We start from the raw sequence: 70299 nt of genomic DNA, 5'->3' as shown, positions 1-70299 counted from the left end.
AATGCATCCTTATTAATAGGCATTTGGAAATTTGTCTGCTCCTTTGCTTCCTTTCCCCTAAGACTAAAGCAACTGTCTAGGCTTAGAGGGACACACACCTCCATCCATATTCAGGAAATCTGTACTCACCTTGATGTTTATTTCAGTGTTTTGCTCTATTCAGACCATGGCTTTGAGTCATCCTTGCAAAGTTCATGATAGTTGTGCAATGAGCCCTTCAGAAACTGCATAGATCCCAGTTTTGGCAGTCAGCTCTTGTCGCATATTTCATTTGTTACTTTAGATCTTAAGTCCCCATCCAAAACAGTCCAAGAGCAAAGAGGAGGATCAGCCTCCAAATATGGTGAGAGCTAAGCTGGTTTCTGGAGTAGTTTAGCACACCAGCATGCATAAGAATGAAGAGAACTGGAACAACTTTGAAACAATGCTGTAAATAGACTGTGCTGAAATGTTCAGAGCTTAAAACTACACAGAAAATGCTGAAACAGATCAAAGAGTAGCTAGGACACCATTAGTAAACAGAATTCATGATAAACTCCAGCCTAAAATGCTGCTTCAACTCCCTGAAGCCATGTCTGATAACACAAAGGTTCAACACAAGTCTTTAACTTAGCATTTGGTTTATAAAGAGCCACTGAAGTTTGTATCATGAATCACAAAGGATGATGGTTGTTTTCCAGAGCAATTATAAGGGGTAGCTATAATAAAAACAACAGAAACAAGCAAACTTTTCAGTATCCACCAACTGAATCTTAATTCAGCTCACACAATTCTCTTTCTTCTAATTAGGACTATTTTATTTCTCCCCACTGCTGTTGGATGTCCCTTTCACATTTAGTCACTCAGCTTAAAATTCACACTGCTGCAGAGTGTTCTGTGTGTGGATTACAAGGAGGCCAATTACAACAGGGTCTCAAACAGCAGTAAGCAAGTGAACTGTTAGGTGGATTGGAGCCAACAATAATCTGTCACTTAACAATAAAGTTATTTATACAGGTTTTTAAATGTGAAAATTTAAGAAAATAGAAATGTTCTATAGAAGGGCAACAAAGCTGCTGAGGGATCTGGGATGGTTTAGGCTGGGGATGTTGTGGGGGGACCTCATTGCTCTCTACAACTACCTGAAATGAGGTTGTAGTGGTCTCTTCTCTCTAGTTATCAGGTGATAGGTCAAGAGGAAATGGCCTGAAATTGTGCCAGGGGAGGTTTAGATTGGAGATTAGGAAATGTTTCTTTACAGAAAGAGTGGTCAGGCATTGGAACAGGCTGCCCAGGAAGGTGGTGGAGTCACTGCCCCTGGAGGTGTTCAGGAAATGTGTGGACATAGCACTTTGGGACATGGTTTAGTGGGCATGGTGCTGTTAGGCAGGTGGTTAGACATCTGTTAGGTAGATGGTTAGAAGGGTAGATGACCTTAGAGGTCCTTTCCAATCAAAACAATTCTATGAGAATGTATCTGATCCTGGAATCACACAAGCCTGGTACTCACACTCAATGTACTTCCCTATACCCCAGAAAGTGAAGACCAAACTCACAGAGCACTGACATTTTTTTAACTTGGTCCCTGAGAGCAGAAGCTAGCACCTGTTGCAAACAGAATCCTATGCTCTTGTCCTTCAGGTTATAATGAAATAAAGTGAATTTGATGCTAGCCTGATGGACGAAAGAGTGTCTGAGGCTACAGACCCAAATCCAGCTGCACTGCAGCTCAACACAAAGGTCTGCACAATTTTTTATCTATCTTTTTGTCTCTCTTCTCCCAGAGCTCATTTTTAGCTTCTACAAAACACAGAAGAGCCTATCAGATACTTTGGCTCTGTACACTTTGGAATCTCTCAAGATTACCTTGCAATTTAAAATACATAACTGTGAGAGCTTTTGAATCATAATTCTAAAATACCTGCACAGGCATCTAGAAAGGAAGAGAATCTATAAATTGCATGGGCACCTTACAATGTGTCTCATTATTATTGTTTGAGGTTCAAAAAGACCAAATGCAGGGTCCTACATCTGTGGCAGGGCAATCCCAAGCATAAATCCAGGCTGGACAGGGACTGGCTTGAGAGCAGCCCTGAGGAGAGGGACTTGGGGGTGCTGGTGGATGAGAAGCTCAACAGGAGCTGTCAGTGAGCACTTGCAGCCCAGAAAGCCAAGCAGAGCCTGGGCTGCATCAGGAGAAGTGTGGCCAGCAGGTCAAGGGAGGTGATTCTGCCCCTCTGCTCAGCTGTGGTGAGACCCCACCTGGAGGACTGCATCCAGTTCTGGAGCCTCTATTACAAGAAGGATCTGGAGGTGCTGGAAGGTGTCCAGAGAAGGGCCACCAGGATGAGCAGAGGGCTGGAGCACCTCTCCTATGAGGACAGATTGAAAGGGTTTGGGCTGTTCAGTCTGGAGAAGAGAAGGCTCCGAGGAGACCTTCTTGTGGCCTTCCAGTATCTGAAGGGGGCTCCAAGAAAGCTGGGGAGGGACTTTTTAGGATATCAGGTAGTGATAGGACTGGGGGGAATGGAGCAAAAATAGAAAAGGGTAGATTAAAATTGGATGTTAGGAAGAAATTCTTCCCCATGAGGGTGGTGAGATACTGGCACAGGTTGCCCAGGGAAGTGGTGGAAGCCTCATCCCTGGAGGTTTTTGAGGCCAGGCTGCATGTGGCTGTGAGCAACCTGCTGTAGTGTGAAGTGTCCCTGCCCATGGCAGGGGGGTTGGAACTGGCTGATCCTTGAGGTCCCTTCCAACCCTAACAATTCTATGATTATACATTACAAATCTCTGATGATTTAAAGTTCCACATAAACCTCCTTAAAAACAGCATACAGGAAAACGCTTACCTGAATGCAATTGCTATGCACAAGGCAAGACTTCCTTCAAAGAAACCTGTGACATTTTGCATTTTGTCTTTCAGCGTTCCTTAAAAATAAGTCCTGAGTAATCTATGATTAGCAAAGTATAAGCATATTTAAGCTATAAGTTAATGAAATAATCTGCTTTAATGGGGAAAACATTTTGTTAGGCAACAGAAGATACTCATAGCTGGAGAGTCAGCAGCTGCTTTTAAAAGATGCTGTTAAAGCTGCCATTATTTTAACAAAGCTCATCCTCCAAGAGGCAGATTTTCTTACTCCTTCATGGAAGTCCTTGGCAAATTACATAATATTCATTAACCTTAAACTGAGACCCTTGATGTCTCCAGTAAAGCCATTCCAGTCCATCAATTTTCAATTAATTCATAATGTAAGCAGCAAGTTATAGGAAGAGACATTCAGCACCTAAGAAGGCCCTGAATGAATCATTTAGAGAAGGAGGTGATAGGACACATTTTGGTGGTTGATTTGTTGGGCTCCACATGCCTCTGAGCAAGACACCTACTTCTATTAAGAACAGAGGCAATCTGGCCACCCACATTGTTACATACCCCAAATCTCCTCAGACACTTCCTAACTTTCCTGGGGACATGGTTCATTTAATCCCTAAAGTTAATACTTGTGTCAGAGAGACTGAAAAAGTGGAGGTAATAGCTGGGTAAAGCACTGTGCTTCTCCCTGACCCCTGCTTTGCACCTAATACTGTGGGAACTAATCCTCCTGTTAAAATCCCACTGTTCTTGTCTGGGGGGAAGGGTTCACCCTGACATTGATGCTGTTTACCCTTCCTATTATAAACAGAACCTGTCACATGCTGGGCAAATAGATCCTTTGGAATCTGGATCCTAGTCCTACTAACTTCTTTGTTGTTCTTTTTGGATTGCAGTAGTGGATTCTCCCCACTGCTGCTTCTACTCATTCCCTCTACGTCACACAGCAGACTCTCTGTTAAGGCTGAAACAAAAGGTCATCCCATGTAATTTAGCCCCTTTTTAATACTTGGCTTTATTTAAATGTTGGATGTCCCTAAAACCTTTTTTAAGCTGCTTACTTTTCAAGTACAAGCACATCAGTATTTAGCCATGCAGGGGGCTTTTCTGTCCTAAATCATCACCCAGTTATCATACCTAAACCATCATCCATACATCACAGACTGATCTACATTGCTAAATGCTCTGCTAAAGCATTATAAATACACTGCAATAAACTTCCTGCCACAGTCACTGGCTTCCAGCACTGGGTGTACTGAAATTTATATGAACATATCACAGACAATGCCACAGGGTTTTCAAACTGGGCTGTACTTCGTGTGGCAGCCTTCTATCTTCATTGCTCAATAAGCAGTGCAGATAAAACAGCTTTCTTTAGCAGCAGTCTTAGTCCTCTCTCTCATAAAATGGCACTGTTCACAAACAATCCAACAAAATAATCCAACATTTAATTTATTAAGGCAGAAGAGGAGATGGGATTTGGTTTTCATCATGGTTATTTATAACTTTGCTAGCGTGCCCAGTGTTACACAAAAGGGCAACGTATCCCACAGCCAGAGCTGGCACAACACTCCCATGAAACCAAATTAGACAGCTTAAAAGATGGAAATTAAATCCTGATTTTTTTTTTTTTTTAGACTTTGTATAGTTCCATCAAGAATTAACTTTAATAAATGTAACCGGAGAGGGAATTGTCCTTAATGATCCTTCTAGTTTGGATCTAAATACTTCAATAGCTCTAACTGTTAAATTATATTTAAAATATCCTTGGAAACCTTTATTAGGAGGTTGAGATGTTAACTAATGAAAACTCAAAAACCAGCTCCATGCTGAGGAAACTGCAAGCTATTTAATCAGGCTGGGCTCTGACCCTGTCAATAGAATCAGAGTTGGTATCAACTAACAAACATTATGCCTCTGAGGCAGGGAAATTGCTCTGGCCCCATTTTCAAATGGGCACAGGAACTGAGATTGGTTACCAGAGGTGAATTGCAGATGGAAACTGGTATATAATACACAGCATGGTGCTTGCAGAAACCTGCCTTCTTCCTCTGTCCTCAGTCCTCATCTCCTCACTGGGACAGCTGTAGTCAGTATGACAGGGGGGGAAACAGCTGACTGAAGCTGCATAACAAAGCATGTGTGAGTTCCTGTACATCTCAAAAATCCACCAGGATTTTCAGTAGCCACCACATTCCATGGATACTTCAAACAGGAAAACCCTTTCTAAACCTCATGAAGGACCTAGATGTGAAGCCAGACAACTGCAAGGACAGCAATCACATCTCACTGAAACTCAAGCCTTCAAGTAACTGGGTGAGCTACTTACAATGTTCTTCTCATTAGTCTTCATACCTCCTTAGCATCCAGAAAACCTGCTGTTGTTGGGGGACAGACTTGGCTGTCTTGCTGCCTCAAGGAAAAGAAAACAGGCAGAAGCATTGTTTTGGAAGGAAAATTTGTTGAAAAACACTTGTAGGAACACTGGAAAAAATGGGGCAGGGAGGTGGGGGAGAATGCTTCAGTTTTCTGTCCTTCTGGCTGGATTTTATTCTGTCAAGCCTGAAGAGAAATATGCATCATGTGCTCCATATCAAAACTTGCACAGCATTTGTCTTCAAACTAAAGCCAGTTCTGGCCTCCAGTGCCAAAGTTCTCCTAGTAATAAATTACACAACCACAGAATCAGAGGAATGGTTCATTTAAAGGGATTGCAGCTGTCATATTTAAAAGAAAAACAAACACAAACCCCATATATATTAGCACAGCTAAGAACATGTCATTATTTTTACTATTTAGAAGTTTTGAACACTGCTGAAGAGATGTCCCTGCAAACAGCTGGGATATTAATTCAGAGCTGTCCTTAAGGAAATACACTTCTCTGTGGTCTGAGAGCCTTACCAGCATGGTTCTTCCAGACAAATACTACAGCAGAGCTCGGGAGTCCCATGCTTTGCATGACACAGATGAGTATCACAATGCAAGGAATACTGCAGTGGTGTATCGTGGTGCTTTATTAGTGTTAGACATGCAATATTTATTCAATGAACAGAAATTAAAATATTAAGGTAACATTTGAATCAAATTAAAGGAGTTGGAAGTTGCAATAATGAAACAAAAAAATTTTTTTTTTTTCATGCAGTCTAAGTTGATAGTTTTCACATGTGCATATAGTCAGGACTCTGTATCATTATTAAACATGGACAAACTACCATTGATTGCACGAGACAGAAATCAACCCTTAAGTTGTAGGTAATGTTCATCTCTTTTACAGACTTCCTATGTAACCTGGATCTTCAGCTTTTTTATAGTACACTGTAGACATCTGGAAGCTTCTAAGATGAATAGGAATGGCTCTACCATTTGTAACAGAGAGTGGCTTCTTCAATGTACAAACTATGAAAGGTAAAGCAAATCCCCACCTCCTTCATAAACAGATTAAAGTGCTACCTATTGCATATTAAACACTTCCAGTGACTGTGTATCTGCATTTAGAAGCTATAAATCCCTGAAAATAGGGTTTTGTGCTGAAAGTGCTGACAGACCCTTAAATCTAGCATCATCAACACAGCGGTGCTATAATCCTTCACCACCTACTTCAAAGAGAGGAAGTTAGTCAACATGCTTTAAACTTCACAATTTTAAAAGCCAACACACCTCTATCATATCTACAATGTAATGGACACAAGAGAGGAAAAAAGCATGAGCTTACTTTACACACTTGATGTATGACAATAATTTTTCTTTAAAGCTGGAAGTGTAAATAAACCTCCAGTGCAGCAGTAAACATATTAAGACAGCAGTTCTGCTTGTTTTAAGATGTATCCAAGAAAGGGCATCCTGTACAGAAAGAAATGCAAACTAGTACCTAATGAGCATGATTTTCAGTAGGTCCCCAAATCATGAAACCTTTCTAAGTGCAAGGCAACATTTTCACAGCTGGAAAATTACAAATAGTTCTTGACACAGAGCCAACAGCAATAAATGTAGTTAGGAATAATCTAGGGAGAATGCTACATTCATTAGTAGGTGGAAAACCAAGCTAAACTTAAAATACAGCAGCAAGAGGTAACATACATAAATATTAAATGTCCTTCTTGAATGGCAGAAAGACTAAACTTGCTACTTACAACACTGAAGCATGACCTTGCTATTTGTTCTTTAAAGTAGATGGCTATGGGCAGTTTCAAAGGATAATTTTGAAGTATGGTGTGTCCTAATTTCTGAGATTAAAAAAAAATAAATTCAAAATCAAACAACATCCAAAATTTTCATGCCTGCATTTTAAAGGGCAAGAAAGATTGACCATAAGTGGCATGTTATTCTGTTTTTAAAAGGATCTGCAAGGAAGTTTACAATTTTGTCCTATGGGAGAAAGAGAACTTCCTTTTGTTTTCAAGGACTCTCTATATGAGAAGTTTCCATTCAAAACCTATACGGTTCAAAAAAAAAACAATGTATGGAGAGAAGATGCTTGGAAAAAAAAGTCTCCAAATACAAAAAAAGGGTCACATTTTCTTTCTAAGCAGGAAATGGCATGCATGCAGTCTTCCAGAACTGCTCCAAAAGCAGCCTATGTCTTTAGCCATGAGAACTCTATAGATAAAGTATCTTCACAGTTGTAAAAGTCCCATTCCGCCTCTTTTAGGAACTTTACCTTTTCCTAAACTGCATTTGTCGTTTCATGACGCACTGTTAGAAACAAAAGGTGCTTTTATTCACTTACAGATCAGATAAAGACTAAATAGCACATTCAAAGCTTCACTAAATTTCTTCACTAATGCACAAAAATTGATCTTTTCGCTACCTTTAATCTGCTTATCGTCCTTGGTATGCAAATATGTCAAATGATCTGCTTTTAGTCAATTATGCAGTTTGATACTCTACATTTACATTCTAAAAGAAGTGATTGCAGAGGTGCTAAATATAGCAGAGTTGCATTTTAATAATTATTAGTTGGCTTACAAGTGAAAAGCCACTAGAGCACATTCTCTGGTTAGTTTGCTTGTTAAACCCCACTGGTGTGTATGATTTGAGTGCTGTAGGTACTAGAGATGGCCTCATACCAGTTAGTTTGAAAATGACTGTGGAATTCAAACCAATTGCACAACACTTCCCCCTCAACAATATGAGAAAACCACTTGCTTTGGCCATAAAAACATTTGAAAACACTTGAAAAGTTTAACACCTTGCATGGAAATACTGAGTAACTGAAATACATCTTGGTGGAATTAGGAAATTAAAATGTAATTGAGTGCAAAACCTAACTTCCAACAGTAAATGTACCCTAACTCAGTACATAACCTTTGGCACTTCGATATATTACAATAAATTTACAGTCAGTCAGATCTTCAGTGGGTCAAAAAGAACATTCAGGTGGTTTATGAGGTACCAAACTCACCAATAGAGAGACTACCTGATGAAGTGGGCCTGCTGCTGCATTAAATCTTTATGCAGAGCACAATTAGCTGGGGCTTGAATCACTCAGGCTCCATTCAGGCACAACGATCTACACTAAGGAATACCTCAACAGTGGGTTGGGAACACACCAATTGCATATATTCTAGGGACATAGTGCTAGGAGGATGGGAGGTAGTGGCTAAAAAAAATAAAAAGAAGAAAAACCCCAAAAGAAGTAAATGAAATCTGAGCACAATTGTACAAAGAAGTATTTTTTTCCTAACAGAATAATCCTGACCAGTCATACAATACTGACATTGTCAAAAGCATTCAGAAAGAACCTTTTCAACCTTTCCAGATCATAGTTATTCAAGATGTGCCTAATTTTTGGAGTTTTAGAAAGAAAAACATTTTTACATCTTTCACAAGAAGAAGAAATTGGAATTTAATTTCAATCTTTTTTTTTTCCCCCCTCCTCAGCAACAGTCATTACATAGTGCTGTAAGAAAACAAAAATGGATCAGGAGTAGAAAAAGACAAGGAAGAAAAGACAGGAAGTTTTCTTCAATCCAAATCTAAAATATTCCCTGTCTTTTTTTTTTTTTTTTTAATGTCATCTTACTGTTTCACAGCAGCAGACAATCCAACTGAGACTCTTAGGAAGGGAATGAAAATTCAGATCTATTTAGATCGATATTATGAGGATTCTTTTATGGTATTTTCCCATTATACATCCACCAATTTATTGGTAGCAGATACCTTTTTAAAATGCCTTTTTACAAACAATTGTCAAATGATCATAAGGACATTTACTACATTCTTCTTTCATTTGCCCCCATGAAAACTGGCCTGTAGAAATACTTATGAGGGATAGATATTTTATTTTCTTAAATGAAAAGCCTAAGTACTCTATATGTGTTTAAGCAGCATAGCCTATTTCTAAAGGCAAACACTTCATTGTCATAAGATTAAAAAAAACCCTCTAAGACAGCTATATATCATGTAAAACTCAACTTTCAATTGAGTCAGTTCTGTGGTTTTTTTGAATTATCCTGTCTATTTCAGTCGTTCTGTTCGTTTCTCCTACCCTTCCCCTGCAGCAGGCTTTGAACACAAAGTATTCACATCTTTATTCCATACTTCAGTCCTACCTCCACCTCTATTAACACTGTTTCCAGTACTTTAACATATAAAAAGGCATGCAATAGCTTCATACAAAAAAACCCCAAAAAGATCCTCAGAACAACCTTATGTCATGAGCTCACTACCAAAGCTCAATCATTATACATAAAATTCAGCATCGAAGTGTAAAATAAACTGTTTCCAGCACGTGCCATTACTGAAATGGGCACAGTATTTGTACATTGTTATACAAAAAGCACATTGTATAGAATACAGCATTTACTCTGCAAAGATTGTGCATCACTGTTTTCCTCTAATGTGTATAGAACAGACTACATTCCGTTGCAACAAATCACAGGTAGGTTTAGGAAAGCGGACTACACTGCCTTGAAAACAGTACTCCTGATGGCATGCTGTCATATCTGAATGGATGTATTTGCATCATTCCAATAAAACCACTCAAGAAAACATTCAGAACAGCATAGGCTTCCCAGTTGGAACTGTCACATGGTGAACAAAAAGCTATTATATAAACTGCATGGAGATATTTAAGCAGCGTGTGGACCTGGTGCTTAGGGACATGGTTTAGTATTGACCCTTCAGTGCTGGGTCAAAGGTTGGACTGGATGAGCTTGGAGGTCTCTTCCAACCAGATGTTTTCTGTGATTCTATTATTAACTCCACTGTAAGTATTCTGTACCTAAAGGTGTTTTCAAAAAGAAAAAACCAAAAAGTTACTTAGGGAATCTAACAGAGTATTACCTTTGGCAGTCCCTGCTAGTGTTTGGAGTAAAAAAAAAGAAAAAAAAAAGAAAAAGCTCCCATGTCATAGTCCTGTCCTCCCCTGATTCTTAGAATTTCTTAGGTGAAAAGGAATGAAGAGAAGTCAAAATGTTAAAGGTGTGATTTCCTTCCACTAAGTATCACCAAAAGCATCACTGCCTTAGCTTTTGGAAAACTTGCCAGCTTTCCGAGAAGGTTCATATGGCACTCTGAGGATACTGGGGGTCTCCTCCATTACTCGTACAAGGAGGTTGTCAATGTAGTCCTCAAGCTCACGAATATGGGTGTCCTTCTTCTTCAGCTGCTCTTTGTGTTTCACCAGCTCCTGCAAAACCTCCTCGTAGGTAAGGTTACGGTATCCTGCGGTGGCGTCGAAAGGATTTCCATCCTACGGATAAAAACACCAGAGTTCATGAAATAGTTCAGGGTTCTCAACAAATTGATGGCTTATTGCCTTTTCACATGTTTTTCATGTGCACCTCTTGCCAGAAGCAACTTAAAGCACATACCTCCACTTTCTCTAGGGCTTTTCCCTAGTGGAGCAGACATCTGGAGAGAGGTTGCCCAGTTGAAGTAAGTTTCCCTGCACTGTCATTTCAGACAACAATACTGTTCTCAGGCAGGTGTATACACAGTTAATAACCACACAAGTGGTAACCACAGAAACAGTTAGCAGCTCAATTTTGGAAAATCAACTATGTTGTAACCTTAATTATACAGGAACCACAAAAACAGTCCTGAGAATTCAAGTCCTACTGTAGCTTTCCTGAGTTCTCACCTTTTAACTGTATCATGGCGAAACATTTACTTAGCTCTAAATGGTATCAGCCCTCATCTATTGTATTTTTAGTCATAAGTAGTTCACCAGACACTGGCCTCTGAATCATACCTTTCATAAAACTTTCAATTTTACATTTCAGGTGAGGATAAAAGGCTGCACCTTATTTGCACCAGAGAACTTAACACAGACATGTGCACTACTGAACTATCTGCCTTACTTACTTTAAAGCAGTGGGGGCCTAGAATTAAGCATCAGGGAAAAGAGAATTGTGTCTGTAATGACTTCTGACAACTCAGTAAGTGCAGGTATTAGTAGAGGTGGACAAATCAGATCCCTTAACATAGGGCAACATGCAATCCAAACCACTGGAAACTTGAATGTCTCCTTCTGTGTCAAGAAGAATTAACCAGGACCTTAAGTAACCAGGCTATGAAAAGTGTGGAAATGTATAACTGAAAAAAAGCATGTGAGAGTTGGTTTAGAAAAGTATTAGCACTGTTAGACACGCTGAGATGTTTTACCTGAGTCAGAAATGGAGAAATTAAGAAAGTATGCACTCTCTAATTAAGTAAAATAATCTAATCTCTCCAATCCTGTACCTCTAACAGAGCAGGAGAACACAAGATAGCTTTTGTCATTAAAAATGATGATGCTTGCATAGCTAGGAAGCCCACTGCTTCATAAAGTCATATTCATTCCTCTTCCATGCTCCATACAGCTCTGGATTTGCACATTGGCATATGTGGAATCATTAAAATATGCAGGTGGCCCAAGTTTCCAAATAAACCTCATTAAAAGTGCTGGTGCACTGCAATCAGGCTGAAGCTAGACAGATCAATCAGTCTCTCTCCATCAATTACAGCCTAATGAAAACCTGTGCTTTTAAGGGTTTCTCACTACACTGGAGAGATTTAATGCCATGCTTGTGTATGGGCATTTGATATTCTAAACTTCTCAAGCTGCAGGATTGTAAGTGATCAATAACTGCCACTTTATTAAAATGGCTAAATTGATGAAATTTATAAATCAGTGGATTTCCCTACATTAGGCAATTTTAAGGCCCATCTTGACAGGGTCCTGGGCCATCTCATTTAAACCATATTCTTACCCTGAAAGGTTGGACTGGATGATCCTTGAGGTCCCTTCCAACCTAGTATTCTATGAAATTCTATGATTCCCAACAAGTATAGAAGAGAAAAAAATAACTCCATTTCTGGTCATTACATTTTTAGCATATATTCTTCTACAAGCAGGAAGAAAAATTTTCTCTGGATGGTGCTTAATTTTTGTACATATTGGAAAAGACATCATTAACAATTCATGTCTACAGTAGAGGGCTTGCCTAATTTTCTGATTTGGCAAAACCCGAGGGATTAAGATGCAATGATGTCTTTTATTTTACAAAGTTTACTGGAAAACTGTGTGTAATCCATATGCTCCAAAGATGTTTTCTCATACACAGGCTCCATGGAGATCACTGAGTGGAATAACCTATCACATTAATCACACAAGCAGATTCTAGCTAAAGGATGTTACTACTCAGAAATAAAGACTGTTGAAGTTAAGAAGATTTTACATCCTCAGTTTCAGCAATTAAGTGATACAGCTGGATCCTTACAAAACCAGATACTACAATTATAATGCAAAACCTGAATCTTATAGTGAGCTACTAAGAAAAGAAGATTCTAAATAACAAGCCATGCAAGGAATGACTGTCTCAGCCACAAAATACTATCGGGGTACACACTGACAGCCAGAGGAAATGGAATTAGATCACATGAAGGCCTGGCAATCTCTGGTCTTCTCTTTATTGTCCTAATGAGGAATTCTGCTCTGGGAATATCATCTAAGATACTTTCACATCTTTTGTCCTACTTCCTTCATCTTCCTTTCAGCTCTTAATTAGGCCTTAAAGAGCTCACACTGCCCTTTCAACTGGTTACTGCTCCCATTTAAACACTGCTTTCAGAGACAGGTGTTGGCACCAGAGCAGAAGACATACAAACATAATTACTAAATGTGATGCACAAGGAGGAAATATAATAACTTGGTGAAGGCTATAATTGCAGAACTAATAATAAATTACTTCAAACACCTTAGAAAGCAATCTTGACTATTTTTTTTTTAATAAATTCAAATGGTTTCATTCAAAACTATGGTAGAGAGACAGTTTCTGCTCCTCCTGATTTGTGTTTTGTATTAAATGAGCACCACCTCATAATCCTACAACTGACATTTAGGATAGCTGGTATTCCAAAAGAAAAAAAAAATATCATCAAGGATTTTCTTTTATCACCTTTAAATCCTTTAAAGAAAACAATTCACATCTTGTTTATTAAAAGAATTAAACCAACGCTTTTACCAGCAATAAATTAAGATGATTTGCAGTAGTACATCTGCAAGCACAGAGAAGCTGTAATTATGGTTACTTTACAGACAATAGCTGCTAAGTTAAATCAATTTTTTGATGTCGCTTTTTGTCAGAGATTAAGTAACCGCCTGGTAGAATTCAGTTTACTATCTGATCAAAGGCAGCCTTCATATACTCTGACATCTCCCACCCAGTTACTTACATTATAAAAACTTGGGCATTTACAATAGCATCAAATGTTATTAGAAACCATTTACATAAAGCAGGGGAAAATAAACAGTAGCAAGTTGTATTTCGCTTGTGAAACTTGTTTTCTGTATGTTATAAAAGATTGGAAACAAATCCACTTCTAAAGATTTCATCTGTTCACAGAACAAATTCAAGTAAGACCACATTTTCCTTCAAACAAAGACACTGCAGAGGAAAGCTATGGTTTTTTTGGTCTTTACGTAGTGCACAATTTATTCTAGGTACTTTTAGAGTCAAAAGAGTATTCTGAATAATAGCACTTCTATTTTTAGTGTTTTCAGAGAGGCTGTTCATTTATTATTTGTATTATTAATCCTATCACGAATCAGACAATTATTTCCATTTTGATTTGCCATGTAAAGACTGTCCTCAAGTCTCCAACTGCAGTGACAGGAAACTCCTGTTAGGTCAATTAATACATCACTACCTTGTGCAGAGTTCCTCACCTGACTATTACTTTTCTAGAGTCATTTGAAATACCCTAAAGTAACAGTTTTCTTTTGACTTTATGTGTAGAGACCTAATTTTTCCCTTCTTCTCTATATCACCTCAGAAGTACGCTGCATCTAGAGGGTAAAAAAAAATATTTGCAAATTTATATTTAGCCTGTCATTTTCTAAGTGGATTTTCTGGACACCTCAAAATAAATAATACCCCCCACCTCACCCACCCCCAGCATTTGTTCATAGAAACATAGAGTTGTCAGGGTTGGAAGGGACCTCAAGGATCATCTAGTTCCAAGCCCCTGCCATGGGCAGGGACACCTCACACTGGATCAGGTTGCTCAGAGCCACATCCAGCCTGGCTGCAAAAACCTCCAGGGATGAGGCTTCTACCACCTCCCTGGGCAACCTGTTCCAGTGTCTCACCACTCTCATGGTGAAAAACTTCTTCCTGACATCCAGTCTGAATCACCCATTTCTAGTTTTGCTCCATGACTGTAGAAGGTTAAACAAGAGTAACAGCTTATATTGTGTCAAGCATGAATTAGTTGGTAATTACTGAGGGCTTTCCACAACACTTCATAACTCACCATTGTTTTCCTAAGGTCCTCGAAGCCAGAAGGGTTTATATTAAAACTGTGGGGAAGAAAAACAAAACACAAAACTCCAAATATTAGCAGTGCATACTTTGCTGATCAAAAGATCTGCTAAAAGACACAACTGAATTAGGAATATAGCCACAAACTATTTAATATCATTCATTTTCTTGATTTGTTGAATTGAGGAAAAGTAGGAAAATACTCAAAGTTAACGGAAATTTTCATATATTCTTTGTTCACTTTTTTTTTGGTATTTTTTTTGTATTCTTTTTGTCTTAAAATTTGAGGAAGCAACAAAGAAATGCAAGAAAGGGTGTTATGGATAGGGCTTCCCCAGTTTTTATATCTAGACTTACCTCAAGTTTATAAGCAAAAAAAGAAAGAGATACTTTAAATAAAATATGCTGGAAACAGGTCCCTGGGATGAGATTGCTAAACAACATACCCCTGCAGGCTACCATGTGTTCCTAGCTTTCATGGCAGCTGGGGGAGAAGAAATGTCCTTTAGAAAATCCAGTGAGATCACCAGCTTAAGTCAGAGTTGAAAAGCCATCTTCTGTCAGCAACATTTGTTTCCTACTTAAAACTGAACAAATAACCTGGAATTTTGTAATCCACACACCCCAAAAGCAAAGCTATTTTGTTGTGTTCCTGCCCTGAGGTTTTTTTTTTCTTCCTCAACTGCAGAAGTGCTGGGATATTGATAATTGTGATATTGTGCAGCTGATATTAACAAAAGCAGGCACTGTTTACGTGCACTAAGATAAGGTGAATTGGCCTCTCAGGCTGATAAAATGATTAGCAAGTATTTTCAAAAATCAGTGCTGCTACGTCCTTAGGTACTTCCTACAGCAAGTTTGGAGACAAAACTCTCTGAAATCGTGTTCAGAATTTGGATGTGGCTCACAAATACTATTTGCTTGGCAGGACCACAGCAGGCATCATTCTACCATTTAGTTTGATTGCACATACTGGCTGTCAAGGGTGATGTTTGCTGACTGAGAATAATGCAAAATGTTACAAAACCCCACCCTGTATTCACACTTTTCTTAGTTTTAAAAGTAGCTTAAGGCAAGGAACATGCATTTTGTAACTGTAAATTGGAATTTATAACCCATAGGCTTCATGGTGTAAAAGCACAAGGAGTATAATTAACAGATGATAAAAAAAAAAAAAAATGTAAAATTCACTTTTTTTTTCTTGAGAACATTTTTTTGTCTACTTTCTTTTCCATTAACATTTTTTTAATCCTGTGCTTCATTTTCCATTTCCAAAGCAGGCAGTCTTTTGGTCATACAGAAGTGCTGTCAACCATCTGTTGGACTGAGGATCATAGGGTGTCAAGGGTTGGAAGGGACCCAAAGAGATATTAGGTAAAGATTGGATTACACAAAGAGTCACAACTAGAAATCAAGAGGTGTCTGATGAAGCAAGCTCTGGCTAATTCCCATTATACCTGTTTGTAACAGGGATCCCTAGCAGTCTGTCTAGCTTGCTGGAGATCAGTTTTGAATGAGGGGCCTCTTTCATGGGGTATTGTCTGAAAAGCTAAAGGCAGGAACCCTCCCTCCCTGCCCGCCTTTTAGTTTCACACTGACATGTCAAACACATGATGAACTTGCTTCATTCATGCCTGTCTTTTGTGATGTGAGTACAAAAAAAAGGAGGAAAAAAAAAAAGAGTTAACTGAACTGGATCGAATTAGCTGGGTGAAAACCAAGAATGTCTCTATTTAACGAAGTGTGGCGTTAATTTGGGATATCTTTCTTTTGGGGCTGTTTCCTCATGTTAGACAAGATATAGAATAATGCAACCTGACTGCTCAACTGAGTGACTTTCTGAAAGGTTAAAAAAAAAGCAAGATCTTTCATTGCCTTGGATTGACTTTCTAGTTTTATGGGAAATAAAGTTCTAGGATTCTTTTTTTTTTTTTCTTCCCCAGCAGCAGCTTAAAAGAAAAAGTGGCAGCCCTGACTATGAAAGGTTACACTTGAAAAAGCAGAAAGATAAATCACTGGCAATGCAGACTAATCATTTTTCTTTTTTCTTTTTCAACTAAAAAAATCTGCAATCATCTCCTTAACGTGGTGCACATTGCAACTGCAATTACAAAAAAGCACATCTGTGCATGGTACATGAAGCAACTGGAATATACTTGCAAAAAAACCCCAAACAAACAAACCAAATATTCCCCAATAAAAACATAAACCCCCATGAATACTCTCACTCATATTTTAAAGAGATGTGTGGAAAACATTCTGCTTCTCAAGGAAGAAACAGGTGCTGAGATTGCATATAACATTTTTGGTCTAAGTAAGGTGGGAGCTCCACAGCCCTGCTGAGCCCCACAGGGTTTCCTGCCAGCGCTTCCAGCCCGAGGTGATCGTGAGCAGATGCAGGCTCTCACCACTGTACCTATAATTCGCTGTCTGAGGACCACGTAACATCTCAGAAGAAAATACTGTAGAATCCTGAATGCATACAGTTGGGGGAGATGCATATTTGCTATATTGGAAGCATTTATTTTTTAATTTAAATTTCCCCACAATAACATCCCCTCACGTTCCCAGCTCTCTTGAGCTGACAGAAAACAAGCCTCGAGCACTACAGCCCACATGCTGTACAACCATCACAAGCCTCCTTCCAGCAGCCATTTCCTTGACTTCTTACAAGCATTCTGAAATCACTGACCTAAGCAATTATGAAAAAATAATGTCTTTTTTTTTTTTTTTTTTACTGTGTTACAATCACAGTTCCTAGTGACAGTGCTAGTTACAGTCCTGTCTTTGTTTTTTTTTCCCCCAGGATTTAATAAATTGGCAGGAAACTTCTGCTATGGATGCACACAAAAAAAAAAAAAAACAACTATGTTCACAGCTTGGGAAATAAGAGGTTATTTTTGTTTTGTTTTTTTAATGTGGGCAGTGATTGTAAAAATAAAAATCAGCATTGTGAGACTCCGTGATCACTGTTTCTCAAACTAAATTTGCACAGTTTCCAAGGAAAAAGATGAGTTTTTCCCACCAAATGGACTTTCTGCCAACTGACTCTGGGAACTACAGTCAAACTGGGTTTCTCTGACTCTGTCATTAAGTCTGTGTGCAAGTCCCAGGTGTTGTCACATCTGAGTCTAACGCCTCCTCACCAGACATACTTCCCAACCTACACAACCTGCCTTGACTGCTCCTCTTTCTGTTCACTGAAAAGAGCTCCCTGACCTTCTTGCTCCTGTGACCTTCATCATCTCAAGTAATCAAGTAATTTTTACCTCTTCCACACATCTAGACAGGGCAAGAAGCCCTGCTCTCCACCACGGTGAAGTCTCATGTACCTCAAGGTCATGCCCCAGGTCCAATTATGATTTTCAACAGTTCATCTCTTACAACTAACGCTGCAATTATCTTCAAGAAAGTTTGGAACTAGTAAAAAGGAGGTGAGGCACACCAGCATAGGTTCAAAATCAGCTGCAACAGGATCATGCAGGTGACACTGACCAAACAAGCCAACCAACTTCTACAGTGTCCCTACCCTGCTACAGGTAAAACAGATTTCTTTGCTCCAGCACAGCAATCAGTCAGGTCTTCCCTTTCACTCATCTGCAAATGGAATTGACTTGCTTAACCACATTCAATCATAACCTTGTCTTTACATGTAAGTTTTTACTGAAGATTAAAGGTTGTTTGAATTTCTGGAGTTTCATTACCTTAGATTTCAGTTTGAGCTTGGCTGAGGTGAGAACCTTTTCCTATCAGCATGTTGCCAGGGGAGAAAAATGATTAGTTTATATTATTTTTATTTCTCATAATAGAGACAGACACACTGTAATGCTGATTCTGTAGAGTGCTTTGGAGTATTTTATTTCATAATCACAGTAAGCATATTATTTTATACTTTATTTTCGCTATTGAAATACAGAACTACACAAAATCTACTTTTTTTCTTCCTAACACTTACTTTTTATGAGGTAGTTAAATACTTAACATTGCATGTTGCTTATTTGCAGTTTGTATAGAAGCTTCAGCGCAGCAGAAATGAGTTTAGGATGTATCACAAGCTCAGGTTTATGACTGGAGCTTGTAATTGTGTCTTTTGATGTTTAATTGTAGTTAAAAATTCAAACACTGGGTCTAGTGGCTGCTTAAATATTTAGCTTCCAAATGCCTAGAGATTAAAAAAAACGTTTAAAAAAAGAAAAAAAAAAGTGTCTCCTGCAACTGATTTAAACATTTTAGTGCCTGAACCATTTACTCTGACAACATAATGAATGGGAATCAAACTCCTAAATTATACTGTATGGAAAGCATATTTCCTGAAGGCCCACAGGCGCTTTACTTATCTTTTGCTATTAGTTGCATTAGTTACATGATTGTTGCACTGTATACTATTAGAAATTAAACCCAGGATATTTACACTAATCAGAACTCCTCAAAATATTTCAAGTTTCCATGCTAAATATCCATTTTACCAATAAGCTCAGTGTGAGGCTTTCAGGTTTTTTTCCTTTAATTATTACTATTCCTACTTCTCAGTCTTTGGACTGATTCTTATTACAGTGCTTACGTAGTTTTCTTTGGATCCTCACAACACATATCAAAACCTAGAAATATTAGGATGCAATTTCAGTTTTTACCAATGGACTAGAAAAAAACAAAACAAATGAACAAAATCAGATACAGTTAATGAAATTCAGAAACTTAGCTTTCCATGGAGTATTATTAGCCTGCTGTGCCTGGCAATGCAGCCATCACTTTACACTCTGGGAAGGAATGACTGTCATGTCAGGCAGCTAAGCAAGGATGGAGCAAGCATATTGCCATTTATTTCCCCATCAGATTCTGGGGAACATCACTTAAGACACTTCACTACATAAATTGTCTTGCTGTCAAGCTGTGCTCCAAGGCCTTCTGGAGTTTGTGCAACCTCAGGAGGACACAAAGAGTATCAGGTTTTGCTGCTATCACTCCATTTCCTTAATATTACTATAAAATCTCTTGCCAAGAGTTAATGAACTGGACCAACCCCCCTGAACTCTGAATGCAAGACACACATTTCTTGCACATCATTCTCAAGCACTACAGGTTGGGGTCTGCCCTGCTGGAAAGCAGCTGCACAGAGAAAGACCTTGGAGTCCTAGCAGACAGCAAGTTCTGGATGGGACAACAACATGCCATTGTGACCAAGGCAGCCAATGGTATCCTGGGGTGCATCAAGAAAAGTGTGGCCAGCAGGGCTAGGGAAGTTCTTCTACCTCTCTATTCTGCCCTGCTGAGACCACACCTGCAATACTGCGCCCAGTTTTGAGCTCCCCAGTTCAAGAGAGACAGAGACCTCCTGGAGAGAATCCAATGTAGAGCTACAAGGCTGATTAGGGGACTTGAACATCTCCCCTATGGAGACTGAGAGCCCAGGGGCTGTTTAGTCTGGAGAAGGGAAGACTGAGATCTGATCAATGTCCATAAATATCTGAGGGGTGGGTGTCAAGTGGAGGGGGTCAGGCTCTTTTTCGTGGTTCACAGTGGTAAGACAAGAAACAACAGATTCAAGCTTGAACATAGAAGATTTCACCTCAACATGAGGAGAAACTTCTTTCCAGTGAGGGTGACAGAGCCCTGGAACAGGCTGCCCAGGAGGTTCTGGAGTCTCCTTCTCTGGAGGCTTTCAAACCCCACCTGGATGCATTCCTGTGCAGACTACCCTAAGTGATGCTGCTCTGGCAGGGGGGTTGGACTCAATCTCTGGAAGTCCTTTCCAACCTCTAATGTACTGTGATACCACCTGCATTTTGAGAACTGACATGGATTTGGATCTGCAATAGGCTGGTGACTAACTCTGAGGTGCCTGATGCTGCTGGAGATAAATGAGGAGTAGCAGAGGCATATAGAACTGCATTTATGAGCTCTACCAGAAGACTAACTTTCTCCTTCCAAAAATAAAAGCCTCTTAAAATAATGGCACTGGTACTTGCATGCCACCAGGCATATTACTCCTATTCATCTATTATTCTGGCTTATAAAACATTCCAAAATAAAAAAGCAGCTTACACAGTGTACTCAACTGAATTTTAAGTTCCTGGAAACAAATAACAACAGTTTTACATAAAATGTTAGTATTTTAAATAATTTCCTAGGCAGCTGTGCTACAGTTAAAAAAAAAAACGAATGAAGTTTTATTCTCCAGAGACCACAAAGAGCTATTATATTCAAAGTTGTGCCAGTACCTGCTCTAGAAGACCCTATTATCAGGGGCCTTTAAGTTAACAACCAAACCAAACCAAACCAAACCAAAACAAAACCCAAAAGAAAACAAAAAATCAAACAACCCTAAAGTAAAATTTTATAGTGAAACTTCCAGCACCATTTCAGAACGCTTAAAAAAAACCCAGCACTAATTTTTAGTACTTATAATGAAAGAAAAATAACAAACCCAAAACACCACCACAAAACCCACAACAATAAAAAAATTTCATCAATTTTACACAGCTCCTGCATTTCTTATACTGAAACTGGATATAACTATTTAATTATTTTTTAAAAAAAGAAAATAGAACAGGCAGTGCCTTCCCCCTTGGGATAGATAATAAGCCTCATGCATCCACTCAAAAAAAAAAAAAAAGATTTCACATGCCCTAATGTGCACCAACAGACAATGAAAGCTTAAAAAATAATCTTGTCATGCAGCCAGCAGGATGAACCTCCAAAACAATGTTGCTAAAACAGACAACTAATTAGGAGTAAGTGATTGCTTGTGAAGAGTCTGCGAAACTCAAGATAAATACTAAGCATTTCTACAATATCTCTCCAGGAACTGATTGCTCCAAACCACCCTGGAAATATCCCAAACACTGTGACCATTACTTTGTAGTAGCTTTGCAAAAGATTTCATTATTCTGTCATCACATGCAGTGATCTTCCTGAATCAGATGATAACAGTCCTGGCAGGACAAGCTAAAGATCTTTGCATGGCTTCTGCTTGTTTTATTCTTCCCCATTACCAATTCCATACTCCTAAATAAATCTGGTTTGTTGAAATAATGTTCTACTGACAGCTTTACCACACAAAATTAAGAAACAAATTAATTAATTCATTGTGATAGACTATTGATATTCGACCTAGACTATAATCACAGTTGACTAGAGATAAGTATAGGCAGATTTAAGTAGAGAACTGGAAAAAGTTCTTTCATTTCAGGAAAAGCAATGCAGAAGTACCCTGCTCTTAAAATGAGACATGCTGTTCTTAAAATAAGACATGCTAATACTGACAGGGGAAATAAAACTCTCACAATAGCATCGCTCACCTGTTAGTCATTTTTTGACTAACAGAACCTAAATAGACATTGAAATGCTGCAACAGATTTTATCACCCTAGCAAGCAGAGTAATAGAGTTATTAGAGATCAACATTTAGAGATCAACCCCCACGGCAGGGGGGCTGGAACCAGACGATCCTTGAGGTCCCTTCCAACCCTAACCATTCTATGATTCTATGATTTCGGAACCAGGCATACAAAAATTAACAACAGTGAGCTGTACTGTACACTGGAAAAGGATGACCTTCTTGGTGAAGAGATATTCATCCATTAGAACCCTTTGCTCTGAGCAGGCAGCTTCTGGGATTCACTCCGATGGAGCTGCGGCCAGTAACCACATGACTCTGGTACAGCATATGTTAACAGGTACGAGTGAAAACATTTAAGCCACTTAACTTTGATGATGTTGAAATCATTGCACTAATAACTTCTCTTCATTGTGGTTTCAGCTAACAGGTTTTACTTCACCACTGCTGTTGACCACAGCCAGGCAGCTGCTCTACTGACGTAGCTCAACTGACAAGCAGTAAGCCAGCAAGTCAGAGGAACACCATAATTTCATAAAAGCTGCTCCAGCTCATTGACCATCACCCATACAAAAGTTTAATATTTGCTGAAATGTAACAGACATCAGCTGTTCTTTAGGCTCAACATCTCCATGTGATCTGAACACATCACAGTTATCAAGAGCCTCATGTTTTCATGGCAACTCGCTTGGTTGGTTTTGTTCCAAACCTAATAACGAACGCATCAAAATGGTGAGACATTGCTTCTTTCAAACACTGCATCCATTGGGAAAGATAAATCTGCAGGCAGTAATTTGTCTGGAGCAGGCAGCACTGGAATGGCAGACAGCTCTGATGGCTACGTGTGATGACAGCATGGGGGAGAGAGACTGAAGAAAATAACCAGATTCGGAGATGACAGATAAAGGAGAAAGATGCAAAAGAGATGAGTTTAAGGGCTGGCTTGGGTTGGGGTTTTTTTGAGTTACAGGTCATAAAAAAAGGCTGAAGTAGTAAAATAACACAGAGCAAAAAATTAAACAATACTTTCATAAGTAATGTTGTAAATATGAGCATTATTCATAAACATTACAATGAATCCTACTAAGCCACATTTCTTTCTCCTCCACTATTCCACATTTCTAGGATGTGGCACTTCAGAACATGGTTAGGACTTGGCAGGGTTAGGTTAAGGGTTGGATTCAATGAGGCCTCCTCCAACCTTAACAATTCTGTGATTCTATGATTCCATATTTATTGCTAGAGGCAATGTGTAACCAGCATGTAGGTACAAGCTTTATCTTCTCTAACAATACTTAGGTCATGAAAGTGCTACATTAAAAGGTTTTTTAACGCATGCCTCTATGTATACAGACATGCAGACACACACTTAGATGTTTGTGTCTATGTCGTTATACATAAAATGTTTCTTAAAAATCTCCCAAACACCTATCAATTCAGTTTCCAGATCTGGAATTTGATCAGACTAGTAACAACCTGTCAGCTTTAAATATTGGGCTATTTGTTTCCCTGTGTCCAGTGCCTAAGATCTTGTTAATTACCTAAACTCTCTTTCTGTAGGTCTTGTTAATTACCTGTCTCCTGTCTCGGAGGACCTTGTTAATAACTTGTACAATCTCTCTAAAAAGGTCCTAATAACACATTAAAATTAAAGATGCTTTTCTTTTAGCACTTGTCAAGTGGTGTAAATTGAGAAATTTTCACATCAGTTTATTAGCCTACTGTAGTGTATTTTCCCAAACACAAACAATTTCAGAGAAATGATGCACAAGGTTTGGTCACAGCACAAACCAATCTTTGTTTTCCAGGAGCACCCTTCATTTCTTTAACTGTGTTCAATACACAGTTAAGATTTGTGTAATAATATACAAATCCACGTGGCTCCCAACTGCAAATTAACCTTTAGAGAGCCACAACAGCAGTTAAGTGTTAGGAATGAAAGCAATTTGATGTAATATTAGGTAAAAGTTTCAAAGCAGTGGATTAGGAAACGTGAAGACAAAACTTCTACTGGTAAATGCTGCCTAAAATACCAGATGTACTGTATGCTTACATTTGTTTCACTGGCTTCATGATGTAAATCCTCTGAAACGAAGAGATTTTGTAATATTTACAAAAACAGCTTCTTGTTTCACTATGAGACTGTAGCATTTTTAAATTGTCAAGAAATCAGCTCATAAATATCTGTATTACCTCTACACCAGACAATAACACTTCCTCAACACTTATGTAAAACTGTAATACCATATCTATAACAGCCTTAATACGAATTTATCCACTCAGGATTTGCAAAAGGTAACAAAACATCATTCCCATTTTACAGATCAGGAGCAGGCAGACTAAGTGATTCAGCCAAAACCACAGATCAAGTTTTTGCCAGAGCTGAGATTAATACAAATTAGAGGTCAACAGTTTGTGATTTCCTGACATCCAGTATTATACACAAACCAAGAAGGTCTTGCTTTGCTTGTCCAAAACACTTCTTAAACCTCCTTGAAATAAAAATAACCAATAGTAATAAAAAATAGCAATTTTCCAATAATCCTGGGATTTTTCTTGCTTTTAAGGAAAATAAACATCATCCTGTAAACTGCTGAGCCACTATTATTTTTTCCTGTATCAGCAGCTGAAAGGTGTGTGCATGTCCACTATTTTAATTAGTAAGTAACAGTAATTAGTGACAGAGTATGTACACAGCCAGTTAGAACGTAGCATCTGGTTGGGTGAAGGGCTACACAGCAACTCTGATCTGCAACTCACCTAGGCAGCAGCAGTTAGTGATATCCTGCACATCACTACTACCAACAATCAATTAGGATGGACTAAAGCCTGACTCAAAGCTCACCAAAGCCACTGAAAGACTCCCATGAACTTTAGGGACACGTGCTCAGTGGTGCTAAGAACCTGACCTTCACACTCTGCACATGAAGGAGTAGGGGAGTGGTCATTTTTTTGGAAGGTGGGGGAAGAGGATTGCTGTGGAGATTTTTTCACTTCCACTTTGCACAATTTCCAGCCTGGTGCCACGGCCTGAACACCCTTTTGTGGCTACAGCGTGCTTTTGCAATACATCTTCCAGTTGAGTTTCATCAGACAGGAATGCAACCCTCAGACCCCAGGACTGTTCCATCCTTTTGAAGAGGGCTTAGCTGAGTGGGTTAACTGGTAGATCCACCTGCAAAGCAGACTCCTGATCTGCACTGGAACATGCATTTTGCACACACCTTAACAGAAACTAGAGAAGAGCAGATTTAGATTGGATGTTAGGAACAAGTTCTTTACCATGAGGGTAGGGGAACACTGGAACAGGTTGCCCAGGAGGTAGTTGAGACCCCATCCCTGGAGATATTCAAGGTGAGGCTCAGCAGGGCTCTGTGCAACCTGATCTAGTTGAGGATGTCCCTGCTGACTGCAGAGGAGGTTGGACTAGATGACCTCTGGAGGTCCCTTCCAACCCAGACCATTCTATGATTCTATGATAGTGCCTGGTTTACTTGTGGAAATGGTATCCACCCAAAAGAATTTAATAGCATGTTGAGTAAATAAAAAGCAACTCAAAATCTAAATTCTCTGTGTATGCTTTCTGCATACTGAATTTGTTATTCAACCTCATTTACTTTGTGCCCACAGATTTACACAATTCTTTCTTCACAGTATTACCAGTATGAAAAATACAAAATGGATTCTATTCTACAAATCCTCCAGAGATAAAAGGTAAACTTAAACTGTATACTTATTAAATATGCACATTTTGTATTAGTTTCTACTTCAAAAGAAAATCATTGTCCATGAGATACACTTGAAAGAAAGTGAACTTATTCTGTGAGAATCTCTTAGAATATCATACTGAAACATAAAAATTGAGAGCTTCTAAAATTATTGCATGCTAGAAACATAGAATTACTTCAGTTGGAAAAGACCTTTAAGATCATCATATCTGTTACCTATCTGCCAAGTCTGGTGCTAAACCATGTCCCTCAGCACCACATCTCTTCCTCTTTTAAACACCTGCAGGGATGGGGATTCAAGCCCCTCCATGGGAGGGGCTATTCCAGTGTTTGAGAACCCTTTCAGTGAAGAACTTTGTTCTAATATCCAGTCTAAGGCTCCCCTCCTGCAGCTTGAGGCCATTTTTGCTTCTCCTATCACTTGTTACTAGGTATTATTCTGTAACAGCTGTCTTATAGAGAAGGTCAAAATGTTTACTCTTTTCAGCATTTTGAAAACAACAGGATGTGTATTTGTCTTATCAAAAGTTTATGTTTACATAAAAGTCAAGAACTAGTAAAAAAGACTCATACAATGAAGGGGAACAAATGACTAGAGTCCTTCTGAATGGGCACTGTGATGAGCTTTTTAATTACAAAATAAAGGGGGAAAAAAGTCTATCATGATTACTGCTAAAGATTTATATTTATCAAGATCTGCTGCATTCAAGAACTTCAAAAAGATTTCACTACTCATAGCTGGCATCTGCCTGAATACATTTTTTCATTTAAAAAAAATTAAATGCTATGTAATTTTAATTGTTATTTAAATTACTTCTCTTTAAAGGAGCTTATTTAAATGGAAGTTTAACTTCTGACAAAGCAAGCTATATCCTAACCTTACTCTAATCTAAAGAAATCCTTTACTGAATAAATAATATTCTAAGACACTGCCTGTAAACATGTTATTTAAGACACTGGGATATGACTTGACTCACAGAAGAATCTAAGAAGACAACTCATTGAAGCCTGTGAGAGCTTCTAGCAACTGAATCTTCTCCTGAGCAGTTCCATTTCAGTTCATTTACCTAATTCACATGATTAGTTTTGTTGGGAAAATCATTCTAAAGCTTAAATCAGGAGTGCATACATTCTAACCTAGGAATACATCCTAGCTGGCATAAAATAAGATAAACCTGTTCTAAAATCTTAAAGAGCAACACAACAAAGTACTTTTTTTTCCCCCAAGAAAATATTTCCATGTCATTAACTAAGAAATTAACAGGCAGGGGTAAAGCAAATTTGTTAGAACCATGTTTTCCACTTTAAATAATGATTTATTTCACAACCTTAAAACTCCACTTTAATGTCAGATTAAATTTCTACCAAATTTAAGTCATTAAATAGAAATGAATCATTACACTGGGGGGGGAAAGGCTGTTATTGGACTGTTAATTTCTGGCATTTATATAGAGCAAAAAAAGGGGGAATGTAAATGAATGCAATTTAGAAAATTATAGTTATCTGTTTGGAACAGTATGTGTGTGTGTGTGTATATTTTCCTCACTGGAAAACAAAAACCAGACATGTGGGATAGTCCCCCCCCTTTTTTTTTTTCCTTTCTTCTTTTTAAGGAAAATGAGTTCAGTGATGATGGACCAAAACAAAGATAAAAATGTATTATTTAAATCAGTTTCTTATCAGTCCCTGTAACTTAATTCACTCTGCTTAGCACTAACTGCTGCCTCATGCAACAGCTTCAATGCACAGGAACTCAGCAAAGCTGCAGTGAGCTCAGTGAATTCAATGGTTAGTGAATTCATGGTAAGTGTCCAGCTGGGTGCTGCCATTTAGAAACAAAACAGTCTTCAACTCTAGTGATTTAACATATGAAATCTAAATCCATTTTTCCCCCCCAAATGGTGACATCCACAGGATTTGTTTCCATTAGCCACATCTTTTTCAACTTTTTATTTCATCTGGCCTGTAAACTTGAATCCCTCCCTTCTAAAAACTTGACTTAGGGCAGGGTAATAATTAGCAAAAATTTCAATGAAAGCAGAAGGCTCTCAGGAAGAGCCCACTCTGATGCACAAAAAAAAGGTCTTCCTGAAGCCCAAATATCCAAGAACACCCACAGCACATATTAGTAATACAAATGTCACTTCCAAATGAAGTAGGAAAAGATCAACCTACACATAAAGCTCTTAACTTTTACTTAGAAACAGATAAGCAACGATACAAACGTCCAGAAAGCACAAAGGTTGTGTTCCCCAGTGCTTCACGTTGTCATTTATATAACATGTTCAAGATAGAAGTTGGAAATACAGCAAAAGCCTACCTTGAAGATGGTAACATGCTTGTAGGCTTGAAGTTTGTCAGAAATGGATTAGTTGACTCATAATCAAAACTCTCCTGATGAGTTTCACCGAGCGCACCAGGTGATTTCAAGTCAGTAGAACTGTCTGATCCCCCATTGCTAAGTTTATCTGACCTCTTGCTATCTTTCTTTCCAGTCACTCTTTCAAAAAGACTAACTTTCTCTTTTTTCTCTTTTTTAGTTTCTTTTCTGACATCAACAGGTTTTGAAAAGAGGCTTATGTTTGGATCCCAAGTTGCTGGGCTCTCCTCGAACGGATTCTTCTGTCTTGGCAGTGTAGCAAATTTCTGGGGTAACGAAGCACTCACGTTGGTAAATGGGTCAGTTTGGGCTTCAAGTGCAGCTGCATCAACTGTGCTGTCAAGCTGGTTTCCTTTAGAAGTATCAACACTTAATGTCCTTCTATGTGGAGATTTTAGACTCCCTGCAAACAATCTGTCATTAGTATATTATCAACCAGACACTGCACCATAGTTCATGACATGCAGAGAACCCATTGTAGCTTAGGTCTGAGAGCTTTGCAGGTGAGTCCCCGTACAAAACGCTGCTGAGCAACTAAGCTATTGAGACAAAAATTAACTGCTATGGCCTTGACTTTGTGGCCCAGAATTGTTTACGGATAGATACTACAGCAAATTTTTGTTTCCTGTGTGGAAATTAAGTTATTAAAGATGACAGCTGCATCTAGTGTGCCATTCCAAACAGGCAATAGTCTACTGCTGCAAGATGAACAATGCAAAGCAGTTTCAGTTCTTTGTATAAATCAAGTTTAGAACTTTGTTGACAGTTTTCAACTTTTTAAAACTTTTAGTTTTCACAAGATGTTTAGCCTAGAGTTCCCTTCAGAATGAAGTGTTTCAATAGAACATACTCTAAAATGAGGACACAAGAATCAACATGCTAAATTACCATACACGACCACTGTAAGTTAATTCTTATGCTCAGAAACAGCAATCATGAGCTACCAGCAACTAATGGAAGTGGGGAAAAAAAATAAAGCAGGCCAGCAGTAAATTCTTAACTTCTTGGCCCTTGGCTTTATAAAGTAAAGAGAGAGTTTTTGAATGCTGTAATAGCAGTGAACTGCAATTATAATGGTCAGGGGTTTTACTTACCATCTTCATCAACCGAACCAAAAGATTCTAGCTGACGCCTGAAAAGATGAGAGTAGCCAACTGTGCTGGACTTCATTTTATCTGAGGAGACATGAGATCCTGTTAAGTCTGACATTGAGTGAGCTGACGAGAGCCTCTGAGGTCCCAAAAGGAAAGGTTTTTTTGGTTTTGATTTCATTTGTACTTCACCACTACAGATCTCTACATTTGCATCAGGTGTGTGAGTACTTGGGATGATTGCAGAGGATGTATCCAAAAACGTCCCATCAGGCTTCCGACCCTTCATTTTGTCTTTTAGTTTAGCAAAAGGAGATTTGGTTTTGTCCTTCATTGACAAGTCAAACATGCTTGCTGTCATATTATTCCTCATGAACTGAATATTGACCTTTATTTCTCCTCTGTCTTTAGTTCTCTTCCCTTGTTTGGACTCTAGTTGAAACCACCTTGAAGGAGAGAAAGAGCAAGTTAAGTTGTGTTTCCTGGAGGTTAGTCATTAAACTCTGGTTAGCTGGTTAAGAAAATCTGGCTGGTATAATTAAAAACATGAAAACCAAATTCCATACCAACATTTAAAATACTCCTGTACTGAATGGGTTTTTTTGTCTATATTTGATGAGAAAAATATAATAATTATGCAGTGTTCACCTGTTTGGGGAACCAAAACTCAACTCTGTGGAAGCTTATTAAACTTCATCAAAGCTAACAAGCTCTCATTTGTCTACAAGGCAGAATCTGTATCTAATGTTAATTGTAAACGCAAATATATTTCATTTTGCTATTTGAAAGGGCACTTGATATTTTTCAAGTGGCCTTTATTTATCAGTGATGTATATTACCCAGATACTATGGGGCAAATACTTCATGTAGTAACCTTTTCTTCTCTGATTTTGGTCAGGTTTATACACTAGCATTTTACCCCTCTGTCCTTTCCTTCAAACCACTGTTTTAAGATTTATGTCAACTGCATTAGTGTTGATGAAGAAATATCTGAGTCCACTGAACAGTTACGTATCATTTCAATTCTGCAACTTCAACCCCTGCTGATGTTGCTGGTAACTTCACAAGCACCAGTAGTAGAACAGTGAGCATGTAGGTGTATCTAACAGCCATCCCTGTTGCAGGCCACTAGTAGGATTAACTTCAGAAATATTTCCACAGGCTTTGGAACCATAGCATAAACATTCACTCCATGAAAAGAGATCAATAGTGTGAGCACCTCTTGGAAAAAGCCAAATGTGCTTCTTTGCCAGGTCCAACAAAGGCTTTGTCATTATTCAGGTATCATATTGATTTCCTAATGTGATCCACAGTCCCATGGGAGCATCTGCAGAATTATGGCTCCAGCTTCCCTCCACAGCTTCACTATAATGAGTGATCAACAGTCCTTTCTCCACACAATCACCAATAGCCTTTTGCTATTTCAAAATGACTCAAGGACACATTTCAGATCCTCCATCTCCAAAGAAGTGCTCAAACCCCACTGTCAGAAATGCATGCACACATACCAACATTACAGTGCAATATCATGATGAAGTAACTTTTGAACTGGAGAGTAAGCAATTAAATTGCCTCTCAGCAGAGATGCAAAATTGATTATGCAGTTATACATAAATTATTCAATAATGCCAAATATAGCAAACAAGGTCAGGAAAGGAAAAAAATAACCCTCAATTTCCTTTCAGATGTCATACAAAATTCTTAAAGGTGACAGCTGATGTAAAATTTTTAGGCAGAGATACTATGTTTTGAGTTGAGAAAATACTTCTCAAAGTGACCTGACAAAGAAATAATAAAACGCTAAAGAGAATTATGTGTGGCTTCTTTTGTTGTTGTTGTTGCTTTGTGATGTCCAAAAGGTTTTATGTCCCATATCAGATCAGAGTAATTAAGAAATATCAAATATTCTCTGTCCTGGCACTGAACAACATGAATCCAGATCAGCAGATCCAGAATTAAATCTTTAGGAAGAATGGTTTTCTTCTGTTGCGAGGTAACTTCGTTTATGTATTTTAAATGAAAAGCAAAACCTATGTTATGTGTCTGAAGAAGATGGATCATTTTTCTTTCTAGGTAATAACATTTCACTTCTTGGTAACTGATTCCAGAAACACTTTAAGTCATCTATAGAGTCAGTACAGAAAACACGCAGCAGAACAGCAGAACCAAGTGTAAATATTTTTGTGATATATAACATCACAGAAACTGGAAGACAAGATAGCCTACTTTCTTTACAATGCTCTTTAGAAGAAATTATGCTCGTATGTTCTCTTAAAAAAAAAAAAAAAACAAGCAACACAGAACCACAATGAGCAAGCCCTTGCTCAGAGAGATCTTGCCTGTGCAAAAAAAAAAAAATCCCAAACCAAAGCAGAAAAGAAATCCCAAACCAAAAAAACACCTTGAAAGTGAGAAAGTCCTTTCCATGATTCCTTAGACACTAAATGGAAATATAAATATAAATAAGGCTTATGAGTATTTTAAGAGGCTTCATGGGCAGAGAGGATCTCACTTTTTGACATTCAAATGTAATGGCTCAGCCTGTACTGTAAGAAAACATTCTCCTTCTCTCTCTCCTTCCTCTCCTACATTAATACTGTCTGACAAGACTGCTAAATTTTCATATGCTTCTACTTAGGAATTACCAAAACTTTAAAGTGATGTGTGAGACTGCCTATCTTGTTTGCTGTGTGGAAGAAGCCTTTTCTTTTAAAACTTAACTAAATTATTGACATTCTCAGACAACTACTCTGTGTCACTCACTACCAGTACTCACCTGCTAATGGCATCCCTCTGCATTCTATTCTGGCATTCACCAGGTCTGAAGGAGAATTCTAGCAGACAAGTAACACACTGCCTTAGCAGCCTGTACATTTGTTTGCAAAGGAGACCTTGAAGGACCTGACACTAAGAGTAAGTTCAGCTGGAACACCCTAGAAAGGCAACAGAATGGCAAAAGGGAATGGACCTCACTCCTGCTGGGACCAGGTTCAACACTACTACTGATTCCAACAGAATTTAATCATAAACATTTCACTCCAGAAAAAAATTCCTCTAGACTTTGGTGGAATTTCTATTTGAATAACGATTGCTGGATCAAATCTTTCTATAAAAGAGATATTTAATTTTCATAGGCATTTCAAGGAGTTTTCTTTGTTACCTTGAAGAGTTTTTCTTTAGTTATAATGAAGGTCCCATATGCTTCAGCTCATAAGACAACAATATGAGAAGCAGACTCAAATAATGATTTTCTTCAAATTCAAAGGCAAATAATCATGGTTTGGTTTTTTATTTTATTTTATTTTTTTTAACAGATGAGAGCAAATGCAGGCAGTGCATTTGTGTGGAGCTGCACATGAATGAGCAACTGAGTCTGTCAATGTTTCTTATTAGTATCTGCTTCTACAACACATGGGCGTGAGCAACAAATAGAAAAAACAGCACTGTGTGTAATAGGAAAAAGGACTGGAAAAACAAAGTCCACTGTTTTCAGATAACAACATTTGAGTCTTAAAATACTAAATTCCACTCTACCACTGCCAATTTAAAAAATTGTAATGCATTCTAAAAGCCAATAAAACTTGCTATTTTGGTTTTGTTTACAGTACTTTTTTTTTTTTTGCCACAATAAATGCTCCATTTGTCAGGCTGCCATGAATTTATTCTATAGAAAGCCTATACAAAGCAGGAAAATAGCCAATAACATACACAAACAAAACAGGGTGGCTTTTATGAGAGCAGATGCCCTTTTATTTTATACCCAAATATTACAACCAGTCTTGCAGACAGTCTTTATTTAAACAGACCTTGCACAAAGCCTGGCAAATTTTCCCAACTTCAAAAGAAGCCCTATTGCCTTCTGAATTGCATTCATGCTTCTTGCTTTCACCTTCAAATGTCCTGTAGGACAACCACCTCCATACAGCCTCTAGTTTTGACTTTTCCCCTATGGTTTCCATCAGAACAACCCTTGCCTTTTTTTTACCCCCCTCATCTGTTTTTGAGTGTGCTAATGGGCTTCACCTGTCTTGCACAGGTTTGTGATCATTGTTATTTTGTAAGTATTCTATAAATTGCTACTCTGTTCCCTGACAACTTTTTTTGAACACATAAAGAGAAGATCAACATTCAAAGCTGAACAGGAAAAATCCTGCTGACCAGTCAGCCCTGAAAACCCAAACTTCAGAGACACAGCTGTTTTCTAACCATGACAAAATTACCCATTATTTCTAAGACAGACAATAACCATCTTCTGCATACTATTAAAGTGAATTGTGTAGCATTAGCAGTACTGAATCCTTTACCTTAGTAAACAGGCAGGAAGAGTGAGAGAAAAAACTGACATATGTTATGATACATGAGCAAGTAAAAAAATTGTCTATTCCATATCAATAGCTAATAATCTACCAACATTTTCAACACAATTTCTTCAACTGTTCTTTTCCTTCCTTTTACTGATTTCATTTTCCCCCCATTAACTTGGTCTTTCAACCAACTTTTGCTTATGTATATCATTCTCCTTGCACCCTCCATCCTGCACTCAGCAAGTATTTGGAAAACAGTATCCTGTTTCTCTTCTGGTAACAGCTGATGTTGTTGTGCCTTATCCTCAAAATCTGCCATGAAATTTGACAGTTCTGGGTCTTAGTTCTTTGAAAAAGCATCACTCAACCTATTCTGCTCATCATGTGACAGTGAGCAGGACAGGTTGACAGCGTGGGTAAGAAAAATAATACCTCTATGGGTAAGAAAAACAGTAACAGCATGGGTATGAAGAAACACTACTTCATTTTAATTACATTTTAATTATGCACTTAAAACTTTAAAAGCCTCCAAAACCATTGGGATACTTGTCTACCAATTACAACAGGAATTAGATGTCTTCTAGCCAGCACATTCAACCAGACAGATGCTCTTCTGATTCCATCTTACCAGTGCTGAAGATTGAAAGTACTAAAGGAATTTCCCCACTTATTTTTCTGCTTCTCAAATGTACCACTTGGCCTTCGTTCTACCAGCAAATATTTATTGAGCTTTGCTGAAATCTTTAGATTGCATGCAATTTTTTTTCCCCCAAAATCTTCCTTTTAATTCACAAATTACTGAAGGAATTATGGGGAAAAAAAAAAAAAAAGACATCACAGCAATCACATGGCTTCTAATCTTGATTTTACAGGTAAAAAAAATCAGGATTCTGATCTGCTAAGTAACTTTAAGCTACTACACAGCAATGAGGTCAACTTTCTATACCAGCAGATATTTCTAACATTACCCTTACAAAACACCATCAAAATCCCAACAAGAGAATGTGTCCATTACCTGTCACAGGAAGGAAATACTTCTTCATCTTAGATTTCCATTTTCAAGCTAGATACACTGAAGAAACTCGCTTCACAAAATTCCATTAACATAAATGTCCACAGCTAACGAATAAAACCCAACATCTAAAGCCCAGAACTGTCAAGCATTTTCATTAGTAGCAAATGCACTTTGAAAAAAATGCAGAAGTATGTTTTGTGATAAATCATTCAGATACCACACCAAAAGTCAGCAAGTAGGAAGAATAAGGCAAGCAGCTGAGCACAGACTCAGCCCGTGTATGAAGGGAAACGAAGAAGAAAATGGATTATTTATTAAAATAAGTGATGACATTCACAAAGATGAATGCTATTACTTTCTGGAAGCCAACTAAAATGAGATATACAAAGTAAAGTTTAATAATAAAGTTTAAAAGTAAGTATTACAGAGTGACATTGTAACACCACGAAACATATGGGAACTGACACATACCATAACACCCTTACTAAGAGGTTAGCTAATATCAACTGGAATCGAAGTAATTAAAGTGGTCTTACCCTACTTAGCATTTTGCCTAAAGACCATGTGTGAATACTTTTATTTCAGAACTAAAATAACTAAAGGTATGGGAATGAAGGCCAGTTACTTCAGTGCACAGAAAATAGAGAAGCACTTCAGTCCAGATGGCACTCAGACTCTGACTCAGAATTGTGACTTATTCAGAGGATATGCTTGCATTTGTTGCTGAAATGTAAATGCTGGGAACACCGCGAGATAATTTGACAATATTGCTCTAACCCCATTGAGATACAACTGGGCCCAACTTTTTGCTTTCCCCCCATAACCATCTTTCTCTTCTGTTCTTCACTACTAACTTCCTTTCATTTTTATTTTTAGCAGTTAATGAGTGGTACCACAAAAACAACAGCACAAATCCATATGGATCCTACAGGCTGCTCAGAATCTCTGTGCCTTTAGCAAATCTCTCAGGTGCTAATCTTCCCACTTCTCATTGGAGTGGAAAGTTTTTTTTCTCTTACCTTAGCCACTTTAGTAATTTGTTACAGCGTGTCACTTCCATGGGGTTTGAATTTTATCACCTAAAGTGCATTTTTGTCTGGTTTAAACTAAAGACTCAAAACTAGGAACTTCATAATATTTTCTGTTTTGTAGAATATTTTTTAAAGACACTAATAATTTAGAAGCACTGAGCCCATGACCCAATATCTACTTACTAGTCATCTACTTGCTCATAATTCAAGTTGTATTTGAAGCCATCTACTCCAGCGCCTGCTTCTTGCATATGCTTCTACAGATGACAGAGAGAGGACATGCCACAGGCAGTCAAAAGGGGAACCTGTCCATATCCAAGAGGGAGGCTGCCAAAACCCAAAAAACCACCACCAAATACAAACAAACAAACCAACCTCACAATTACTTGGAAGAACCCACATGATTTTCATGTCTCAGCAGCACTAAACAAGTGCTTACAACACAGGGTTATTGATAGTGGTCAATCCTTTTTGTTTGTTTGTTGCTGAGAAGCTGGTTTTGACTATTTTATATTGATCAATGGAAGCAGAAGTATGTTAGATAAGGCCAAGATTCCTTCACTGTGTTATGCTCAAAGAAGGATTTTTTTACAACACTGCTCCAGTCTGAGGGGGTATGGGTATATTGTTGAGGAAACCAGGGAGAAGAGGAATTGTCACAAATAAAAGATGTCTTCTTCAACCAAATTTCTGTAAGAGTGAGCAACTCCATCACCTGCCCTCCTCAAATTTGTAACATTCCAGACATGTGTTGCACCTTAAATCACTACAAAAGTAGCTCTCTAGGAAAGTTTATAAAGGAGTGGCCAATAAATAGAGTGGAATTAGGATGAAGCAAATTATGATTAAATAAGTAACATCATGGTGAAAGCTAACAGAAATCAGTTCTATTGCAGCGTTCATTTAGCAAACGGGAAAAAACAACTAAGCAGGCATTAAGAAATACTACTGATACTAAGTAAAAAAACTGCAGTAAATTAAGACATACTAGTAAAAGAGTATTGTTTTAATCCAAGCTAATGGCTAATGCTATGCATTCTTGGATCATCAGCAATATTAAGGCAAGTGTAAGTGAACTGAAATTCTTACAAAAATGTAAATATTCTTTAAACCAACACAGTCATGAATCATTTACATTCAAAACTGCAAGAGCAAGAGTTATGTATTTATTCTGCAAGAGCAGATCACAAAAAAATTGTCATGTATTTCTCAGAAGGCATTTAAAACCGCACAAGACTACTGCGTGAAGTAAAAACCGTGTCAGAAATCCAAGATCTGAAAACTTATGCTAAATACAGTCCCAATAAAGCAGCATCACCCGAGCCTTCCGAACTGTTAAAAAAACCTCAGGAAAAATCTCTCAGCATCTGGAGCCTCGATTATCAACTCTGCAGAAAAGAGCAGAAGTAGAAAGTCTGTCCATTTCCAAGTGCAGCAGTGATGCCAGAGACAGGAATTTAGTTAGCACAGCATGATGGGCATTTCGCACCAAGACAGAAAGAAAATGAACGAGGATCCTACAGTGGCTGAAGTCTCTGGAAGGGACCACCTGAGCTACAGCTGGACCTAACGGTTCCAGGAATACTCACTCTGAAGAATTAAAAAAGTCACCAGTTTCAGAAAGAAAGAGAAAGGGCACTGAATGCCGGAGCACAAGGAATTTTCACTACCAAATTATAGTAAATATATACTGCTTTGTTTCATTAAGTCTTGTGCCAGAGTAAGTTTATTAGAACGCCAAGACGCACAAATCCTATCAGGAGGCCTCTGCCTAGAAACTTTACTGCAGAGAGTATTTTTTTAAGATGTGACAAGTAACAAAAAAAGCTACAGAGAAAACCAGAATTATTTTTCTCTAACATAATGTTTCTGAAGCTGCAGATCATCGAAAAAACGTCTTTCTTCCAAATTAGAAAAACTGTTTTAAAAATACACAAAAAGCTGAACATCACACACCCAAAGGTCTTCTGAGGAATTCAGAATCAGCTGGTAGCCTTCACTTCTCATACCTCTTTACTAAAAAAGCACTAGGGAATTGCTGACAGGGTTCAGCATTGTGCAGAATATTAAATATCTTTTTTGCAATACCCTGGTGACTCTTGAGTCTGTCTCTTACAGCACCATATGTACAGCTGTGTTGGAAAGAGGAAGCTATTAAATATATTAAAAAGTAGAAATATTACCAATAGACACTTCATCAAATAACTGGATCTCATTCATCCCCAAACAAAGCAAGAAATGTTAAGGTTACATCAACATAAGAAAATAACTCTGGATTTAATAACACCACAAGCCTGTTGAACATATTTGAAAGTAAAAACACTGCTTAATAAAACAGATTAGTGTTTCTGAAACAATGAATATAGCTTTCAAGCATCACAATGCTTTGGTAATAAAGACCTTGGACTTGGTCTTGAAAGGCACTGGGCTTCTCAGTTCCCACACCACAGTTACGGCTAGAAGGTCTTCAGGTCCACATATATTACCCTTAGTTTACTGCCAACACAGGACTAAGAATATCTGGTATCAAAAAAGGTTTTAATAAAAGGCAAAAAGAAAAAAGAAAGAGTGTTTTGTTTGAGATCACATTTGCAAATATATTCTTGAAAGTCAAGACAGACATACAAATATTGCGTTCACATCTCCAAGTAACGCTTAAAGGAGACGGCAGCAACACACCCGCACTCCACCAAGGCAGACAAGTAGAAAACCACGATAATTTCTCAAAAACATTTAAGTGCTCATTTAAGGACTCTGAATTTTTTTTTTTTCCAAAAGTGAGTTTCAACAAGGACATTTTCTAGGCTTCAAAGCACCTTAAGGCAGCAACAGGAAATCTGGACTTTCAATGGCTCCTATCTCTCACGAATTCAAATCGGGATTAAGCGAGAACACGCTGCCAAAAATCCCACCAGCCACCTTTACGCTTCTAGGATACTTTTACAAGTACGTCTGGCTGTTCAGCTCGACTTTTAATATGATTTTAAACCTTAAATGCTCAAGTAACTTTTGCAAATAGGAGTTAAGCTTCGTAAAACTTTCCCCATAGGCCCCTATCTTCTGCCGTACAGCTCGAGGGAACGTGCAGCTTTCTCAGGAAGCCTTGGTAATTTCAGCGGCGGTCGTAGTGAGAGTTCCTCTCTCACACTTGAGAGAAAAATGAAAAAAATGAAAAAATAAAGAACCCCCACGAAGCCCTGCTAAGCACAACTTCATATAGAAACACTGAACAGATATGAATGGTTAACTATCACAAGGACTCTGCCAATTGCCTCACAAAGTTCTGTGATAGTTTTGTAAGACTCCAGCAGGACTTTTGCTAAATGTGGTATGGTTCCTCAAAGAGAAGGTTTTGTTACAGTAACACAGGAATTATTTACACATTTCCCTCCAGTTTCCCTACACATTTTCCTACTTATATTTACAAAATGTTTCTACAGGTTTTGTTTTCACTTCATTCATTCACCTTTTTTTTCCCCCTGTAGAGTAGCTAGGTGTATAAACTAAGGCAGCTGCCTATTGACTTGCAACTGGTGATTAAAGAATAGTTAAGGTTCATGTCTAAAGAGCACTGGAATTCCTAGAATCAAGTGTAAATAGAAATGAATATCCTAAGGCTACAGGTATTACTATATATTGCATCAAGACAATGGGTTTGTCTTTAGAAGATAAGCAATTAAAAAGTCTAACACTTTCAGACCATGAACCCACAAGAGATTCTGCATGGACCTGTTCTTTCCCATTGAACAGTCATTGAACAGACTGTTCTGCTAAAAATTTACTTTACAAAAAAGCCCACAAACACCAAGGCAAAGAAAACTCTGTCTTTGGTGTTCCTTCAGCCTCAGCCATGGCACATGAGCAGGACTAGGTTTTGAGAGGTTTCTGCAGCAACTGCTGGTGTAGCTGTACTGATTTCTGCCTCCAACTGCCCGCTCTGATTCTGCTGAAGGTTCACATCCGGCCAGCACAGAGTGTGACAGATGCATGGTGCCAGCCTCTTAAGTCACCTTGATGCAAAGCCTAGCACCTTACCACAGGCCCACCATCACTAACAGAAGAAGTACCAGACTTTCATTTTAACAGCTGAGATTTGGGCATGGGAGCTTTTCTACTCTACTGCTGAGATGCTGAAGAAGGAGCAGCACCTGGGGCAGGGACTTCTGAACCACCACAGAAAGGTTTGTCAGCGCTCATACGTCACTGCCTAATGAACAGATAGCCTGGAGATCTCCATGCTGGTCTCAGACTACTTCTGCAGGATAAACACAGCTAAACCAAACACAAATCATGTATTCAGGGGCACTCCTGCTGTACACTTACAGCTACAGTTCATTCTCATACCCTTTGGAGAGTAAACTACATTAGTACCAGACATTTCCATGTAGCCATGCCCTAACTGGAAAAACCAGAAATTTTAACTGTTTAGTTGAAAAACTCAGACTTTGATACATTTAGAGTTCAGCCTCATGAACTTCTGTGATTGCTTTTTTTTAAGGAAAAAAAAATTATTATTTTTGGCCTTTCGTTGTCAGAATTTACTGAAAACTGAAATTTTATTTGATGGAGGCTTACATAGGTAATGATGGAGGCTACCTCAGCAGCTGAAATTTCTCTCCAGCCTTCTCTGTTGAGGCCTGCTGTAGAGAGCAGCCTGCAGATTGCGGCCTAAGCCTAATCAGGATCAGGATCACCGCGCTGCTGGGGTAAGCCTTGGTTAAGTTACAGTTCATTGACTGCTAAACCATAAAGACACTTAGTTGCAGAAGTGGAAGGAAAACATTTTTAAAGAGAATGGTACCAGGCTTCAAAGGAATCTTAATCTCATACATGGTTCAAACTGGAGGAGGACTTGAACGGGGATATGGCTCCATGCAGGATGAAGATAAACCAAGACTGCAGGGAGTTAATGTTGCACACAAGAATTTGTCAACAAATGCTAATGTTATTGACAGTCCTTCCCCGTTCAGGGTGACCACTGTGATTACAGTAAACTCTCTTCAAGAGGTCAGGCCTCAATGACATAACTGTATACATTAGGAGCTTTGAGCACATCACTGAAGAAACAAATGTCCCAATTTAATTTGAAAGTACATTGAGAGTAAGCCTTCTACTTCCCACCCTCCCCATGTGGAGGTGTAAAATACAAAGGATAATGAAATAACCCCAACCATCACTTACTCTGTTTTCCGTCTTTGCTTGTCTTCAAATATATCATTCAGACTTATCGCCACCTGTCCCAAAAACTTGTCCAGCCCCACCAGCGACCTGTGCATGACAATCAGGTAGAGGATGTATTTTTCTGGATTCTCCTGCATGAGTAATCCAGGGAGCTCAAAGGAGGCCTCTTCTTTCCAGACAGGATCCAGGGTCTTCTCAGCCACTGAGGTGGAGTATTTCTCCTTGCCCAGCTGTATGATGGTGTAGGCATCGTTGCTGCCATTTTTGCCCTTTGGCTTCAGACCTTTGGCTTGAAGGACCGTAACTTGCACATGAGTTGGGAACCACTTCTGGGCTTGCTCTGCCAACATCATCTCTGAAGATCACAGCAGCAATAACCAAGTCTCTAGGTCATCGAGCTGTTTCGTAAGGGCACTTACGGTGGAGACACCTGTCAGGGGCTCAGCGCGGTCCTTCCTCCGACGCTTCTCGCCGCGGGTGGCACTCACAGCTCCTCGGGTTCCCCCCACCCCACACGCCCTAACTGCGACTCCATGGCTAGGGGCTGCAGGGTTTCCCCGCAGCACCGACACTATGTCCCTCCTGCCCCCGGCCTCCCCCTGCCCGCCGCCCCCGCTCCTCTCCCGCCGCTACCGCCGGCCCGGCTCCCCGCCGCCCCCAGGGCATCCCCCGGGCAGGGCCCTCTGCCGCCCGGCCCGGCCGGCGCGCCGCAACCCCTTCAGTGCGGCCCGGCCCCGCAGGCCGCCGGCGGCCTCCCCCTGCCCCTCGCAGCTCGGTGCCTGAGGGCGGCGGGCGGCGCGGGAGGGGGTTTCGCCACCGCCCCACGCGGGTGTCGGGCCGGGCTGCCGCGGCCGGCACAGCCGTCACGGCACTGCCCTCCCTCCTTGCCGTCTGCCTCAGCCTCTCGCCGCGCTCTCCCCCCGCCGCCGCCCGGCCTGACGGGCCGGCTCCGCCGCTTCCGCCTTCCCCATGCTGCCAGCGGCGGCGGCCTCCGCGGCGGTCAGAGGGCAGAGGGCAGGGTTCGCTCCCACCCCGCCGCCGAGCAACCTCTCCTTCCCTTCCCGTCCCCGCCGCGCCGCGGCCGATCCCCCGGCACAGGCGCTGTCAGGGGCAGCGGCCACCGTCGTGGAGAGGCTTCCCCACGCCCGGCGATATTACTTGAGGGCAGGGCGTGGAGAGGCCGGGCTGCCCCGGGTATAGGTGGACTCTCGGGACCCCCTTCCGGCTGAGGTTCCCGTTCCGTTAATTAATTCATCAATATTTATATTTGTGGAGAGGATAGAGAGCTGCAGTGGAGCTGTGGGGAGGAGGGAACTTCTGTATACATCTATTGTTATTTAATAGTGTATTTTAGGGGCTCAGGGGTGGCCACACAGCCAGCCACACACTTGTGCTGTTCTGGAGCAAGCTCTCAGAGAAGGTTTTGGGACGTCCTTTAATCTCCACCACATCCACCCACCCTGGCAATTCTGATGGATTTAAGTGAGAAAGCGAAAATAACTGTCAGCTGTTTTGAGGACACATAATTTTGTTGATGTACACCTGGAGGCTATGTGTATATGTGTGTGTGCATGCACACCTGTAAGGGCAGTCACAGGTATTAACCTTGATTCTAAAAAAATAAAAGAAGCCCACCCTTGCGAACCATAACAAGCAGGGAAATCAGCAGCCAAGTCAGATCATACTTCATCCACCACCCCTCACTCGTAAGTCCTCAGCCTACGGCTCACAGGTTAGTGAGCAACAAAAAGCTTGGGAGACCTCCTCATACTTCTGAGACCTACAGGAAATTAAAAAGTTAAAGCTGAAGGCCATTAGGGAGAGTAAAGTATGAAGCTGCCCACAACACTTAACACAGAGTGAGTTATTGTCCAGGGTCAGAAAAGGTTGGGGATCACCAGTCTACACATAGTCATTAGTCAGAGCCTCTTCTCATGTTTTGTCTGTACACAATTTAAATAAGTATTTAAATAACCCTTGACTAGAAATTACAGTTAGTCTTACATGCTGTGATAACTAACACACCTCTTTCCACTGCCACATTGTATCTGATTTTTGTTGATGCTGGAAAATAGGTGGTCCGTCTGGAAATGCTTCAGAACATAGAATCACAGAATTGTCAGGATTGGAAGGGACCTCAAGGATCATCCAGTTCCAACTGCCTTGCCATGGGCAGGGACACTTCACACTAGATCAGGTTGCTCACAGCCACATCCATCCTGGCCTTAAAAACTTTCAGGGATGAGGCTTCTACCACTATTCTTGGGATCATAGTTATACAGAAGTACTTAGGTGGATTATCTAGGATAGTAATTTCTTAAAGTTATAAATGCTGTGGTTATCTGCCTTGGTTTATATAACAGTGAGACACTAATGGCCAAATGAAGGCTGCACATCAACCCTTTGGGATAAATTGCCACGCCCCTCATCTGGAAATCACTTCCCCTCCTCCCCAGTTGCCAGCATCCCACATCCTCAGGTGTCTTTCCCAAATGTTTCACAGTAAGTTGTCCACAAAGCTCGCGGAGTGCTTAAGGAAAGAGGAGCAGTATTACAAGCTGGAGAAGCCAAGAAGGATTATGGTGACATAAGTGTTCTGCAGGAGTCTTAGGCCATAGGGAGAAGCCTCGGGATTCTTGTTGGAAACCAGGGAGACATCACATTATTTCTCAAATGAATTTTACCACGTATAAATTCTGTTTTGACAGAATATTCCTGATTGCACTCATCAAATCAAAACAAGAAATTAATTTTAGGTCGGCAGAATGTATTTATTTAGTCAGCAATTTAAGTCAAACATCATGTCTTTCATGCTGTGTCTTAGGAGAAGTTTTATGTGTTCTTATACCAGGCAAGATTTGTGCTTTTTCCTTGGCTTTTATTGGTATTCTATAATTTCTTACTACCCTCTTTTTCTGAAGGGGGGGTGATGGGAAGGCATCTTCACACAGCTGAACAGGGAAAGGTGGGAGGACTTTTGTACCTCGCAGTACAATCCCCAATCTGCTTTTTTTGTTTTCCAAACTAAGCAGATTATTAGTTCTCTACTCCTTAGGCACCGGCTGGCATGTGAGAGAAGGAGAGTGGAGTCTTTCTCATGTCAGCTGGCAGAGTGGGCACTGCGGAGATGCCCTCTCAGCTCCCCCACCCCTGTGCTTGAAGTGAACTCCGCTCAAAAGTGCACCAAATATGTTTTCTTTCCTTGTATACCCCTCTAGGGTCAAGTTCCAATCCAGCCTTTTGATTTTTGTCCTCTTTGGGATAGGGACATTGTCATCTTCTTGAATGTGAAGTGTGATACGAATGACAAAACATCTCAGAGAAATAATGATATCTCCAGCAACACAGTGTCCCCTGGCACCGTGCTAGAGCATTAACCCAGAAATGACTCCGACTCTCGCTTGCTGAACCGCCGCCACCGCTCTGTGTAGGTTTTGTTCATCGCTGTCCGTGATCCAGCGAATGTTACATTAGAAAATGCATTTTGTTTTCTGTGCACCATTTTGGTGACAAGGCCGTACCATCCTTTCAATCCTGCTTTACCTCCCCGTGTTGAGATCAAGCACTGTGGATGCCAGACAAACAGTGTGGGAATGTCAGTGGTCGTTAATATTAAATGCTTTGTCTTAGCAGTACAGTGGGAATGCTAATGAGGATGACTAATCTGTGAGAAACCATTTTTTTCTGCCTGAATTTGAAGTGGGCACTAACCAAACAACAGATCATGTGGGGAAGGATACTGTGAAGCTGACAGAAGTGATGGACAAATTCTGGTTTCACTGTCTCTTTGCTGATTAGAATAAGTAGACTAAAATAGATACAAGAGAAGGGAAGTCTTGGGACTGTGCAAGAGATAATTAAAACTCAAATGTCTCTTGGGTAAAGGGAGGAATTCTTCTTAGATTGGGTTTTGGCGAGATCTGTAATTCATGCTTTCTCTGTGAGAAGGACTCACAGCTTTTTATGGATTAAGGTCACCACATTCCTTCTTCTAGCTAGCTGGCGTCATCAAAATGGGTCTTAATCCCAGAAGTTTATTTGCAGTACTTTGTTTAGCAAGAAATAGCCAAGTGGGCTAACAACATGATAAAAGAGGGATGTTATCTATAAGGAGAGGGGACGTTGGAGCAGCCACAAGGAACACAGAGCAGATACTACAAATCAAAAATGTAAAACCAGTTTTCTGTAGGCCAGCTTTTCTGACATTCTGGCTTTGATGGTGTTTTCTTCAGCAGCAAAAATTCTGGGCTTGCTTTTCTTAGCTGTCTTTCTCCAACCTTACATGGGTGAAGGGAGGACAGTGGAAGAGGGGCAAGGCAGATAATAACACAGAAGCTACCAAGTGTCCTCAGAGAGGACTGTTTACCACAGTATAACACTCAGGAGAGCTACTTTTGATAGCAAGCCCCCAGCAACGTTTTGAAATCCTCTGAAAGAAACAAAAGTGAAGCCTGGAAAATTCACAATCAAACACGCTCAGAGTGAGTGAACTTGGACAGCAAGCACCATACCGTGGTGGGAGCGAGTTTTAAACATGATTTTTTTATCAGAGAACAGTATCTGTGGGGTGTTTAATGCATGGATCTGTAATCCTCATGTGTGCCATCTATCTCTATTACACGTACTTCCAAGCATCTCTGGCCCAGGAGATCTCCATTGTTTTTTAAAAGAAGGAATTCCAAGAATTACAATGGATTTTTTTTTTTTTCAGTAATTTGGAATACCCTCTCAATTCTCCCTTCTGAGCCAACAGTACTTCTGATTAAACATCAGGCTTGATGTTCTGGCTGCCCTTGCAAAAGAAAATACAAGAAAAGCCTTTTTGCCTGTGCTGCCGAGACAGTTCCGTCCTCTGCTTTTCACTTCCACTTGCATACTCGCTAAAGAGGATCAGAGCAGTTCTGCTTATAGTGGTGAACTGTAGCAGATAATTTGGTGATTTAATTTCTCCCTGCTTTCTGTTTAGGAAGTAGGAAGCAGTTTGTTATATTTGTGTGTGTGAAAATGCTATCTCTTCTTTGAAATTATCTGCTGAACAATTCTTTGTTGGCAGATCTGGGGGTGATGTGTGTTTTGAAGGTTCTGTAGTTGTGATGCACAGGCTGGTTTTGTCTAGACATGTAACAATCTTTTGCTTTCTGCCTAGCTGTGACTCTTGACTTTCAGTAGCTGTTGCAACTGTCCAGATTGCAGTTTCTGGAGAGCCTATGCAAATTTTGAGACTGAACGTTGTTGTCTGTTAACTTTATCTTAGCTGCTGTTATTTTTTCAATTAGTGACTTCTTCAGGAATCCACTAGAATTAATTGATTACAGAAATCAAATAACTGGGCTCAAACCCACTGCTGTGAATTGGAAGGCTTTTCTCAAGCTACTGTTTTTGTCAGCTCTCTTGGTTTGAGAAGAATTCATTAAGCTGGAAGTATTTTGATGTAAATGTTAAAAGCTAGATGGATATTCATCACTTTTCTGTCCTGGAACCAAATTTTGCATCCCAAGGTATTGAAGGTTTTCTGCAGCTATGGGAGTTAGGCACTGTCCTGCTCCATGTGCTCTCATTTTCCTTTGATGTTCACTCTTGTGGAATGTCTCCTCAAGAGGAGGGGGCATTTGGCCTCAACAGGTCTTCAGGCTCAACACTAGGCCTGACTCTTCCCTGATTATCCATTGTCCTGATAGAAATCTTGCACTTTTCCTCCAGAAATCTGGAGTCACAGATCCAGTAGAACTGTGTGCAATATCAGATTTCAAATACCTGCCAGGTACCACTGAGAGTATTGGAAGAATCATCTTTTTTGGTTCATTTTTAGCTGAACTTGTTTCACAGCTTTTCAACACTGTCATCCATTGTGAAGTTCAAAGAGGCTTAAATGCTGTAAAACAATCATCAAATGCTATAATTAAACTTGCCAGTCATCCAGACTTGACCCAAACTGCCTGTGTCTCAAGATGTCAGTCAGCTGTCAGGGTTAGGTTTCAAGTCAGCCTTTAAAAACATGAAGACACCTAGCTCTCAGTTTTTGCACAAATCATAAGCAGGCAAACCATTTTGCTTTTCTGTCCAAGCATCCCCAAGCATCTAACCTGAACCTGCCAGATGATACCTCAGGTACACTGAAAGGCCACCACCCTGCCCTAGATCTAGAAGGACTTAGACTGTCTTCAGGAGAACCTGCATGGCCAATAGGACCAGTCCCATGCAACTCTTCCAAAACTAAGCTAAGGGCTAGATTGAGATTTAGCATTGTTTCTCCTTGAAAGGTCATCGAAACCTCCAAGCTGACCCTTAGAGAAGTACCCATTCAAAAATCATAGAAACACAAACTGAGGCTCAAACTAAGCAGTCACATTAGAAATGGAAATTGGCTATGTGATGTCTGTTTTCAGACCTAAATATGCACATTCTCTTCTGGTGTTCAGTACACTCCAATGCTTGAAGGTCACAAACAACTTCTGTGCATTGGAAATGGATGTAAGAAATGTAAGAAGAATCACAGAAACATTCCGGTTGGAAAAGACCCTCAGGATCACCAAGTCTAACCCAGAACCCTACTCTACAAGGTTCACCCCTAAACCATAGCCCCAAGCACCACATCCAAACCACCTTTAAACACATCCAGGGTTGGTGACTCCACCAGCTCACTGGGCAGCACATTCCCATGCCTGACCACTCTTTCCTGATTTTTTTTTCCTAATGTGCAGTCTAAACCTACCCAGTTGTAGCTTGAGGCCGTTCCCTCTTGTTCTTTCACTAATTACCTGTGAGGAGAGACCAGCACCAACCTCTCTACGATGTCCTTTCAGAGTAGTTGTAGGAAGCAACGAGGTTAAGTGTCAAGGCTAATTTTGCCATCTTTGCAGAGAATAATCTTCTTAGTTCTTGACAGACTCTTAGAAACATTATCAATAGAAACAAACAGCTTCAAAATTGTGACCTTCTTTCTGCTTTTCTAATGAAATAGAAGAAAAAGAAGAAAAGAAAGGAAGAAAGAGATTTTTATCATGCTATTAGTATGAGGCTTCTTCAGAGGTATTTCTCCTGGGTTTAAATAACTCATGCATTTATTCTGTCTGTATAGGTCTCCAAGGATCTGAGAGACCATTACCTCAGAAATTACCCAAAGTTATCAACTCCCTTAAGGAGAATTTCAGCAAATACCAGAAAATTATGTTGTAGGAAAAGTTCTTAGTAGTGGAAGTTCTGAACTTCTTCAGTTTTTTTCCCCCTCTTCAGGATGTCAAAGTGCTTTGTAGGGCCTATGCAGTCACCATCGGTAGGGCCCCATATGAGGGCAGACAAAAGAGAATTATTTGCACACAGACTGAATTGCTACACTTAAACCATTCCTTTCTGTCCTAAGCTAGCAGCCTCAGCAAGCAGGTAAAATACCTATCAACCCTAAAACATAGTGTGCTCCTCAAGTGAAAAGTCCCCCTTGAAGTTTGGTCTTCTTTACTAAAACAACACATTTAAGCTTCCTGCTCATTCCTAAGAATTTTTCCCAGGCTCAGCTGCCCCCAAAGTTTCTTCCCAGGGATTTCTTCTACCAGAGGACTACCCCACCTCTCTTCTGTTGTTGAAGGGCCTAATGGAATCCACCTGCAGCACTGAGACAGAAGTGATTAATCTGTAGTTAAATGCAGGACTTCAACACCTCCTGCCTGTTGGTAACAGGAGAACAACAACAAACAACAACAACAATAAAATAAAATAAAATAAAATAAAGTAAAATAAAATAAAATAAAATAAAATAAAATAAAATATTTTCTGGAGGAAGGAGGGCTGGTGTATTTGTTACACTTGGGCTTAACTTGTCTCCCTTCAAGCCCTGGTAAACCAAGCCATGACTTCTCTAATTCTTTACCCCCTCTAATTCTTTACCCCAGAACAATATTTGGTGGTTTTGGGTGAATTTTTGTCTCTTGCTGAGCTGATGAATAATTCAGATTTTATATCATTGTTGCCTCCTAGCAATATAAATTTCAATTTGGCTTCAGCATGGTCTTAATATAAATATGTGATTAGAGAAGGAATCTAAATTAAATTGCTGTAGTTAAGTTTTATGTGCATTAAATGTGTGTACTCCAAGCACTCTTCTCCAATGTTAGTTACAACCCTCCTCTCTTTGAAGCATGGTTTATTCTTAGAAAACTCAAGCTGCTCCTAAAATTCTGCTCCCAGTAAGAGACAAATTAGATAAAAACAACTTATTGAGAGGAGGGAGCTTGCAGAGCTCACACAAGTAAGTCATGGAGTGCTGCTTGATAGCATTCTAAGCAGCAAGAATTATCTAATACCCAGTCATGCAACAGATAAAATTTCACTTTTCCAAATATCTGTAGCACATCTTCTTCCCAACACCAAAAGTTGGAAGGATTGTGAGGGCTGTGGGAATACTGTAAATTTATTTTGGCACTGCCTTGTGCTTCAGGCGTCCTGGAAATCAGCGCTGGCTATGTTCTCATAGTCTGGAAGTAAATTAGCCATATGTGCATTAGTGGCATTATTTACAGATTGAATTGTGCAACTATACTCAGGGCCCTAGATAAATTATTTCTACATTGGGTCCAATTTTTGCTGTCATTTACAGTAATATAAATCGAGGATCACTCCACTCAAGTCAGTGGGGTAATTACTTTGCATTTTCTCCAATGTGATGGAGTGCAGAATTTAACCTCTGATTATTTGCAGCTCTGAAACTCTTTCCCCTACACTAGAAATCTACTGAGGCTCTTCTGTCACTTTGTCCTCTATCACTTTAGAGCTGGGCTCAGAAAATAAATGTGTTTATGAAAGCAAATCAATGCAGTTAGACTTGATTCTTTTTAAAGTCTGGGTAAACAAAAGTGAAAACAGTTACCTGGCGTTACAGTCTCTTGATAAATACATAACTTTGCTCTTCATGCTTTTTTGTCTTGGCCTCTAGATAGGAATTGCTGTGGAAGTTTGCCTTGGGTCAAGTCTCACTAAAAAAAGTCTAACCATGTTAGCACATCACTAAAAAAGTCAAACTAACCATGCTAGAATATATCACTAAAAAACTCTCACCCTTTTAGCATATGACTAAAAAACTCTAACTAACCATGTTAGAATATATCACTAAAATCCTCTAACCACATTAGTGTATCACTAAAATAGTCAAAGTAACCATGTTAGCATATCACTGAAATCCTCTAACTAACCACATTAGCATATCACTAAAAACCTCTAACTAACCATGTTAGCATATCACTAAAAAAATCAAACTAACCATGTTAGCATATCATTAAAAACCTCTAACTAACCATGTTAGCATATCACTAAAAAAGTCAAACTAACCATGTTAGCGTATCATTAAAAACCTCTAACTAACCATGTTAGCATATCACTAAGATCTTCTAATTAATCATGTTAGCATATCACTAAAAAAAGTCAAACTAACCATGTTAGCATATATCACTAAAAACCTCTAACTAACCACGTTAGCGTATCACTAAAAAACTCTAACTAACCCTGTTAGAATATATCAACAAAAACCTCTAACCATGTTAGCATATCATAAAACCCTCTAACTAACTACGTTAGCCTATCACTAAAACCCTCTAACTAACCATGTTAGCATATCACTAAAAAAGTCCAACCACGTTAGCATATAGAAGTCACCTTCTGAGCTTCTTCACCCCGCACTTTGAATGGACCTTGCTGTGGCAAAACTGATTTCTTTGCTTAAATTGGTAAGGAAAGTATGAAATCAGAGATGGTCTCGACAGAAAAATAGAAACCATGCAAACACCTCAGTGACTGTTCTCCAGAGACACTCTCACTGATGCTGGAGTAAATATGATTGTCCATGTAAGAACTCCTCTGTCTCATCATCCAGCAGCATACGATGTTAGGCATACTAATGCTGGATGCAGCTTCGTAGCTGTGGTTCAACTGCTCATGTAAGAGGAACACACTGGGACACTGCTTATATCTTTCTCAACTCAGTATTTCTAATGAGAAGAAGATGTTTGAATGTTATTTTATGTAAGTCATAATCATTTGAAAAAATGCATTAGCAGGCACAGGTCTCATAAGGGATTTTAAATCATCTCCATATTTTGTTTTCCTTCAGCTTCTCCTTTGTTTCTTTGCTGCTGCTGCATCTTATTTTGTTCTCTCCCCAATACTGCTGCAGCAGCATATCCACCTCCAGTTGCAGTGATAGAAAAGGTTGTATAATTAAATGGCCCACTTTAGCCATCAGATATTCTTCTTCATTAATTTATCTCAGGATCAGTGTCCTGCTACTCCCTGGGTCTTTCCATCCCTAGTGGCAACATCAAGAAGTCACAGAAATATTTAGGTAAGGCATTAATAATTGCACCAGAAGCAGAAGACCAACATAACTGTGCAGGTAGCCTTGACTCAGCTAAACTCACCCAAAGTTGTAAGTCCTTACTTAAATATCACCTGATATTTAATTACTGAAATCAATGAAATGACTGAAATCACAGAAACACAGATTCACTTCAACATTTAAATATCCAACATGTTCCCAAAGAAGACTTTTTTTCCAGACCTTGCTATCTAGAGGCAAGCCTGAAATCTAGGAGTGGGTGAGAGAAAAAAGGTACAGAAGAACAGAAGAAAGATTATAGAAGTTGGGTTGTTTGTGGTAGCAGTATATTGGATAAAACAGATGACCTGGCTCCATTTTTATATTTTCTACAGGAAAGTCCAGGCAAGGAGAGTGTTGGGAAGGAGAGATGGAGCTGTGCACCCAGTCACAGATGGGTGACAGGGCTTCCCAGATCATCAGCCTTGCTGTGAAGAGGGGACTGTATGGGATGTGGGTTTTACTGGGGTTCATTTGCCAACGTTGCTTTTGCCAAATGGTTTAGCTGAATAAGACTGACCCTGCCCCAACACATCCTTGGGCATTGGAATCATCAGGATTAAAAAATTTACCCTGGCCAGAGTGCCTCACCTGGGAACTGTGTACCCAGCTCTGTCCACAGACCTGTTTGTGTCAAAGAGCCATCCAGATTTGACAGAAAAATGACCCTTTTGTAGAATTTTCCTGATGAATAATTAACCTCACTGTTAATCTTCTCTGCATTATCCATAATCAGAACGTGACCATTTCCAGCTTCCAGGGTTTGATTCATTTTTATATGCCAAGTGACAGAACCCTTACAAATCTTCTCCTCCTGTAGGGATTAATGTACCACGATCAAGTCTCTCTTAACCTTTATTTTGATAAACAGATTAGGCTGCATACATCTATCCCTACAAAGCAGATATTCCAGATCTTGAAATCATTCTTTTCTGATCCATTTTCAATTTTCCATGGCTTCTTTGAAGTGTGATCACCAAGACTACTCATGATATTCCAGTAGTTTTCCCACCAGCTCACACACAGCTGTACTTCTTGTGCCAGAACCCCTGGCCCAGTAATTCTGCTGCTAGCTTAGGTTGAGGAAATTCAATCTAGGGTATTAAAACACTTGCTATATATTTTCCCTGCATAATTGGAAAGCAGTGAGAGATCAAGCAAAGGATCAAATATGGGAGGGTGGTGGGGGGAAAAAGTTTCCAATTCTCAAGTTAATTATCCTGAAAAGTTTGGAGAAAATTACCACAGAGATACTCTCCCTCTCCCATGGAGCAAGCAAGTGCTGACTGTAGGTCTGTTTATGCTTTGGACACATCTGTATGGCAGCAGCATAAAGAGTGTGGCATGCTGTTTAATATCTGTCAGGCTTCTTTTTTAAACCACTTAATAAGCATGTATGTAAATTCTAGGCAATAAAAAAAGTTCTAACAACTAGAACAAGAATAACCTTTTATGTGGTGGCTCCCAACCTTAATCCCAGCTTCTACATGCCAGTTCCTCCCCCCACTTTCACATCCCCGTTTCTTGACAGGTGCCAGAAGGTTTCAGAATTTTCTTGTGGCTTCACCATGGGAACTGCCATTTTACCAGGAATGAATCTGACCCGCTGAGCAATAAAGCTGAGGCAAAATGCTTAGGCTCTAGCCAGAATGGGGGAATTGCTTCTCTTTCTGGCATTCTAGACTCTGGCACTTTTTTATTTTATTTTTTTTTTTTTTTTAGTTAAGGATTGCTCCACTTTCATTCAGCCTCCCTCTAACTTCACCTTGAGAAAGAAAAAGGGCTTTGAAAGTGTTGTTTTCCCAAGCAACAGCTGCTGCTTTTAGCATCCAACAGTCTTTAAATCCATAGAAGGGGAGTTTATACAGACAGGGAAGCATTAAATGCTAGGAAATGAGGGTCTTTAGGTAACTGTTCCAGATCTGCTCTATCTGCAGTTACAGCAAGCAGTGGTGTAGGTGGTGTTCTTTTACTGGCTTTTAATGAGACACATTTATTACTGCCTTGCGATAAAGCAAAGTAAAGCCATAAAAGTGACTTTCATTGAACAGTTGTTTTGAGTCCTGCCTGGGTCTTATAAAGCTTCATTTGTTCAAGACGTTTAGGTTTGGTTTTACATGCCTACCACCTTTTTGTTACCATCTGTTATCTCCTTCCAAAGATGCATGAAAGAGGCTTACCTTCCACAACACAACACAAATTCGTTTCATGGCTTGTGTCAGTTGGGAGCTGATCCTTCATATCAGGGAGTGATAGGACTAGGGGGAATGGAATAAAGCTGGAAGTGGGGAGATTCAGGCTGGACGTGAGAAGGAAGTTCTTCCCCATGAGAGTGGTGAGAGCCTGGAATGGGTTGTCCAGGGAGGTGGTTGAGGCCCCATCCCTGGAGGTGTTTGCAGCCAGGCTGGATGAGGCTCTGGCCAGCCTGCTGTAGTGTGAGGTGTCCCTGCCCATGGCAGGGGGGTTGGAACTGGATGAGCCTTTTGGTCCCTTCCAACCCTGACTGATTCTATGACTCATCATCTGCTAGATCGGTGGAGAAACCAAACCTCTCCATACCACCAGGCAGAACTTGGGTTTGAAACTGAGCTTTTATGTGTTGTAATGTCACAACAGTTGAAAACTCTATCACAGTATCACAGTCTCACAGCATATCAGAGGTTGGAAGGGACCTCAAGAGATCATCAGGTCCAACCCCCCTGCCAGAGCAGCATCACTTAGGGTAGTCCTCACAGGAATGCATCCAGGTGGGGTTGGAAAGTCTCCACAACCCCCCTGGGGAGCCTGTTCCAGGGCTCTGTCACCCTCACTGTAAAGAAGTTTCTCCTCATGTTGAACTGAAATCTTCTATGTTCTAGTGTGAACCCATTGTTCCTTGTCCTATCACTGTGAACCACCCAAAGGAGCCTGGCCCCCTCCACTTGACACCCACTGTGCAGGTTGATAACAATATGAGGACAGACTGAAAGAGTTGGGGCTGTTCAGTCTGGAGAGGAGAAGGCTCCGAGGTGACCTTCTTATGGCCTTCCAGGATCTGAAGGGGGCTACAAGAAAGCTGGGGAGGGACTTTTTAGGCTATCAGGGAGTGATAGGACTGGGGGGAATGGCATAAAGCTGGAAGTGGGGAGATTCAGACTGGATGTGAGGAAGAAGTTCTTCCCCATGAGAGTGGTGAGAGCCTGGAATGGGTTGTCCAGGGAGGTGGTTGAGGCCCCATCCCTGGAAGTGTTTGCAGCCAGGCTGGATGAGGCTCTGGCCAGGCTGCTGTAGTGTGAGGTGTCCCTGGCCATGGCAGGGGGGTTGGAACTGGCTGATCCTTGTGGTCCCTTCCAACCCTGACTGATTCTATGATTCTAAGACATTTTAAGAACAGCATCTAATCCATCAGCCTTTGTTCAGAGGAGTTAGATCCTAAGGACTCAAGAGAGAGTTCCTTGGTAGACCCCAAGAGAGAGATCCTTGGTAGACCCCAACCTTCAGCCACAGCATGGTGATAAAAATACACTTTTTAGGTCCAGCAGTGCATCCACTATTTAAGGCTTCTTGTATTTTCTTCCTCTACTGGTCCAGTTTGCATTTCACTAAAACCAAGTTCCAACATCAGGTTGGACTCGATGATCTTTGAGGTCTCTTCCAGCCTTCTTGATTCTATGAACATTGCAGCTACACTCTCTGGAAATATCCTTCCAGAGACCTTCTTAACAATTCACCTCTGTTAAGTTACTACCTATTAAAAACCTACGGAAAAAAAAAAAAAAGGAAAGAAAGAAAAATGAATTAGATTTGGAATTTCCTGGATTCTTGTGTTTGTCATGCAAATTTCCAGGGCTGTTCTTTTTATGATAATACGAAATAAAGTAGTTTCTCCTAGTAACATTGTAAATCATTTGCTTTCCATTACACGCAGCTGGTTTTGTTACAGTAATGATTTTGTCTTGGTGCACACTGCAGCACATATTAAAGGCAATGAGACATTCTTTCTTTTTTTTTTCTTTTTTTTTTTTTTTTTTTGTTGTTGTTGTTTTTTTTTCCAGGCCTCACATGCCATTGATGTTTCTGCAAATAGAAGCAGATAATGACAAATTTATTATAATGTATTAGCAGGGTGGGTTTGTCTCTCTTCCCCCTAAGTGCACCTTCTCATGCAGGGCCCTTCCCCTCCTCCAGCTTTTCCCCTGTTTAGAGCAACCCCTCCCCGCCCTTGCAGATGCAGATTAGGGTTTTTCAGCTCACCAGAGAGATCCAGAATCAAAATCTAAACCAGCTGGTGTTTTCAGGCTGGTGCCTTGCTTTAGCTTACTCAAAGGAACACAGGATGAACGGTAAGAATTAAACAAACCACAAATTATTTTGGGGACTGTCTGGTTTGCGTTAGAAATAAACTTTTCACTGCCGGCTGTTGTTTCAAAACTGTTGCCTCTATTTTTGATATTCATCCTTGGGATCTAACACAAGCTATGTCTTACCAGTTTAATCCATTGTTAGGCCATGTTTAAATATCTTTTATTGTAGTCATGTGCTATAAAAATAGTTCTCACTGGATTTTGTTGGCTAGGAGCCGAAGGGTAATACTGCTTCGAGTGGTACAGCTCAGTATTAAAAGAGGTTTTTTTTTTCCCTTTGGTGTTGGTACTTACCAATTTCACACCTTGAAAAGAGCCCAACTGCATCAAAATGTGATGTGTCTACTTTGAGTGCAGGGACTAGAAAAATACTATAGCACAAAATGAGGGCAAAGAAAAACATTGCAACTGTATCAACAGTTGATTGCTTTTTGTGTCTGGTTAGCAACTTGTGCAATTCCCTGCTAAAGAGCCTGGGAATTCTACACAAATATTTAGCAGTCTTCTCTTTTCAGAAGTAATTTTTTTTTTTAAACTTGCTACAGCAGCACAACTTAGAGGATTACAGTGACCACGATTTAGCTCATAGTTAACACTAATGAGGTCATTTGTATTTAGAATAATTGAATGATGTAACATCTCCAGTTCAGCTTCTGGCAGCACTTCATTATCTCGTGCAGAGCCACAGTCATGCAAACTACCAATGAAGCGAATAAAGATGACAATTATGCTTAACAATGTGGACCTTCAATTCTGCAAGCATTTGGCAGCAGCAGATTCCTTCCCTGATACGTTTCAGAATATTTCCAGGCATGGACTAGGTTCCATTGGGATGATCTGGGATTAGGACAAAAAAATTGCTACCATTACTTCATCACTGTGGTTTGTACTGGCACCTTCATTCTAGGGCATTATGACACTTGGTTCTGTTGTTTCTATTATTCATGGTGAAAACATGCCCAGAAAGGAAGGAAAGAGACTGTTAGGAGCAGTTAACCTCTGCAGCTTCCAAGGAGAGCATTAACATTCGCTGTATGCCAAATGCAGGCCCATTAGGTTGAATAATGAGAGAGTACATCTGAGCCCTTACACAAGACAAGATGCAAACAGGTTGGGCAGGGGACTGTACCACACTTTATTACCTAGTGAAGTGTAATTTGATCCATTTGCAGGAGGAAGAATCAGAGATGCTCGTTTCAGAATTCAATTGTTCCAGAACGAGGTAAGTAGCCTGGTGGTGTTATTTTAATACCGGGGTTTATGAAACATGTGTGGTTACATTTTTACAAGGCAGGAGGTTCTCCTAACCCTGGCAGCAAGAGAGGCAGTGCAAATGTTACATTCTTCTGTCAAATGACAGAGGGCAAGAACTTAACAATTTAAAGTTTCAGCCTTGTAGAAACGGAACCAGAACCAGACACCCAACTCCAGACAGACTGCAGTTGGTTTAGTTCCTGGAGAGGTGACTCTCTGCTGTCACTTTGTTCTCCCAGTCCTAGCTGGGGGTGTTTGAGACTCTGCATCTACAGATTCACCAGTGGTGGGATTTCAGGTTTGTGCTTCAACTTCACTCTTGATTTCAAGGTGTGGCATTGTCTGCTGTGATTTAAATTTGTATTCTAGAGTGAGACTAATTTTTCTTTTTGATCTCTCTTGAGTTGAAATACACAAGGAAAAGAAGGAAGGAAAAAGAGGGAGGGAGGAAGGAAGGAAGGAAGGAAGGAAGGAAGGAAGGAAGGAAGGAAGGAAGGAAGGAAGGAAGGAAGGAAGGAAGGAAGGAAGGAAGGAAGGAAGGAAGGAAGGAAGGAAGGAAGGAAGGAAGGAAGGAAGGAAGGAAGGAAGGAAGGGAGGGAAGAAGGGAGGGAAGGAGGGAGGAAGGGAAGGAGGGAGGAAGGAAGGAAGGAAGGAAGGAAGGAAGGAAGGAAGGAAGGAAGGAAGGAAGGAAGGAAGGAAGGAAGGAAGGAAGGAAGGAAGGAAGGAAGGAAGGAAGGAAGGAAGGAAGGAAGGAAGGAAGGAAGGAAGGAAGGAAGGAAGGAAGGAAGGAAGGAAGGAAGGAAGGGAAGAAGGGAGGGAAGGAGGGAGGGAGGGAAGGAGGGAGGAAGGGAGGGAGGGAGGGAAGGGAGGGAGGGAAGGGGGGAAGGGAGGGAGGGAAGGGGGGAAGGGAGGGAGGGAATGGAGGGAAGGGAGGGAAGGAGAGGACAGGCCTGTAGGTATGATGAACCTTACCTGTGGTAAAGTAGTAATGCATGTTTGTGTCTTGCTTGCACAAGGATGCTGGCTAAATATGTGATTTAAAGAAATGTTGGCTTGAAGCAGCAAATGTGTCTTAATTTCTGTGTAACTTTTTATTTAGAAGAGGATATCAGCTGTCTTTACACAAGGGTTATTTCCCTTACCCTGTTCCCAGAAGCTGAGTGTTCTTGTGAGCTGACCTTTCTAGACTGTTTCAGTATGAGGACTCTGCATCACAGCTGCTGGAGTCAGTCATAAAACCACTATTAACCTAAGAGGGATTGTGATTAGATCTAAATCTGTTAAATTCTGTTGTCTAAGAAGAAAGAAAACGTATACATGAGGCTGTCTTTTCCCTGGTATTTCCTGAGTGGAAGTACTTCAGAGAAAGCAGAAAGGTGATATTATACCCTAGAGCCAGATCTGGGGACACTTGTGCAAGCCAAACTAATCCTCTGCTCATGCAGCCATCTCAGTCTGTCCTGTCTTGAGGGAGAAAGAATTCAAAGATCTCTATTTGATAATCTGTCTTCTACAGTGATACAGAATTTGTAGGGCAAGTGATGAGTAACAAATAAGAGCACAAGGAAACACAGCAATTATTTAGAGTTCTGCTATAGCTGGTAAGGGTCCCTCAGGGCAAAGGAGCCTTTTCTGGGAGCTAATAGCTCATGGCCCTCCAAAGAAAGCACAAGAAAAGGCTCTTGAGAACAGAGGTTTTACATGTAACATAGCATCTGAGGTTTATCTGATCAGCAGATGGCTTTACAACTCACTTGCAGCACTCATTGCTAAGGGTCAGAGAAGCTCATAGTGAAAAAAAACTCCACCCTGCCCAACCCATCACAACACATCAGATAGACATATGGAGGGGAGGGTGATCTGGAAGTTAGCAGTATGAAGATAAAAAAACAACTTCCAGAAAGAAATCACAGGTGCTAATGAACTTATTAAAAAAAAAATAATCTGAAAAAAACCAAAGAACCCAACCCTTAGAGAGAGATTCTTAGCCCTGTCAAAAATAAAGCAAAAACATCTCTAGTGGTGTCATGACTGTAGAGCACAAAAGGGAAAGGAATTCTGAAGTGAGCAAGACTAATGGCTTAATTAATGATTGTCCCAGCTATCTGGAGTGAAGAGCTTATTTCTTTACTGAAGCCATGCTGGAGATTAATTGAATGACAACAGGGCTTAACTTACACATCTTTGGAGAGAGCCTTAGCAGCTGGCTAAATCCCTTCCCTCTAGGCCCTGCTATGACACTGACATTTAGTGACTGTTCTAGATGTGGACATGTTCTCCCCTGACCAGAACTGCCTGCTTATACTGCTAGTAGACCCACTGCACACTTAGTTTTACTAGCAGAGGATGCCACGGTGCTTTAGAGCAGAAGGGTTCCCCAGCTGAGCCAAATCTGACTGGCATAACCATTTGGTGGAGCAGGACCTGTGTCAATGCTGGGAGGAGTGCCTGCAGCATGGCACAGGGGAGTTGGCTTTGCTGTTATGGCACAGTTAATGTGGCATAGCTTGAAGTTTAGACAACCTGTTTTACACATTCTCACATGAGACTGTAGGTGTCAGGAGCAAATCTCAAGATGCCCAGCCTAGCTGTGGCTTTTGCTCTGACATCCCTGATGATGAACAGAACAGGGCAGCCTGAGGGCAATGATAGAATCACAGAACCACAGAATCAGCCAGGTTGGAAGAGACCTCCAAGATCATCCAGTCCAACCAACCACCCAACCCTAACTAATCACCCACACCATGGCACTAAGTGCCTCATCCAGGCTCTTCTTAAACACCTCCAGGGATGTTGACCCCACCAGCTCCCTGGGCAGCCCATTCCAATGGGCAATCACACCATTCCCTGAGCCCTCATCCTGCTTCCCATTCAATCCAAATGATTTGCCTGTACAACTGCCTCACCTGCTTTTTATTTCTGAGGAGCTGCTGGTCCTTTTTTGAGGCATTTTGCCAAGGGCAGACCAGCGATAGGAGAGCAGATGGTGATGTGACCAGGTGGTGGTTACCATACAATCCCTTTCCCAACAACTGTGGGTCAGTAATTGCATGGAATGACCATATCTGGTCTAGAGTTCACTGTCAGTGTGCTTGTCCCTCTACAGATGGCAGAGAACCTGCTCCATGACCCTTGCTGCAGATTTTTGCAGTAGATCAAAAAGATTAATGGTGCGAGTTGGTAGTTTCAAGACCCAGCTCTCCAAATAAAAGATATTTTTTAATTACTGTCCAAGGCCATTAGGTGCAGGGCTGGCTAACATGTGTTTCCTCTTAGAGATGAACTGCCCCAATGGCACTCACAGAGCACTTCTGCATAACTCTTTCCCTCTCCCCCTCGCCCTGTCTTTGTGCTGATGTGTTAAGGTGCAGACAGCGTGCTAATGGCTGGGGTATGCCTAATCTTACAAAGTCATTCTGACCCACTCTTTTCTTGAGTGCTGGGCTGGGTCTGTCTTACATCTCTCAGAGGGCATGAGAAGGTATGGGGGTGGTCCCCACAGCAGGCAGGTGCTGCCAAGTGGCTTTGAGATCTTAACTCTTTACTGATCTTAACTCTTTACTGCCAGGTCTGATTTCCTTCCAGAGAGAAATCTCTCTAGCCCTCCAAATCCCATCCCTGTTTTCACCCAAAAGTTTGTTTTCATTTCTGGTTGGAGTCTCATCAGCTTTCTCCATGTTTTTATCTTTTGATGGAGTTTAACTACTCAAGAAATGTTAGCAGAATGGGGCTGCAGGCATCTGTGCTAGGTGCAGCAACTAGTTTTGGCATCTGTTTGAATATGTTCTAGGGCAATTTCCAGTGTTACCTGAGTTCACAGTGTCAGGACAGTGAAACCCATTTCTTTCCCACAGTGTGTTATTTCTTGGATTCAAACAGTAGTTTTCACATGGATAGAAACATTTGTAAAGGCCTCAGCCAAGTGCTCACTCCCTGGCTTTTAGCCAACAATCAAACCGGGAGGAATCCTGCAGCCTTTACTGGTAGGAGTAACTCAGAGCTCTGCGAGTAAACTCAGAATGCCTGGATACATGCAGGTTTTTCAGCTGGGAGGTGCTGAAGGCTCAGGCCCCTTGTTTTCAGCACAGCTGGAGCAGAGGTGACCTGCTAGAGTAGGGTTTGCAGGGTGAAAGCCTTCTGAAACAATCTGGTTTTCTGTGGCTGTCTTTGCTGTCTACCCCTGCTGCTGGTCAAGACAAAATGTTCCACCCTTCAAATACCTGGCAACAACTATTTAATTTGACAATTTGTAGATGGTATTCCTGTATTACCCTTTAGGACCTTAATAATAGGCTTTTCTTTAGTGAAGCATTAAAACATTAAAGGCCATAAATTCCACAGTCACCTGTATCCATTTATTGCTAATTTATTATGCAACATATCATAAACCCTTGCTTGACATATAGGCCTCTTCATAACTATAAATCTTTTTTCAACTGTTTAGATAACTTATGCTTAAGTTCAAGCAAAGACCTCTATGAACAAATATTTAAAACATCTATTTGTTATGCAATACGAATACTTACAAACTATATGGCAAAGAGTGAGAAATATTGCTCTCTGTCCAGATTTATCACTCTGAGCTTTTGGGGGATGCATCTCTTAGAAAAACAACCCAAAAGCTATGTGTCAAGTACCTGCTTCATTAGAAAGTTTAAGAGGTCTGACTGAATAAAGCTGGTTTTACAGTTAACATCAAACATAGAAATGCTTCTCTTCAGGTTTAGGTTTGTTGTTTGTAACCTGGAACTACAGGAAGGATTGTGAGTGTGCTTTCTATAGGAGGGCTCACCAGAGAGAAAACAAAAGGCTTTCAGACTTTGTCATTCCAGACTGATACAGCATCTATAATATTGTTGTTGTTGCAGAGCTTGATCTTGCTTTTCACTCAGCCAGCTTTAAAATCCCAGTTACACCAGCCCAGATTTATATGCAGCAATAATTTGGGCATTTCATTTACTTTAGCTCCAAAGAATTGGTTTGGGGTTTGATGCTGCTTCTATTTTTTTTTTAGCTTTTAAATTCCCTGCTGTTGTTTCACACGAGAAAACACAAACCCATTTTTTTTTCCTGTCTTGCAGTGTATAAATTAAAAGTTTCTCAGATATATTGAACCAGTCTTCTGCAGAACACTACTCTTTTATTTTTTTAACATTTTTTCCCCCCTGGCTGAATTATTAGCATATGTATTTGCTACTAATACACATGTATGAGTAGTGTAAGTAGTAAACCAGTTAGTTTTAGCAGCAACACATGTGCACATGCTTAGCCAGCTTCTTTAGCAAGGAGATAGTTTGTAAAAAAACCATGTTTGGATGTCTCATTAAGACTCTGTTTCATTAGCTATTCTTCTGGAACCCTGTTTGCTTGCACATGCAAAGTAATTTTCATTTTTGAAAGGAATTCCCCTCTTAGTGCTGTCTCCATCAGTTCAGCTTGCTAGGTGTTTGCAAGGATTTGTAAGGTCTCAGGATTCCCTTACAAGTTGTTAAAGTCTAGGACTAAAGCTGTGGTGAAAGGCCAGGAGTCAGCACACCTCTCACCTTGCTATGTTCAAGTCAGAAAAAAGGGATGGAAACCTTCTACAAATCTACAGAAAATGCCAGTCTCCAAAGGGAGCTCATTCACAGTAAAACAATGAAGATTGTACACAGAATTTTTTGTGCTTGAGAACCAAAACCCAGCTTCCTCTAACTCAATCACAACGTTGTTAGCATCCAAATGAAAGCAAACCAGCAGATTCTTCCAAAACGTACACAGGTTATTCACCAGTTTTCTATGGACTTCCATCACTGGTTTGTCAATCAGGGCTTATGTCTTGGGACAGGACAGGGAGGATCCATACCACAAGCTAGTGAGTCCACTCAACAGCCCTGCAGGGAAGAGGGTTGGTTGTCCACTGATGCTTTGGCCCCATCTCCACCTCTCAATCTCATTTGTTTATTTCTACTTTTCAAAACATCTCCCAATTTCCCCCTTCTGAAGTTTTTCCCTGCCTTTTGCTTTGTCTCTTTTCCTTATTGTTTTTTTTTTTCCCAGTCCTTTCCTCTAACATCCTTCCACTCTCCCCTGTGTCCTGCTTCCATATACAACATACAGAGAGAGCTTGGCCAGCCAGATTAATGCTATGTATTTAGTGAGACATTTTGTGTTTCACATGAAAAGCAACAGCAACTGATTTTGGTGGAACTCCTTGTGCCCCAGACTATTTTTCTGGGGTTTATGTGTTCATAAAAGAATTAATAGTTTGAGATTCAATGAATCAGTAAATACCTGACCAAGAGAAGACTATCAGCAATTGTATGCTTAACAAAACAATAGCATTGTGATTAAATTATCTACAGCAGACATCCTTTAAAAATCACTTAGGGACTCTGTGTGTCTTTGCCACAGGCTCCCAGCACAGCTCTAAATTCTGCACTACCACAACAAATACCTTCTTAGATTACTTCCCCAAAGTTGACCCTGATGGATTGTTTAATTAGTGATATTGCTGATATCTGACAGAATAAGCAACTTTCCCAGTTATTTATGGTCTTGGATTTCACTAAACTACATGATACCATGTCTCTTTAAATGTTGTCAGGTGCTGTGAAAATTATCAGCCTCGGGCAGCAAAGCCTGGGGAACAAGGCAAGGTTTAAAGCTAATACCATGAGTTTCAGTTACTGATACAATATTACCAGAAAATAAAAGAATTGCCTTTAATAAATATATTCCAAGACTGTCTGTGATGGGACTCCACAAGCCAATTAAATGTTGTATTCAAATGCTTTGTTTTTCTCCACAGAGAAACTCCTGGGCCAGGCTCCCTTCTGGCACAAGCCTGCTTAAACCAACAAATGGAGTTACACCCGAGATGAATTTGCCATGCTGTGTTTTTCTAAATAGATTAGGGGTCATTTGAAAAGCTGTAAATAAACCTTTCAAATTCTTCAAGGCAAAAAGAAACAAATCTCCAAAAGGAAGAGAAAGGAAGGGGGAAAAAAACAAAAACAAAAAAGAAGAAATAAAAAAAATAAGAAAGAAAAAAAGATTTATTCTGCTTTCCCAGAACTGCAAGTTTCCAGGTGTTCACCTTTTGATCTGGCTACAGGCAATGATTTTCTGAAGTGGTTTCTGATGGTGCCTGACATCATTTATGGCACTCTTGAACAATCTTGTAATGTGCTAAACTACACAAAATTAAGTGAGTTAGTGGCTAGCTAAGAGCAGCCAAAGGGCCCTGGGTATCACAAGCACTTTTGCTACTTGCAGCAGCATGTGCAGCTTCGAAGCAGTGTTGGAATAAAATAATGACTCTCCTGAAATCATTAGCAGTACAGGAGGGTGAGAAGCCCTTGGAAGCTCACTGTGGTTGATGCTGTGCAAACACAAAGCAAAAGAAAACCCAAAAGGCTTTCCTGATAACTTATGGCTCAACCAAAACACAGCAATGGAGGCAACAAACCGAAGGAAGGAAAAGGAAAAGCAGTGTGAACCTCCACTGAGCCAGCAGAGCTGTGTGTGGTTGGACAGCCCATGTTACTCTGATTAAGCTTATTGATATATCTTATTCTTAGCTTGTAATTAAAGGATAGAAGAATTTTCCCATGAGCTAAAGGCAGGGTAGGACTGGACTTAGCTGGTAGATTCTTCACTGCTGAGCCAGAGGGAACTTTGCCCTTTGTTTACATGGATAAAGCACCAATGATGTTGTTGAGTTTCAGGCAAGGAGAAGTTACCTCTGCAGTACTTATGAACAGGATCAACCTCAGAATGGCTGAAGAGTCAAAATTAGCACAGGCAGTCACCTACGGCAAGCCAACGCCGTTCGCTCAGCCTCACTTCTTCCCACATGAGATTAGATTTTTCCATTAGATTTTTTTTCTCCACCAAAGCACTTTCAGAGAAGAAACTTTCCGTTGTGCCCAAGGAGGAAAGCTGCTGGCTGTAGACTCCATCTCAAGATCTCCTTAATTGTTTTAGCTCTGCTGGGCTCAGCTTAGCGAGGGAACTGAACATCTGAGTGGTGGTGTGTGGTAGGAGCAGAGGGCAGATCTGATGTGGAAAACCTGAGGAGATGAGCTATAACTTCTGTTAGCTGGAATTTCCTCAGAGCTAAAGGCTCCTTGTGCAGATTTGTTGTTGTCCAGGCCAAGAGTGATCAAGAAATGTGATTATCTTCTTGACTCCTGGTGTGGTCGGCAACACATGGGAGGTGTTTCCTGTGAATGCTTCTGTGGGACGCAGAAATCTGTGCAGTGCTTCAGCACCCTGCATGGAAATCAGAGTGAAAGGCTGCAGTCTGGTCTTTTACCACATACTTAAGCTATAAATGACTGCTCAGGAGCCTTGCAGAATTTGTCATTGCCAACACCAATTCTAGAGGGTGAATTTGTTAATGACATCTTCAATTCTTATTTTGTACCAACCAAGACTGGAGATGCTTAGCCAAATTAATAGAATTTGCATTCTCAATGAAATCTCCCACTGCTAAAAAAAAAAAAAAAAATCTAAGAAGAGAAACATATCTTTGAGATCCTAACGTGATTTTGGTAAGTCTTTTCCATGTGCTTATTCTGCAAATCACTAGATTAATACCATTTAGAAAGATCAGGCAAATGAAGCTGCAATTAAGAGAATTAGTTAAATCCATTAGAGGCTGTTGGCCTTCCTCCCCAACTCAGGAAGGATTAAGCACCACACCCAAAGTCTGTTTGATCCTATCTTCAGGGCACTATTTATTAATTACACTTAATTATTCATGGCAAACCCCAAAATGAAGCAGTTGAACATTAATCCAGCTGTTACCTTTCCCTCAATTCAGGGTCTTCTTTGGGATGCTTCCCTCCTCTTGTCTTTTCCACCCTTAGTTTTACAGAGCATTTGCCCAAGAGCCCTTGCTGCAGGAGCAGGCTCATTTCAAGCAGGAGACAAGTCACTCTTTGTCAATGCCAAGCAGAAACCAATGCCATGGTTTAGTGGTCATGAGGTCTTGGGTGACAGGTAGGACTTTGATGATCCTTGAGGTCTTTTCCAACCTTCTTGATTCTGTGATTCTGTGAAGCTGGCTTTACTTTGCTGGGCCAGAGATGCTGAAATTACCTCTCACACAGAGTTTGGATTCATTTTTTTCATGGAGAACTTGCTTGCAGACATTTTCTTTATGGTCTCACAGAGCCCATGTGTCAAGCCTGGTCAGCTCCCAAAGCTTTAACAATCTGAATGGCTTACACTCATTTTGCCATTATGGGCACCTAGAAAAATATGTCTGCTGGTAGCTAAACCTGGGAATGTTATACTTAGGAGCTCTTTCATGAGCAACAGGTTCACATTACACCTTTGTCTACACCTGTGCAGTCCCAGGCATATGAAAAGGGACTGAGGTAAGAGATTTTGGAACCAGCCAATGTGATATTTGGTAACCGTTTTTAATTAGATTTCAAAATTGGAAGAGTTTGCTTTAGAGCAATAACATCTATGGGATGTATTATCCTGTATCTCACTGCCCTTGCTTTGGTCAACCTCCCTTTTGCTACTTGCCCATTTCATAGATTCATAGAATCATAGAATCAGTCAGGGTTGGAAGGGACCACAAGGATCATCCAGTTCCAACCCCCTGCCATGGCCAGGGACACCTCACACTACAGCAGGCTGGCCAGAGCCTCATCCAGCCTGGCTGCAAACACCTCCAGGGATGGGGCCTCAACCACCTCCCTGGACAACCCATTCCAGGCTCTCACCACTCTCATGGGGAAGAACTTCTTCCTCACATCCAGTCTGAATCTCCCCACTTCCAGCTTTATTCCATTCCCCCTAGTCCTGTCACTACCTGATAGCCTAAAAAGTCCCTCCCCAGCTTTCTTGTAGCCCCCTTCAGATACTGGAAGGCCACAAGAAGGTCACCTCGGAGCCTTCTCTTCTCCAGACTGAACAGCCCCAACTCTTTCAGTCTGTCCTCATAGGAGAGGTGCTCCAGCCCTCTGCTCATCCTGGTGGCCCTTCTCTGGACACCTTCCAGCATGTCCAGAGCCCTCTTGGAATAGAGGCTCCAGAACTGGATGCAGTACTCCAGGTGGGGTCTCAGCAGAGCTGAGCAGAGAGGGAGAATCACCTCCCTTGACCTGTTGGCCACACTTCTCCTGATGCAGCCCAGGCTCTGGTTGGCTTTCTGGGCTGCAAGTGCTCACTGACAGCTCCTGTTGAGCTTCTCATCCCCCAGCACCCCCAAGTCCCTCTCCTCAGGGCTGCTCTCCAGCCAGTCCCTGCCCAGCCTGGATTTGTGTTTGGGATTGCCTTGACCCAGATGCAGGGCCCTGCACTTGGTCTTGTTGAACCTTCTGAGGTTGTCTTGTGCCCACCTCTCCAGCCTGTCCAGGTCCCTCTGGATGGATCCCTTCCCTCCAGCCTGTCTGCTGCACCACACAGCTTGGTGTCAGCAGCAAACCTGCTGAGGGTGCACTCAATGCCTCTGTCCATGGCACCAACAAAGATGTTGAACAAGACTGGTCCCAGGACTGAGCCCTGAGGGACTCCACTTGTCCCTGGCCTCCACTGGGACATGGAGCCATTGACAGCCACTCTTTGGGTGCTGCCATCAAGCCAGTTCTTTATCCATTAGTGGTCACCCATCAAACCCATGTGTCACCAGGTTGGAGAGCAGGAGGTGGTGTGGGACAGTGTGGAAGGCTTTGCTCAGGTCCAGGTCAATGACATCAGTCACTCACATCTTAAGCTGCATCCTGCTAGAGACTGAATCTTCCTAGTCCACCTTTCCTTAATAACAAAGTAGATTTATCTTAGAGCATGAGGCTTTTGGCCAGTTTGTTTAATTAATATTTGGGTGGGTGGAAGTTGGCATTAAAAAAAAACAAACAAACAAAACCAAAGCATTCAGCAAGCTTCCTATTAATTTTCTGTAGCACAACTTACTTTATTGGCAGGCACCAGCACTTGTTCACCAGTCCTTTTTTTTTTCAGGAACTCTGCATGTGGCATGTACTGTGAAGGCTGGCAAATAGAAATGGGTGTAAGAGGATGCTTGGTTTCAAAGTGTCCAGTTTTGGGCACCTCAATACAGGAAAGATGTGGAGGTCCTGGAGCCAGTGCAGAGGAGGGCAAGGAAGCTGTGAAGGGCCTGGTGAATAAATCTGATGAGGAGAGACTGAAGGAGCTGGGGATGGGTAGTTTGGAAAAGAGGAGGCTGAGGGGAGACCTCATGGCTGTCTACAACTGCCTGAAAGGACTTTGTGGAGAAGTTGGTGCTGGTCTCATCTCACAGGTAATTAGTGATAGAACAAGAGGGAATGGCCTCAAGCTGCCACTGGGTAGGTTTAGACTGGACATTAGGAAGAAATTTTTCCTAGCAAGAGTGGTCAGGGATTGGAATGTGCTGCCCAGGGAGGAGGTAGAGTCACCAACCTTGGATGTGTTTAAAGGTGGCTTGGCTGTGGTGCTTGGGGCTATGGTTTAGGGGTGAGCCTTGTAGGGTAGGTTCTGGGTTGGACTTGGTGCTCCTGAGGGTCTTTTCCAACCGGAAGGTTTCTGTGATTCTGTGCAAGGGGCAGTTCTAGCATAAATAATAAATATTGAGGGAGGAAGGAACTAGGAATGTGTGCTATCTGAAAGTAAAAGGCTTGATTTTCTCTTAAAAGCAAGAAATGGGAATATGCTCCTGTACATATATTGTAAGATCAGCTGTTTTGCCAACACAACACCCAGTTGGGTTTAAATCTACCAAACAGGAGCTGAACTAAATGAAGCCCTGGCATATCAAAGGCAGTGGTATATGTGGGGGGCACACAACTGAAATCCTTATCCCTGCCCTCCTCCCTTATTCCTCTTCACAAGAACTAAGTGCCAGCTGATGCGTTTGCACAACGTGAAGCACACCACCTCCCATTTCCCTCTCTCACCTGTTAGAGCTGGGCTCCTGCTGTGCTGCTGATGTCAAATGCAAATGAGCACCTTTTCTCCATCTGGCTAGCAGACTGAGAGCAGGGAGTGGCGCACAGGCACCAGTATGGGCTGTAGAAACTGCTTCCCTGGCACTGGAGTGTGCTAAAGAAGAGGGCACAGATGGGGTGAAGGGGAGGGGGGCAGGAAGGATGCTGGAGCTCGCCTGCTGTGCAGAGGGCAGAACTGCAGCATCACTCCGTCTGCTGGTGCTGTGTGGGTGTGCACATAATAGTGTTCAATCATCAGCTCTGAACTCCACACCTACACCAAGGGCTGTGTGATGGAACAGATTACGTGGGGGTGGATTAGAGGATCGAGCAGATACAGAATTCAGAGCCAGATGATTTTTTTTTTCATTATTTGGTTTGTTTTGGTTTAGCTTTGCTTTATGTTGTAGCTCATCATTGTCCAAAAAGCATAATGAAACCACAAAGAAACTCAGCCTGAAATCACCTCATCGAGGTTTGCTGGATTTTAGCTGTTGAAAGCCAGGATCTGGGATGTAATTGTGTAACATTACATGACACGTCAGGTGTCCTAAATCTCCCTGAATTATAGGCACGTAATTTGAGAGGTGCCTCAGGTGCCCTGGGAAAGAAAAAGAAAAAGAAAAGGTAAGTACATCTAGAGAGCAGTTTAGATGCCAGTGATCAGGCTGTGGGAAAAGGCACTGCAGCCAAGTGCCTGAAAATGGGAGGAAACTGGCCCTGAGGTGTTTTGGGGCAACAGAAGTGTGAACCAAGAAACTCATCTGCAGCAGCAATGAAAGCCTTAGACAGGGATCACACTTAGAAGTTGTGTCCATGAGAGTTTGTCCATTATTTCTAGCAATATCAGTTTTCCTCACATAATACATTACCCCTCTCCACACACCTTACATCCCTTGCTCCTTCGAGCTCTCATTCCCAGTGAGTAATCCTACTGACTTCCATGCTCTTAACTTGGAAATACTCATCAGCTTTGCCTGTTTGGGACCCAAATATCCTCCCATCCTGCAGGCAATTATGGAGAAAAGTGCAAGCTGAACTGGAAAAATTATGGTGCTAAAATACATTTAAATCCTCTCCTCTCCAAATGCCAATGGCAAATGCAGTGAGGAAAATGATCTGTTCTGAATCACAAGAGTTTAGTCTCTGCAGTTTATAGCCTGTGGTATATGCCAGTTGTGAAGGAGGCAGGCAGGCACTTGAGTGAGCTGTGTGCCATACAGCAAAGCTATACTCCAATGCTAGCAATGCTCTGAAAACCAGGAAGCTCCACAGAATCAAGCAGTATCTTTTTGTGTGCAGCTGTGGTGTAGTTGGATTATGGCAGGTCCTGCTTGTGCTATCTGCCTGATATCCTCTTGTTCTAATAAGCCCTATCTCTAAAGTAATGGATTCTGTGACCCTTAGTCAGGCAATTACTTCTAAATTTTAGTTTTCAAGGATTTGTATTCAGACTGCTTGGGCAGAAGCAGAGTCTGGCACTGCCTAACCCTTGTAGAACATGTGTTTTGTCCCATTCAGGGCTACTAATTTTTCCTCTGGGACTCTCTCATGGGAGTCTTCATTTCACTGTGGCAGGTGAAATCACTTCAGATGCTTCTCAGAAGACAAGTCTCTGTGTCAGGGACAGCATAGCACTTCTATCTGGGTCAAGGCAATCCCAAGCACAAATCCAGGCTGGGCAACGACTGGCTGGAAAGCAGCCCTGAGGAGAGGGACTTGGGGGTGCTGGGGGATGAGAAGCTCAACAGG

General features: G+C 40.7%; 1 protein-coding gene across 1 annotated transcript; it reads right to left on the bottom strand.

Moving 5' to 3' along the window:
• Positions 1-10316: 10316 nt before the first annotated feature.
• On the bottom strand, positions 10317-41016 carry RAB11FIP2 (RAB11 family interacting protein 2). Its single transcript, XM_054382494.1, has 5 exons — positions 40664-41016; positions 29136-29578; positions 27982-28444; positions 14591-14636; positions 10317-10544 (listed from the first exon to the last, which is right to left on the bottom strand). Exons 1-5 carry the CDS (start codon positions 41014-41016, stop codon positions 10317-10319), a joined length of 1533 nt encoding a protein of 510 aa, XP_054238469.1.
• Between the last annotated feature and the right edge of the window lie 29283 nt (positions 41017-70299).

This window comes from Indicator indicator, chromosome 7 (genome assembly GCF_027791375.1).
Source record: "Indicator indicator isolate 239-I01 chromosome 7, UM_Iind_1.1, whole genome shotgun sequence".
Classification (NCBI taxonomy): Eukaryota; Metazoa; Chordata; class Aves; order Piciformes; family Indicatoridae; genus Indicator; species Indicator indicator.
This window is presented reverse-complemented; position numbering and strand designations above follow the sequence as displayed.

What these genes read in the sequence shown, in the direction of transcription:
- RAB11FIP2 (XM_054382494.1), bottom strand. Translation starts at nt 41,016, where the DNA reads ATGATGTTGGCAGAGCAAGCCCAGAAGTGGTTCCCAACTCATGTGCAA. An exon ending in TGGTTCGGTTGATGAAGATG is followed by an intron (nt 28,445 to 29,135) that starts GTAAGTAAAACC and finishes GATTGTTTGCAG; the next exon opens with GGAGTCTAAAATCTCCACAT. An exon ending in AGCATGTTACCATCTTCAAG is followed by an intron (nt 14,637 to 27,981) that starts GTAGGCTTTTGC and finishes TCTTCCCCACAG; the next exon opens with TTTTAATATAAACCCTTCTG.